At 43.6% G+C, this 72,089-nt stretch overlaps 1 protein-coding gene and 1 pseudogene across 1 annotated transcript; one reads left to right on the top strand and one right to left on the bottom strand.

Annotated features, from left to right (window-relative positions):
• Window positions 1-23,060: 23,060 nt before the first annotated feature.
• Window positions 23,061-25,312, bottom strand: LOC146716582 (protein NLRC3-like; the record flags this gene model as incomplete). Its single annotated transcript, XM_085452762.1, has 2 exons — window positions 23,061-24,916; window positions 25,033-25,312. Coding segments are annotated over 2 exons (2,136 nt in total), but the record flags the coding sequence as incomplete, so codon positions are not given.
• A 34,069-nt stretch (window positions 25,313-59,381) lies between these two features.
• LOC146716581 (uncharacterized) lies at window positions 59,382-60,539 on the top strand (annotated as a pseudogene).
• Window positions 60,540-72,089: the final 11,550 nt, after the last annotated feature.

The following is a 72,089-nucleotide window of genomic DNA, read 5'->3' as shown; positions in this document are numbered from 1 at the left end:
CCTTAGCACAAGCCATTAGACAGTCCACGATTTCTCCCATAAGAATTGGTGGTCATAATCATATCATATCTCTATATGCGGATGATATTATTCTGTTTTTGGACAACTATGAGACGTCCATCCATCCACTGATTAAAAACTTTGACCATTTCAGCTCTCTATCTGGCTACAAAATAAACTGGTCGAAATCTGCTTTGATGCCTTTGAACGATAAAGCTACGAAAGTTTCCTTACCCGGTTGTGTTCAGATCAAAAGCACTTTTACTTATCTGGGCATTTCAATTCATAATAGTATTCCAAAGATAATCAAGGAGAATTTTACTACTATGCTAAATAAGATCAAATCCGACTTTCAAAGATGGGACAATTTAAAAACTTCGCTTCAGGGTAGAATCAACACAGTAAAGATGAACATACTGCCACGGCTTAATTTCCTTTTTTTTATGTTGCCACTCTCTCCTCCTCTAACTTATTTCAAAGACATACACTCTGCGGTGTCTAAATTTATTTGGAATGGCAAAAGGCCTAGGATACGTTTGTCAACATTGCAGCGGCCCAAATTGTTTGGTGGCCTGGCAGTACCAAACTTTGAGTTTTATTACTGGTCATTCCAAATCAGGGCGCTTAGTACGTGGGTCAACCCAGAGACTACTACTGCGTGGAAAATGATCGAATCCGCCAAGGCAGCACCGCATAGACTACAAGATCTTCTGTTTGCTAATGTTCCCGCCAATACGCTCTACAACAACAACGAATTTGGACCTATTATTGCCAACTCTATACAGGTATGGAGGAAGATAGAACGGCGGCTGGGTGCTCCAGTTAAATTTTGTAAAAGCTCACCACTCTGGCATAATTTAAAATTACTATGTGGCAGCCGACCATTTGTTCAACCCTCTTGGTTCTCACTCGGGATAAACCTTTTTGATGATCTATTCAACGCCCAAGGCCTTTGCTCATTTCAGGACTTAAGGACACGTTTTTCTCTTCCTGCATCTTCTTACTTTGTATATCTGCAGCTCAGATCAGCTTTAAAAGCATACGGTGTCCCCTGGGACTCTCCTCTTCCCTCTCATCCCATGTTGGACTGGATCCTGCCTAAATCTGGCAGACCCTCTGTTTCCAAAATCTACAACAAATTAGCTGAACATGGTATGAAGTCCCTGCCCATTGAATCTATTTGGGTCAGGGAACTGGGAGAACTACAGGTTAATATAGACTGGGATACAGTGTGGTCTAATCTGAGTTTGACTTCTAAGAACCTGGCGCATCAATTAATTCATTTCAAAACCATACACAGAACATACATTACGCCCTATAGGAGGTTCCAGATGAAACTACAGGCTACGTATTACTGTCACATCTGCAATGATTCATCACCTGGCACGTTTTTGCACATGTTTTGGGACTGTCCTGTGGTATCCGATTTTTGGGTCTTTGTGAACTCTGTGTTATCTGAGGTACTGGAAGTTTTTTATGTTCCCAATCCTGGTCTTTGTCTCCTTAATGATACCTCTGAAATCTCCTTAAAACAAATGCAATGCAAAATGTTGTTCGCTGGATTTACATCCGCAAAGAAGACTATTACAAAGCAATGGTTCTGTCCTGACATTTGTATGGAATCATTCTGGAGACGATGTCTTATCCGTGTTATTGGTTTTGAACATACCACAGCAAAATTAAATAAAGCTCGACCCACGACTGTTGACGCTTGGAAAATCTTCTCATCCAGAGTTATCTCCTGGAAGAGGCAATAATTGGTTTTAACTTTGTGTTTTTGTGTCTTTTCTTTGCTGTCCCTATGCCTTGTTTGCTAATGTTTGCTTTGCTACTGCAGTTTACAGTTGTGCTGTATATGTCTGTACCCCCCCCCCCCCCCAACCCCGTTTTAAATCAATAAAATGTTGATCACAAAAAAAAGAACAGTTTACCTTCAAAAATCTGTTTCCTGCATTATTCACTGCTTATTACGCACCAGTCTGCTGTTGTGTTCACTGCTGTCGGCCTCCCAAAACAAAGCCTCATTTCTGCTGTTCAATACTGAAGAAATGTAAACCTTTTAAAATGATGACAGATTACAAACTCTCAGCTGTGTCTGTAATCAAACCTCTGTAACTTTGCTTCACTTCAGCAGCATCAGCTCATGTTCACATGTTGATTCATGGTTTGCTTCAGTTTTTGATGGACTGCAGAATATTTTGAAGGTTATCTGCTATAAAAAGCCAGAACAGGAAAATCTGCTTCATGTGTTTCTGTTTGATCCTCAGTGACTTTGACACAAAGGCCTCTGCTGTGATGATCACACCTCTGATCAAGTCTCACAGTGTCAGCTTTGTTTTTATACATATGGATATGTGCTGATAAATGATCAGAATTATAATATTTCCCACTGTCTGCTGTGTGCCGTGACCTTTGACCTGCTAAAGACAGTCAGCTGTGGATTATTCATTGTTGTGTCTGATACTTAGAACTGTGAGGAAGAACACTACACAGTTCATCAGGGTCCCCTCTCTCTGAATCAGGAAAGGTGGGCAGGCCGCGTGTGGGCCGCGGGCCATACGTTGAGTCTCACTGTTTGAAATGTGAACATTGTTCTGCTGCAGTCAATGGACTAAACCAGAGAAGAAGAAAACAGACTTTACCATGAAGATCCTCAGTGTGGATCAGTATAATATCAGCCTGATGTCTGCAGTTTAGTGTCAGCACAACTTTCACATCATATTCATCTCAGCACAACTAAAACATGCTGACTGACCCCAGAGTTTCAAGTCCACATCCTGGACTCTCCAGGAAACCACACAGATGCTTCACTCCTGAATCCTGCAGCTTGTTGTTCCAGCTCAGGTCCAGCTGTCTCAGATGGGAGGGGTTGGACTTCAGTGCTGCTGCCAGATAATGACAGCTGATCTCTGACAAACCACAGCCCCACAATCTGTATAAAGAATGAAAGATGTAAGTTTATTAGACAAAGTGTGAGCTTGAAATCATTCAGTGTTTCATCATCTGTTCAGAGCTGAAGAAGGTTCAGAATGTAGAAGTTTAGAAAATGGAAACTCCAAACAGCTGAAGCCAACAGGAAGCAGCTTCAAACAAACACAACAAGAGAAAAAACTCTGAATGTTTCACATTAAAGTCGTACATTTATCATAAAAACAGGACAAAGACTTGAAAAAGTCGTGTTTTTCCTTCCAGGAACCACAAGGCTTCACTTTTAAAGGTGAAGTGTGAAAGAAATGGACATATTTGAAGTCCAACACCTTTTTCCAGTCACATTATTAAAGCAGACAAACTACAAGCTCATTTTCATTCCAACAAGTCATCTTCTGACCTGGACTAACAACACTGGTCTCTATGTGCAGCTGGCTGTGAGACCAGTGCTCAGGGAGCGTCTACAAAGTGCAACACTGAAAGAACATCACACACTCATTTGCTTCCAGCACTTTCACACAAACATCTACTGTCATTATTGTCACCAAACTCTGTGGATCCTTTATTGCAAATTCAAATGGGATCAAATGGTCAGACAAAAGAGGCTTATGAGGAAATATGATGAAATGTTGTGTATTAGCAGCAAGTTATTGAATCATTTTCCTCAGAAACCAAACAAAATGATTGAGAAAGATGTTTTTACAAACTCAGTGTTGGACTTGGATCAGCAGGATAAGCTGATGCTTAAAGGCATTTGAGTCTCTCTGTATGAGAGTCCAGTTATTACTCAATATTTATGGATGATGTTCCTTCAGTGTTGCACTTTGTAGACGCTCCCTGAGCATCACAACCAGCTGCACATGGACCAGCTGACATTACCCAGTATTAGAGGATAAAACAGTAAATGAGAGCAGCTAAACACACAAAGATGGAAACACAGAGCGTGGATCGTTCACTCGACGGCACGTACACGGACACGCCGTCGGGGCTGAAAGTGGACAGCTCACAGATCCTGAAGCTGCAGGTTTCATCAGTGTTACGACTGTTGTCGTAATTATATGTAAATTTGAGTGTGCAGGTGCGCCTCCATGATTGGTGCATCCAGGGTGGATGGCTGGCAGCAGATAAGAAGATACCGCCAGGGACTGCCATGTCGTTTATCTATGGCCCAACCCAACCGGCAGACCGTTAACTGTGTCACTATGTTGGTTAATGTAAGAGCATGTAGGGGTGGACCGCCTTTTTGTTTGATCAGTTTTCTCCTGGTTTTTTTTAGGCAGGGAGGAAAGTGATTGTCGTTTGAGTTAGTTCTTTTGCGTAGGTAAGTTGTATTTATTCCTGAGATAGGCTACCTTATGTCTCTTGTTTTGGCCTTAGGTTCACCCTGAAGTTATGATATGCTCCCTTCCTTTGTTTAACTGCACTCATTGTAAATAAATCACAGTTACAAAGTATTAAGTGTGTGACGTGCTGCTTGGGGTTGGACGGGGATGGATCACCCTTTATGTTGTGGTCTGGCCGCGCCTAGACGGGCCATAACAATCTGTCTCCAACCAAAACTGACTGAACCAGCAGCAAAAGAAGATCCAAACTACGCTTTACGTTTGATGAACATCGTCATGAATTCTCTCTGACTTTGACGTTTACTTCCTGCACAGCTCTCTCTCTCTCAGTGTACTTCAAGAACAGTTTACCTTCAAAAATCTGTTTCCTGCATTATTCACTGCTTATTACGCACCAGTCTGCTGTTGTGTTCACTGCTGTCCGCCTCCCAAAACAAAGCCTCATTTCTGCTGTTCAATACTGAAGAAATGTAAACCTTTTAAAATGATGACAGATTACAAACTCTCAGCTGTGTCTGTAATCAAACCTCTGTAACTTTGCTTCACTTCAGCAGCATCAGCTCATGTTCACATGTTGATTCATGGTTTGCTTCAGTTTTTGATGGACTGCAGAATATTTTGAAGGTTATCTGCTATAAAAAGCCAGAACAGGAAAATCTGCTTCATGTGTTTCTGTTTGATCCTCAGTGACTTTGACACAAAGGCCTCTGCTGTGATGATCACACCTCTGATCAAGTCTCACAGTGTCAGCTTTGTTTTTATACATATGGATATGTGCTGATAAATGATCAGAGTTATAATATTTCCCACTGTCTGCTGTGTGCCGTGACCTTTGACCTGCTAAAGACAGTCAGCTGTGGATTATTCATTGTTGTGTCTGATACTTAGAACTGTGAGGAAGAACACTACACAGTTAATCAGGGTCCCCTCTCTCTGAATCAGGAAAGGTGGGCAGGCCGCGTGTGGGCCGCGGGCCATACGTTGAGTCTCACTGTTTGAAATGTGAACATTGTTCTGCTGCAGTCAATGGACTAAACCAGAGAAGAAGAAAACAGACTTTACCATGAAGATCCTCAGTGTGGATCAGTATAATATCAGCCTGATGTCTGCAGTTTAGTGTCAGCACAACTTTCACATCATATTCATCTCAGCACAACTAAAACATGCTGACTGACCTCAGAGTTTCAAGTCCACATCCTGGACTCTCCAGGAAACCACACAGATGCTTCACTCCTGAATCCTGCAGCTTGTTGTTCAGGCTCAGCTCCAGCTGTCTCAGATGGGAGGGGTTGGACTTCAGTGCTGCTGCCAGATAATCACAGCTGATCTCTGACAAACCACAGTCCATCAATCTGTATAAAGAATGAAAGACGTCAGTTTATTAGACAAAGTGTGAGCTTGAAATCATTCAGTGTTTCATCATCTGTTCAGAGCTGAAGAAGGTTCAGAATGTAGAAGTTTAGAAAATGGAAACTCCAAACAGCTGAAGCCAACAGGAAGCAGCTTCAAACAAACACAACAAGAGAAAAAACTCTGAATGTTTCACATTAAAGTCGTACATTTATCATAAAAACAGGACAAAGACTTGAAAAAGTCGTGTTTTTCCTTCCAGGAACCACAAGGCTTCACTTTTAAAGGTGAAGTGTGAAAGAAATGGACATATTTGAAGTCCAACACCTTTTTCCAGTCACATTATTAAAGCAGACAAACTACAAGCTCATTTTCATTCCAACAAGTCATCTTCTGACCTGGACTAACAACACTGGTCTCTATGTGCAGCTGGCTGTGAGACCAGTGCTCAGGGAGCGTCTACAAAGTGCAACACTGAAAGAACATCACACACTCATTTGCTTCCAGCACTTTCACACAAACATCTACTGTCATTATTGTCACCAAACTCTGTGGATCCTTTATTGCAAATTCAAATGGGATCAAATGGTCAGACAAAAGAGGCTTATGAGGAAATATGATGAAATGTTGTGTATTAGCAGCAAGTTATTGAATCATTTTCCTCAGAAACCAAACAAAATGATTGACAAACACGTTTTTACAAACTCAGTGTTGGACTTGGATCAGCAGGATAAGCTGATGTTTAAAGGCATTTGAGTCTCGCTGTATGAGAGTCCAGTTATTACTCAATATTTATGGATGATGTTCTTTCAGTGTTGCACTTTGTAGACACTCCCTGAGCCTCACAGCCAGCTGCACATGGACCAGCTGACATTACCCAGCATTAGAGGCGGGTGTAAAAAAATGGATTTTCCTATTTAAATGGTTTTAATTGGAATAAAGCGATGTTGATTCATTCAATCCTGAATCGATTTTTAATATAAATGTATTTTGCCAGAATCTCAGGTTAAAGCTCCCAAAAGTATTTCAACAACAAGCAAACAGATAAAACAGTAAATGAGAGCAGCTAAACACACAAAGATGGAAACACAGAGCGTGGATCGTTCACTCGACGGCACGTACACGGACACGCCGTCGGGGCTGAAAGTGGACAGCTCACAGATCCTGAAGCTGCAGGTTTCATCTGTCTCCAACCAAAACTGACTGAACCAGCAGCAGAAGAAGATCCAAACTACGCTTTACGTTTGATGAACATCGTCATGAATTCTCTCTGACTTTGACGTTTACTTCCTGCACAGCTCTCTCTCTCTCAGTGTACTTCAAGAACAGTTTACCTTCAAAAATCTGTTTCCTGCATTATTCACTGCTTATTACGCACCAGTCTGCTGTTGTGTTCACTGCTGTCGGCCTCCCAAAACAAAGCCTCATTTCTGCTGTTCAATACTGAAGAAATGTAAACCTTTTAAAATGATGACAGATTACAAACTCTCAGCTGTGTCTGTAATCAAACCTCTGTAACTTTGCTTCCCTTCAGCAGCATCAGCTCATGTTCACATGTTGATTCATGGTTTGCTTCAGTTTTTGATGGACTGCAGAATATTTTGAAGGTTATCTGCTATAAAAAGCCAGAACAGGAAAATCTGCTTCATGTGTTTCTGTTTGATCCTCAGTGACTTTGACACAAAGGCCTCTGCTGTGATGATCACACCTCTGATCAAGTCTCACAGTGTCAGCTTTGTTTTTATACATATGGATATGTGCTGATAAATGATCAGAGTTATAATATTTCCCACTGTCTGCTGTGTGCCGTGACCTTTGGCCTGCTAAAGACAGTCAGCTGTGGATTATTCATTGTTGTGTCTGATACTTAGAACTGTGAGGAAGAACACTACACAGTTAATCAGGGTCCCCTCTCTCTGAATCAGGAAAGGTGGGCAGGCCGCGTGTGGGCCGCGGGCCATACGTTGAGTCTCACTGTTTGAAATGTGAACATTGTTCTGCTGCAGTCAATGGACTAAACCAGAGAAGAAGAAAACAGACTTTACCATGAAGATCCTCAGTGTGGATCAGTATAATATCAGCCTGATGTCTGCAGTTTAGTGTCAGCACAACTTTCACATCATATTCATCTCAGCACAACTAAAACATGCTGACTGACCCCAGAGTTTCAAGTCCACATCCTGGACTCTCCAGGAAACCACACAGATGCTTCACTCCTGAATCCTGCAGGTTGTAGTTCCTGCTCAGATCCAGCTGTCTCAGATGGGAGGGGTTGGACTTCAGTGCTGCTGCCAGATAATCACAGCTGATCTCTGACAAACCACAGCCCCACAATCTGTATAAAGAATGAAAGATGTAAGTTTATTAGACAAAGTGTGAGCTTGAAATCATTCAGTGTTTCATCATCTGTTCAGAGCTGAAGAAGGTTCAGAATGTAGAAGTTTAGAAAATGGAAACTCCAAACAGCTGAAGCCAACAGGAAGCAGCTTCAAACAAACACAACAAGAGAAAAAACTCTGAATGTTTCACATTAAAGTCGTACATTTATCATAAAAACAGGACACAGACTTAAAAAAGTCGTGTTTTTCCTTCCAGGAACCACAAGGCTTCACTTTTAAAGGTGAAGTGTGAAAGAAATGGACATATTTGAAGTCCAACACCTTTTTCCAGTCATATTATTAAAGCAGACAAACTACAAGCTCATTTTCATTCCAACAAGTCATCTTTTGACCTGGACTAACAACACTGGTCTCTATGTGCAGCTGGCTGTGAGACCAGTGCTCAGGGAGCGTCTACAAAGTGCAACACTGAAAGAACATCACACACTCATTTGCTTCCAGCACTTTCACACAAACATCTACTGTCATTATTGTCACCAAACTCTGTGGATCCTTTATTGCAAATTCAAATGGGATCAAATGGTCAGACGAGAGAGGCTTATGAGGAAATATGATGAAATGTTGTGTATTAGCAGCAAGTTATTGAATCATTTTCCTCAGAAACCAAACAAAATGATTGACAAACATGTTTTTACAAACTCAGTGTTGGATTTGGATCAGAAGGATAAGCTGATGTTTAAAGGCATTTGAGTCTCGCTGTATGAGAGTCCAGTTTTTTTTTCTTTTTGCTCTGGTTTACATCCCAAAATCCTCTAGTCTTATAGTATACGACAGCGGATCACTTGTAAACATCGGTGCCAAGGTTGCACATCTAATCTTGGACACTTTTAAACCTGACCCTTCCTGGCCGCCAGAGATTCTACGCGGCGCAGAGAACAACAAAGGACGGGCCGCTCATCCGAGGCGCAGAACAAAGAAGCGCCGGCAAAAACGCGCTGGTATTAAGAACAGACTGAGACAGCAGGCGCATCGCGCACCACTGCCCAGTATCCTACTGGCCAATGTACAATCCATGGAGAACAAGCTCGATGACCTAAGAGCAAGGGTCACCTTCCAACGTGACATGAGGGACTGCAACATTCTGTGCTTCACGGAGACATGGCTGACCCCCACCGTGCCGGACCAGGCCGTAACTCCGTCGGATTCATTCTTTGTGCTCCGCGTGGACAGAACGGCAGAGTCGAACAAAACCAAAGGTGGAGGAGTGTGTTTCATGGTAAACAGAAAGTGGTGTGATGCCAGGAGCATTTCTACTCTCTCCAGCGGCTGCTCGCCACATCTGGAGTTCCTGAGCATTAAGTGCCGCCCTTTCTATCTGCCCCGTGAGTTCAACTCAGTCATCGCCACGGTGGTCTACATCCCACCCCAAGCGGACATAGGTATGGCTTTGTCCGAATTACATGATGTGCTGAGCTCGCTTCAAAACAAGGACCCGGGCGCAGCCCTCATTGTAGCAGGAGACTTTAACAAAGCAAACCTCAGACAAGTCATGCCAAACTTTTACCAGCATGTCTCGTGTCCAACGAGAGGGGATCGGATTTTGGATCACTGCTACACGCCATACAAGCAGGGCTACAAAGCTGTCTCACACCCGGCTTTTGGGAAGTCTGACCACAACGCCATCTTCCTCATTCCCCAGTATAAACAAAGCATACGGAGGGAAGACGTGACCACGAGGGAAGTAAAACGGTGGACTGCCCAATCAGAAGCTACGCTACAGGACGCACTCAACGACGTAGACTGGGACATGTTCAGAGCATGCGCAGTCGACATCGACGAGTTTACGGAAGTAGCAGTATGCTTCGTCAATATGCTAGCGGAGGAGATTATCCCTACTGCGAGAGTCACTACATTCCCAAACCAGAAACCGTGGATGGACAGATCGATCCGCACTGCAGTAAACGCCAGGACCGCCTCCTACAACGCGGGTCTCGCCACTGGCGATATGAGCGCCTACAAAGCGGCCTCATACGGCGTGCGGCGCGCGGTGAGAGATGCCAAACGCCGGTACCGGGAACGTGTGGAGTCCCGCTTCCACCAGGGCGACACACGGAGTATGTGGCACGGACTACGCACCATTACGGACTACAAAGCCAGGGACACTGCGCCGATCAACGCCGACTCTGCATTCACCAACGAGCTGAATCGGTTCTACGCCCGTTTCGAGGTTAGCCAGGCGGCTAATGCTATCTACCGCATGACTACCGAGGACAGTGACCAGCATCGCGGAGCATGACGTCAGAGCGGCACTGAGGAGAGTGAACACAAGGAAAGCGGCGGGGCCAGACGGCATCACCGGCCGTCTACTGCGCTGCTGTGCTGACCAGCTAGCAGGTGTGTTCACTTACATCTTCAACGAGTCCCTGGCGAAGTCTGTGGTCCCCACATGCTTCAAAAGATCCACCATCATCCCTGTGCCCAAGAACAGCAAACCCTCATCCCTGAACGATTACTGGCCAGTTGCACTGACCTCGGTAGTAATGAAGGTGTTTGAGAGACTGCTGAAGAACATCATCTCCTCCTCCATCCCAGACACCACAGATCCGCTGCAGTTCGCCTACAGATCCAACAGATCCACAGAGGATGCCATCGCCCACGTCCTACACACCACTCTCAGCCATGTGGACAAGAAACAGGGTAACTATGTGCGAATGCTGTTTGTTGATTACAGTTCAGCGTTTAACACAATAGTGCCCTGCAGACTGTTCACAAAGCTGAGGGATCTGGGACTTAACAGCCGTCTGTGTGCATGGGTGTTGGACTTCCTCACTGGCAGAACTCAGGTGGTGAGGGTGGGCAGGTGCTTCTCCAACAGCATCACCATCAACACAGGAGCACCTCAGGGATGTGTCCTCTCGCCACTGCTCTACTCCCTCTACACTTCAGACTGTGTGGCCACCCATGGCTCCAACACCATTGTGAAGTTTGCTGACGACACAGTGGTGTTGGGTGCCATTGATCCGACGTCGCCCAGATCAACAAGGTCCGCGTCAGGTGTTGAGGAACCAGGGCACCCTGATGAAAAGTGGGCTACTGGAACAAGAAGGCATCGGTGGGCAAGAGACGAAAACAGGGCGTTGTTGGAATGCTACTACGCAAGTAACCCCGGCGGAAGGGGCTACATGAATAGGATGAGGGACCTATGGATTCTTCGATACCCAACATCCACAATGACGGCGAAACAACTAGTAGCTCAGTGTTCCAACATTCGAAAGAAGGGACTGCTCTCACAGCTAGAGATTGACGAGGTACAACACAAATGCTACGGCAAGGAGGAGTCAGGACGCCAGGTCAGGGGGGCGATATCATCACCCCCACCCGAGATTGGGTACATAGCCCCAAGTGCGATAGGAGAAGGATCGTTGAGTGCGAGAGGAACTGACCTGAAAAATAGGATCATGGCCAAGCTTGAAACCTGGATCCCCTGTAGCCGGTTACCAAGATTACGTGAAGTACCCTCAGAAGGTCTGCTAGATGATGTTAATGCAGCACTACGGGCAATACCTACAACCACGATTACCGACACTAACAAGCTGATCTACAATACGGCAGCAGTGATCAGTGAGATGCTTGGCTACAAGTTGAAAAGCGACAAGGGGCAGTACCCTCCATGGAGAAGGAGGCTAGAGGGCAAGATCAAAGTAGCACGGAGGGAGGTTAGCCAACTAACGGAGTTGCAGCAAGGTGCGACAAATAAGGTGCCTAAGAAATACAGCAAGCTGTCCATACCTGAGGCCTTGGAAACTGCCAAGCAAAGACTCACAGCCTTGGCCAGCCGCTTGAGGAGGTACACCAGAGAGATAGAAGGCAGGAGAATGAACCAGCTGTTCTCCACAGAACCAGCAAAGGTGTACTCTCAGTGGCAAGGGAACAATAAGAGAACAGCACCACCAAGGCTGGAGACGGAGCAATACTGGAAGAGCATATGGGAGAAGGATGCAACCCATAACGGCAATGCTCAGTGGCTAGAGGATCTGAGGGCAGACCACAGCGACCTCCCTGAACAGGGTCCAGTAACCATCACAGTGGCAGATATCCAAGAAAGGGTCTCCAGTACGAAGAGTTGGACAGCACCAGGGCCCGACATGGTTCACGCCTACTGGCTGAAGAAGCTGACTGCACTCCACGAGCGTCTGGCAGCACAAATGAACCAGCTGCTAGTTAGCGAGAGACACCCGGAATGGCTAACTGAAGGCCGGACGGTCCTGATCCCCAAGGACCCCAAGAAGGGACGGGTCCCCTCCAACTACCGACCAATAACCTGCCTCAGTACTACATGGAAGCTCCTGTCAGGCATCATATCGGCTAAGATGAACAGGCACATGGGTCAATACATGAGCGGGACACAGAAAGGAATTGGCCAGAATACCAGAGGCGCAAAACACCAGCTACTGGTAGACAGAACAATCAGCCAAGACTGCAAGACCAGACTGACCAACCTGTGCACTGCCTGGATTGATTACAAGAAGGCCTATGACTCAATGCCCCACAGCTGGATACTGGAATGCCTAGAATTGTACAAGATCAATGGGACCCTAAGAGCCTTCATCAGGAACTCAATGGGGATGTGGCGTACAACACTAGAGGCCAACTCCAAGCCCATAGCACAAGTCACCATCAAGTGCGGGATCTACCAAGGAGATGCTCTGTCCCCACTGCTGTTCTGCATAGGCCTGAACACCCTCAGTGAGATCATTAACAAGACTGGCTACGGATACCGACTACGGAACGGAGCAGTTGTCAGCCACCTCCTGTACATGGATGACATCAAGCTGTATGCCAAGGGTGAACGAGACATCGATTCACTGATCCACACTACCAGGCTATACAGCAATGACATTGGAATGTCGTTTGGACTGGAGAAGTGTAGTCGGATGGTATCAAAGAGAGGGAAGGTAGTCAGAACTGAGGGGATTGAACTACCAGAAGGCAACATTGCAGACATAGAGGACAGTTACAAGTACCTGGGGATCCCGCAGGCAAATGGGAACCATGAAGAGGCCGCTAGAAAGGCTGCAACCACCAAGTACCTGCAGAGGGTCAGGCAAGTCCTGAGGAGTCAGCTGAATGGTAAGAACAAGATCCGGGCCATCAACACGTACGCCCTGCCCGTGATCAGGTACCCTGCTGGGGTAATAGGCTGGCCAAAGGAGGAGATAGAAGCCACTGACATAAAGACAAGAAAGCTCCTTACCATGCATGGAGGGTTTCACCCCAAGTCCAGCACCCTGAGGCTGTACGCTAAGCGGAAGGAAGGGGGCCGGGGACTGGTGAGTGTCAGCACCACAGTCCAGGATGAGACAACGAACATCCAAGAATACATTGGGAAGATGGCCCCAACTGACCGAGTGCTCAGTGAATACCTCAGGCAGCAGAAACCCAAGAAAGAGGAGGGAGACGTGGAACCATCATGGAAGGACAGGCCCCTGCACGGTATGTACCACCGGTAGATAGAGGAGGTGGCTGATATCCAGAAATCCTACCAGTGGCTGGACAAAGCTGGACTGAAAGACAGCACAGAGGCACTAATCATGGCAGCACAAGAACAAGCTCTGAGCACAAGATCCATAGAGGCTGGGGTCTATCACACCAGGCAAGACCCCAGGTGCAGGCTGTGTAAAGATGCCCCAGAGACAATCCAGCACATAACAGCAGGGTGCAAGATGCTAGCAGGCAAGGCATACATGGAACGCCATAACCAAGTGGCCGGCATAGTGTACAGGAACATCTGTGCCAAGTATAACCTGGAAGTCCCGAGGTCAAAATGGGAGATGCCCCCAAGGGTGGTGGAGAATGACCGAGCTAAGATCCTGTGGGACTTCCAGATACAGACGGACAAAATGGTGGTGGCTAACCAACCGGACATAGTGGTGGTAGACAAACAGAAGAAGACGGCCGTAGTGATCGATGTAGCGGTTCCGAATGACAGCAATATCAGGAAGAAGGAACACGAGAAGCTGGAGAAATACCAAGGGCTCAGAGAAGAGCTCGAGAGGATGTGGAGGGTGAAGGTAATGGTGGTCCCCGTGGTAATCGGAGCACTAGGTGCGGTGACTCCCAAGCTAGGCGAGTGGCTCCAGCAGATCCTGGGAATAACATCGGAGATCTCTGTCCAGAAGAGCGCAGTCCTGGGAACAGCTAAGATACTGCGCAGGACCCTCAAGCTCCCAGGCCTCTGGTAGAGGACCCGAGCTTGAAGGATAAACCGCCCGCAGGGGCGTGCTGGGTGTTTTTATATATATATATGTATATAATGTTCTTCCTCTACACCCCCCCCCCCCCCCCCCCCCCAATTTTTGCACATGTCGAGGAGCGTGTCAGGCTACATTTCACTGTGTGTTATACTTGTATAACTGTGCAAATTCCCTGCTGACTCGGCCTCAGGATGTCTAGAGGCAAGAACCAAGCGCACCCAAATGAGCGCACCAGTGATCATGTGCGCATCACGCAGAGGGAGAGTGAGGGACGAAAAGCAACAGCAGAGCATGGCAGTTGTATCGCAGTTTGTGTGATTCCGTGTGCGTTAATGAGACTGTAAGTGTTATTGCCTTTGACAGGTTAACTGGTATGATAATAGTTATAGTTTTTTGTGTATGTTTAAGCTAAAGTTATGCTTCAGTACACTGCTACCACGTTAGTAGGTTTATTTAATTATTTAATTAACTAGCACTAAGTTAATACCAGTGGCCAGAATCTCCCCCAATGATTATATCCCGCGGTTAAAGGATTTTTCTGTTGTTTATTGTTTAGTTTAACTGTTGTTAGCTTGCCACATGCTTGCCTTAGTACTAGCAACTGGGAAGATATGTGCTATTTAGCCAACTTCTGGTCTTACGGCGACCCCTTGTGGACATTGTAAAATATTGCTGTGTCTGAGTAGATGATGTGTTCTGATTGTTGCTTGGTTGTCTTTGAGCCTGATAATTATAGTGTTACCTGTTTCTGTTTCCAGACAACCATGCTTATAGTCACCGATACTGCACCTGCCACAATTATCAGTGCATATCTTCTGTGAAGCTCCATTAAAGACGGTGAACTAAACTCCTGGACTGCTGCAGTCTTTCTGACCGAAGACTTAGGCCAGACTTGTATACCCAGCACTTCCAGTATATATATATTCTACAATAACTATGCATGTGACAAATAAAGAACCTTGAACCTTGAGTTATTACTCAATATTTATGGATGATGTTCTTTCAGTGTTGCACTTTGTAGACGCTCCCTGAGCCTCACAGCCAGCTGCACATGGACCAGCTGACATTAGCCAGCATTAGAGGCGGGTGTAAAAAATGGATTTTCCTATTTAAATGGTTTTAATTTGAATAAAGCGATGTTGATTCATTCAATCCTGAATCGATTTTTAATATAAATGTATTTTGCCAGAATCTCAGGTTAAAGCTCCCAAAAGTATTTCAACAACAAGCAAACAGATAAAACAGTAAATGAGAGCAGCTAAACACACAAAGATGGAAACACAGAGCGTGGATCGTTCACTCGACGGCACTTACACGGACACGCCGTCGGGGCTGAAAGTGGACAGCTCACAGATCCTGAAGCTGCAGGTTTCATCTGTCTCCAACCAAAACTGAGTGAACCAGCAGCAGAAGAAGATCCAAACTACGCTTTACGTTTGATGAACATCGTCATGAATTCTCTCTGACTTTGACGTTTACTTCCTGCACAGCTCTCTCTCTCTCAGTGTACTTCAAGAACAGTTTACCTTCAAAAATCTGTTTCCTGCATTATTCACTGCTTATTACGCACCAGTCTGCTGTTGTGTTCACTGCTGTCGGCCTCCCAAAACAAAGCCTCATTTCTGCTGTTCAATACTGAAGAAATGTAAACCTTTTAAAATGATGACAGATTACAAACTCTCAGCTGTGTCTGTAATCAAACCTCTGTAACTTTGCTTCACTTCAGCAGCATCAGCTCATGTTCACATGTTGATTCATGGTTTGCTTCAGTTTTTGATGGACTGCAGAATATTTTGAAGGTTATCTGCTATAAAAAGCCAGAACAGGAAAATCTGCTTCATGTGTTTCTGTTTGATCCTCAGTGACTTTGACACAAAGGCCTCTGCTGTGATGATCACACCTCTGATCAAGTCTCACAGTGTCAGCTTTGTTTTTATACATATGGATATGTGCTGATAAATGATCAGAATTATAATATTTCCCACTGTCTGCTGTGTGCCGTGACCTTTGACCTGCTAAAGACAGTCAGCTGTGGATTATTCATTGTTGTGTCTGATACTTAGAACTGTGAGGAAGAACACTACACAGTTAATCAGGGTCCCCTCTCTCTGAATCAGGAAAGGTGGGCAGGCCGCGTGTGGGCCGCGGGCCATACGTTGAGTCTCACTGTTTGAAATGTGAACATTGTTCTGCTGCAGTCAATGGACTAAACCAGAGAAGAAGAAAACAGACTTTACCATGAAGATCCTCAGTGTGGATCAGTATAATATCAGCCTGATGTGAATGAATGAATGAATGAATGCTTTATTGGCCATATGCAGGTTGCCCCACAGAGGAATAGGACCCCCCCCCCCGACTTACACACACAACAACAAGACATCACATGGGAATACAGTCGGAGACCGGCAGCGTTGAGAGAATAACACTGAAAAAATTACACAACATTGGGAAAAGTACAAGAGGAAAAAAAGAGACCTCTTCACACGCTGGGCAGCCTATGGGAGGACAGCATGAGAACAGGAAACAAAAAAACTCCTCTGCACAGAGAGCACATTAATGTCCACATCACAACATCAGAGCACATGACAAGCCACAGGGGATGGATAGGGGGTGGGGGGTGATTCGAAGGAACACAGCAGTCGTCCTGCACCATGCTATCATTTCAGCGCGGCACGCAGACCCGCTGCCTTCCCCCACAGGAACAAGCATCGAAGGCGTTTGGAAGGGAGGGGGATGAGTGCGTGCTTATCAGTGTAAGTGTATGTGTGTGCGTGTCCATAGTTCAGCTGAGACAGTGTCCTTCGCCGTATCAGGCTAAGTAAACAGTCCTCCAGCCGATCCAGGTGTCCTTCATGGGATGGGAAGAATAGTCATCACACAGTCGTTATCAGGGAGTTGTTTTGGTGGGCTCCAGCCTTGGGCCTAGCAGCTGGCGCCGTGGTGTCCAAATGTAGAATATTGTTGATTTCTCCTTTATGCGAGCAGCGAATTTAGCACTCTGACACTGGGGCCTCGATTTCCCGTTGGAGCGCTGCGAGCCTCCCCATGATGGTATCAAGCTTCTGTTCCGTGGTGTTGTCATTCTTTTGGTTCTGAGACCCCACAGCTGCAGTGAGCCGTTCTGCGATGTTATCCAACTTTCGCTCAAGGGTGTTATTGTGAGCAGGCCCCTCTCTGATGTATCCCATCATACGCTCAATGGTGTTAGTTTGAGTCTTCACGGCAGCTGTAAGCGTCTCCAAGGTGTTAACCATGCTGCGTTCGGTGTGGGAGGCCGCGCCTCGCCCCATCGCTTCAATTCCAGCGGTCAGCTTAGGGGGGGTTTGAACAGCTGGTTCCGCTCTCTTATTTCTCCGATAAGTCAGGGCCAAGCCAGCTCCGATCAGCAAGAACCCCGTTATCATGGTTCCGAATAGGTAAATATCCTCAGCGTCCTCGATAGACAGTCCCGCCAGGCACAAGATCCTCCAGGTTTGCCACCCATCCATCGTGTATCCGGCAGGGAAAGTCCCTCCAGGGCACTCGGGCTCTCCCGAGCCCAGACTTCTCGTTGAGAAGAGGGTGTCAATAGCGTTCAGAGACCAGTTGATCAAATCCATAATTCTCTATTAGGTTTTAGAGAACGACAGTGAGAGACTGTTCCAGGGAAAAGTAGTGCACACGAGACAAGACAGGACACAAGAGGCTAAGCAGGGAAGATAAGGGGAAGGAGGAGAGGAGAAAAGTGCGACCGCCTTCGCCGAGAGCCAAGTAAGAAGTCTGCAGTTTAGTGTCAGCACAACTTTCACATCATATTTCACATCATATTCATCTCAGCACAACTAAAACATGCTGACTGACCTCAGAGTTTCAAGTCCACATCCTGGACTCTCCAGGAAACCACACAGATGCTTCACTCCTGAATCCTGCAGCTTGTTGTTGGAGCTCAGGTCCAGCTCTCTCAGATGGGAGGGGTTGGACTTCAGTGCTGCTGCCAGATAATCACAGCTGATCTCTGACAAACCACAGTCCATCAATCTGTATAAAGAATGAAAGATGTAAGTTTATTAGACAAAGTGTGAGCTTGAAATCATTCAGTGTTTCATCATCTGTTCAGAGCTGAAGAAGGTTCAGAATGTAGAAGTTTAGAAAATGGAAACTCCAAACAGCTGAAGCCAACAGGAAGCAGCTTCAAACAAACACAACAAGAGAAAAAAACTCTGAATGTTTCACAGTAAAGTCGTACATTTCTCATAAAAACAGGACAAAGACTTGCAAAAGTCGTGTTTTTCCTTCCAGGAACCACAAGGCTTCACTTTTAAAGGTGAAGTGTGAAAGAAATGGACATATTTGAAGTCCAACACCTTTTTCCAGTCACATTATTAAAGCAGACAAACTACAAGCTCATTTTCATTCCAACAAGTCATCTTCTGACCTGGACTAACAACACTGGTCTCTATGTGCAGCTGGCTGTGAGACCAGTGCTCAGGGAGCGTCTACAAAGTGCAACACTGAAAGAACATCACACACTCATTTGCTTCCATCATCCAACCTGAAGAGGAAACAGGGACGCCTCCCCTTCAAAGTAAAAGCTGCTCCTTTTGGACACAGTATCAAAGAAAGTCTACAGTATATCATAGAAAAGACAGAACAAAGTTTTGGTTGTTTTTAAATTGTGCAGAAATGAAACTACACTAAGCTCAATTATGTGACAGACATTTCATCCCATGTCAGTTTGGCCTCATCCTGGGCCGGATTATCCAGCACACACTCTGACCACAGGCCCAGGGGCCACGCACAGCTGGGCTCCATCCAAGAGACAGCAAACAAACCAACACAATAATAAAAAGCACCATGTGATCTTCTTACATCTTCAAGACAAACATAGTAAAAACATGAGCATATTTGTTTCCTGATAAAATGATGTGACAGGTAGAACAGAGTAAAGTGGTGGTGTTACAGCCTTTCTCCCCTCTGCTGCCGAGGCTGTTAGTCTCTCCCAAACTCAGCTACAGGACTTCCAAATGAATGAAAGCAGCAGAAGTGGCTTTACAAATGAAAGAGGAAGAGGAGAAGAAGAGGAGAGGGAGGCCACCCTGACCATCACTCCAGCTGAAAACATCACACTTCCATTAAAGTTGGTGAGGAAATGTTGAGCAGGATGAGCTGCTGGCTAATCTGGAGGCTGTAGCAGCAGCTCACAGTCACAGTGGATTTCCACTCATGAAAAAGCTCTGGCTGCTTCATTTCTCATCTCATATCAGAGACTTTAATGCTTCACTGAAGCTGTACTGTGATGCTTCCATATCCCAGTGAGGCCTCCATAATGATTTCAGCTGTTCTGTACACACACTGTGTGCCCTGTATGGCTCAAAGTCTCTGCAGCCTGTTTTTATCTGCTATCATCAGATCTTCATCATCCTCATTCACATCCCTCACACACTCTACAGCCTCATCAGCACTGACTTCATCTTCACTGACTGATGGAGCACAACATGAACCTGTGGAGGCTGAAACACTGTCCTGTCAAACATCTCCCCGTCACCACTCCACTTCTGTCAGCCTTTAAATGAACCCCGCTCAAGTCTGTCACTTCTGTTTGGAGCCAAAAGGAAAAACTGTTGTTCAGTCGTTTGGAAAGACAACATTTCTGAAAGCACTCAAACTTCTTCACATTTGTCTTCAGACACATCCTGAACATTTCGGAACTAAAGAAAGTTTCAAACATCAAAGACCTGAAATATAGAAAAACTACAACAGCCGCAGTCAGTGAACTCACCTCAGAGTCTCCAGTCGACAGTTTGGACTCTCCAGTCCAGCACACAGAAGCTTCACTGCTGAATCCTGCAGGTTGTTGTTGTTACTCATGTCCAGCTCTGTCAGATGGGAGGGGTTGGACTTCAGAGCTGAGGCCACAACTTCACAGTGAGACTCTGAGAGTCGACACTGAGTCAGTCTGTGATGATAGAAAATATAAAATGTGTTATTATAAAAGCAGAAAATCTGCATTATAAACACAGACTGAATGTATATGAAGACAAAACAGAGTGAGGTCATAATCTGATGAATCTGCTCTTCACATCTGTGCTTCAGCTCCTCTTACTGTGTTTGACATGACACAACGATTGAGTCTCTCTCAGACCTGAAGACTTTTAATGAGAATCTTTGTTTGGCTTTAATCTGCAGATGAAGGAGGAAGATGGTGTCACATTTAGGCTTCCATAATTTTTTTATTAACTGTATTTATATAGCGCTTTACTAGTCCCTAAGGACCCCAAAGCGCTTTACATATCCAGTCATCCAGTGAATTCACACACACATTCACACACTGGTGATGGCAAGCTACATTGTAGCCACAGCCACCCTGGGGCGCACTGACAGAGGCGAGGCTGCCGGACACTGGCGCCACCGGGCCCTCTGACCACCACCAGTAGGCAATTGGTGAAGTGTCTTGCCCAAGGACACAAAGACCGAGACTATCCAAGCCAGGGCTCGAACCGGCAACCTTCCGATTACAAGGCGAGCTCCCAACTCTTGAGCCACGATCGCCCCAATGTCCACAGTCTGTCACTAAGATCTGATCCAGAGTCAGAGTGAAGACACACATTTGGACTGCTTCCTGTTTTGACTCCAGAACATTTTGAATGAGTTCAGCTCAGTGAAGAGTTCCAGCTGGAAAGATGATCTCTGTTTGCTACCTGCTGTCAGGTACGACTGTTCACGTCCACACGCAGGAAAAACCTGCTGACTGTTACCAAACGGAGCAGAAATCTCATCACTGGACAATAATGATGAATGAACTCAGAGCTGCTGATATCAGATCTGATTTCAGGGGAACTAAACACAGAAATGATTGGCTCATTTTAGCTTTCTGAGCCATTATCTGCTGGTGTGTCGCTAGTTGGCAGAAAATGATTTGTATTCCTGTTCAGGGCTTCAGTGTTTATGAGTCCAGATCCAGGTGACAGCAAGTCACAATGATGTTACCTGTCTGTGTCCAGCAGCAGCCTGTATTCACTTTGAATATTGTTATAACCTGACATGGATCAGTTTGTCTTTGATTGGTTTGTAAAGGTCACTGTTTCCATTGGACCTGAGTGACGTACTAAGACAGAGAGGGAGAGAAAGGAGAGAGAGGATGGAGACAGCAAAGAGAGAGCAAACACAAACAGGTGAGAGTGGACAGGTGACCAAGGTCAGCAACCAATCAGAGAGCTTCTGTTTGAGCCACAGTCACTGATGATGACTGCACATAACCAAGCAGTGTGTTACTCTGATATCAAATATGGATCCTGCTCTTATAATAATGATCATCAGATGATGTTATTGTGTTATTTTGTAGCTGAATACGATGTTTGTGTGATTATCAGTGAAAGAAGCAGTGAGGAGGATGGAGAGAGAGAGAGAGGACAGAGGGTGAAGTTAGAAACACTAAAAGGATTTTTCATGGATTTCATGGATGATTTGAGTGATTTCCAGCAGGACACTTAAACATGCTCAGATGACACTACAGTGCTCAGACTTATATCCAACAATGATGAGACAAACTATAGGACAGAGGTGCAACAACTAGAGTCATGGTGCCACGACAATAACTTGGTCTTAAACACCAAAAAGACCAAGGAGATCATTGTAGATTTCCGGAAGAGGGGCCATAACAACCATCTGCCTCTCTTCATTGGCAGTGAGGCGGTGGAGAGGGTGAGCAGTTTTAAATTCTTGGGGGTAACTGTGACCGAGGACCTGTCCTGGGGCAACCATATCACCTCAGTTGTACGGAAGGCCCAACAGCGCCTCTACTACCTGAGGAGACTGCGGAGCGCACACATTCCCAGATCTCTGATGTTGAACTTCTACAACTGTGCCATCAGCAGCGTTCTGACGTATGGATTTCTAGTGTGGTTCCCCAGCTGCACCAAGGCCGATCAGCAAGCACTCCAGCGGGTGGTGAAAGAAGCTGGCAGAATTATTGGAACAAGTCTGCCAGAGATCAGTAATATCTGTCTGAGGAGGGTGCACAGTATCCTGCGGGACCAACATCACCCTGCGCGCCACCTTTTCCATCTGCTGCCCTCAGGGAGAAGGTACAGGTCTATACAGGCCAGAACATCCAGACTGGCCAACAGCCTGTATCCACAGGCTGTGAGGCTCCTGAACTCTCTGCCCCCCTCTCACGGACAATAACCATATCCAACTTCTTAATAGCAATGAACTGGTCTGCATTGGTGCATCATATCTTTATTCTCTTCCCCCTCCTGCCCCCCCCCCCCCCCCCCTTTCTTAAATAGATAACTATCATATCTGATATCATATCTCACAGTACAATAATATTGAATGGGTTGCATTGTTGTATTTTGTCATGTTTCTCAGGTCTTTGTCTGAATTTCTACGAACATTATTGCTAAGGATTGTCTTATTGCATTGGAGTCACACTGGATTAAATATGTACAATTGGGTTTTAAGGGGTATTTATTATTTTCTTCTTTTTTTGGGGGTTGTATGGAAGCCCCAAACGCAATTTCATTGTTCTTGACAATGACAATAAATAAATAAATACTAAATACTAAATGTCAGTGGACGTCCTAAAGAACATATTCACTGATATGAAACGTGTCATTGAACAGGATTAATATCAGTGGAAACATGGTGGAAACAGCTGTGACTGCATGGATGTGACACACTTCAAATCTGTTCTCCACTCTTGGATTTGGGATCCATGGAGCTGCTGCTGAGTCTGTACAATAAAGGAATGGTGTGGAAGGTTGCAGCGTACGGACACAAACACTTTGTGGTTACAATCTGATTTTATTTTCGACATTAAACTACTAAGCTACACTGATCAATGATGTTAATGATCACATCTGGACTCACCCAGCCTTTCTGCAGCTCCTCACAGCTGGAATCAGTCTCTGTCGTCCCAGCACTGATGTGTTGTACTTCTGCAGGTCCAACTCATCCAGAACCTCCTCTGACATCTGCAGCATGAAGGCCAGAGCTGAGCACTGGATCTCAGAGAGTTTCTTCTCTGATCTGTTCTCTGACTTCAGGAACTCTTGGATCTCCTGAAATAATGAGAGGTCGTTCATCTCCATCAGACAGTGGAAGATGTTGATGCTTCTGTCAGGAGAGATTTCATCACTGTTCATCCACTTCAGGTTGTTGATGACTCTCTGGATGGTTCCTGGACTGATCTCTGTCTGACCCAGAAGACCTACTAAGGGTCTCTGGTTGGACTCCAGACAGAGGCCATGAAGGAAGCGAACAAACAGGTCCAGGTGGCCATTTTTACTCTGGAGGGATTTCTTAATGGCTCTGCTCAGGAAATCATCCAGAGATGGTTTAATGTGGGGAAACCGAAGCAAATTAGTATAATCATGATAGTCAAAATCAAAGTCAGAATCATAACAAAAATCTCCCAAAAAGTTCTTCAGCACCTTTGTCTTCCTGTTGGTGTGACAGTGGAACATGTAGACAGCAGCCAGAAACTCCTGAATGCTCAGATGAACAAAGCAGTAGACTGGTTTCTGGAAGATCACACACTCTCTTTTGAAGATCTCTGTACAAACTCCTGAGTACACCGAGGCCTCTGTCACATCCAGACCACACTGCTCCAGGTCTTCTTGGTAGAACATGATGTTTCCTTTCTCCAGATGTTCAAACGCCAGCCTCCCCAGCTTCAGAAGAACTTCCCTGTCAGCCTTCGTCAGCTCCTGTGGACTCGTCTCACGTCCCTCATGGTACTTGTTCTTCTTCTTCTTTGTCTGAACCAGCAGGAAGTGTGAGTACATGTCAGTCAGGGTCTTGGGCAGTTCTCCTCTCTGCTCTGTAGTCAACATGTGCTCCAGAACTGTAGCAGTGATCCAGCAGAAGACTGGGATACTACACATGATGTGGAGGCTCCTGGATGTCTTCATGTGGGAGATGATTCTGCTGGACAGCTCTTCATCACTGAATCTCCTCCTGAAGTACTCCTCCTTCTGGGCGTCAGTGAAGCCTCGTACTTCTGTTAGCCTGTCAACACATGTAGGAGGGATCTGATTGGCTGCTGCGGGTCGGGAAGTTATCCAGACGAGAGCCGAGGGAAGCAGATTCCCCTGGATGAGGTTTGTCAGCAGCTGGCTGACTGATGACTTCTGTGTGACATCAGACAGCAGCTTCCTGTTGGTGAAATCCAATGAAAGTCTGCTTTCATCCAGGCCGTCAAAGATGAACAAAAGCTGAGAGACAGCCAGCTTCTCTGCTGTGACCTTCTGTAATGTTGGATGGAAAACATGGAGCAGCTCCAGAAGACTGTACTGCTCATCTCTGATCAGGTTCAGCTCCCTGAATGAAAGCAGAACCACCACACTGACATGTTGGTTCTCCAAGCCCTCTGCCCAGTCCAGAGTGAACTTCTGCACTGAGAAGGTTTTTCCAACACCAGCCACGCCGTTGGTCAGAACCACTCTGACGGGTCTCTGTTGGTCAGGTAAGGCTTTAAAGATGTCCTGGCACCTGATTGGAGCGTCATGGAGGGCGTCCATCTTGAAAGCTGTCTCCAGCTGCCTCACCTCATGTTGGGTATGAACCTCTTCACTCTTTCCCTCTGTGATGTAGAGCTCAGTGTAGATGGTGTTGAGGAGGGTTCTACTTCCTGTTTCATCACTTCCTTCAGTCACACGTTCACATCTCCTTCTCAGACTGATCTTATGTTCATCTAAAACCTCCTGCAGACCAACATCTGCTGAAAGAAAGAAAAACAATGAGACTAAAGAGAAAGAAAACTCTTCAATGTCTGAACAACACAAGAAGTCCAGTTTTCAGAAATGAGTCCATCAGCAGACAGATGTTCAGTCTTACTTTGTACACAGCTGCTCTGACTGGCTGTCTGCAGTCCAGCTCTGCTTCTGGATCTTTCTCCACACTGGGGACAGGAGGAGTCTCCTGATGAAGCAGACTGGTCCCAGTATGAGGAAATGCACTGTTTGCAGAACCAGTGTCCACAGCTGGTAGAGACTGGATCCTTCAGGACGTCCTGACACAAAGCACAGCAGGACAGCTGCTCCTCCTCACAAACACCACTCCTCTTCCTCTTCCTCCCTCTGTGAACACATTTCTTTATCACTACAATCAGTGACTGTTAGTGACAAACATCCAGATTTGACAACACTGTGCAGAAGCTCTGATGGTGACACAGAAAAGTCACAGTGGAGATACTTCTGTCCACCTTTGATTAGACTCATTATAAAAAGGAAGAAAAAGTTTGAACACAGTCATGTTTCCAGTTCACTGACTTACATTTATTCCATGGACACTCACTCTAACCTGAACCACAGCTACAACCCAACATTGTTGAGGCCTCATCTCCTCCTTTCCTGACTGTAGAGGTTAAATATGCAACAACCAACAAATAAAAGAATTTGGTTCATTTCAAAGAAATTCACACGGTGACCAAGTAAAGTAACCGTAGTAAAGGAGACAACATCCCGTTGATGGTGGGATTATTTGAAAGATTTGCTTTAGTCACGTCACCAAATGCAGTTGAACCACCCGTGGATCCATGTTTGACCATTCTACCACTCTGAGCTCTGCTTTTGAATCATTTTATTATTATCATCATTCATTTATTCATTCTTTGGAGGGGGGCTATTACCTAATGCCGCCCTAATAAGCTGATGTTCAAGGGGAAATATAACAGAAACTCTTTCAGTGTTATTCATTAATAAATTAACAGATAAACTGTGAAGAAGAAAAAACTGAGATTTAAAGGAGAGAGTGAGAAACTTGATCATCCATCCTCATAATACATGTTTATCAGTATCTGCTGTGACCATACTGCAGTAATAACTACAAGTCTACATTTCTGTGACTGTTGATCAATCACAGCAGGAATCTGAGCTCATCTCTGCACACAGAGCAGCTTCAGCTCTGGGATAAACTGCTCGCTTCACGTCCTTCTCAGCTCACAGACACTCATCCTGATATTTTCCTTTAACATTTGATGGTATAATTCATCTGAGTTTACACTTTATCTGCATGAATACAGAAAAACAGACCCAAACACCAGAAACCATCAGTTTCACCATGTAGAATATATTGTTGTTTCCTTGCTTTTAATTCAGAGAAAAACTCTGATTTGGATTTTCTCTGTTCTCTTTGCCACAGCCCATCCCAGCAGCAGCTGAAGCAGCTGACTGTCACAACACTGAATAACACTTTAGGAGGAATTTCAGAGGTCAGTAAAGCTCCAGTTTCAACATCAGTTAATTAATCATAGTTCATCATAAATGTTAACCTGGCTGGCACACATGTTAATGTTAGCCATTTAAATATTAGCAGTTAGCTGAGGCCACAAGAAGAAGAGGCCCTAGAAGAACAATGGATGATAAGATTAGATTTTCAAGACTAGGCAGAGACGTGTTTTCCTTTACTGTCTCTTACAGAGGAGGGAGCAGATACCAGACGAGGTCACGGAGGTACGGGGAGGACTCGCAGCAGACAGCAAGACTGCCACGTCCATGCGAGAGAGCGATGGCTACGATAATCTCTGTTTTTGTCTCCCTATATAATGTTGTACAGCCCATGTGAGGGTTAACACAAACATCAGTCCTTCTACTTCAGTATGTTTGACACTTTGTTTACGCCTAAATTAACTTTACTGTTAACGAGTTTTCATGTTTCTGTAATCCACCAGTGTGCTCATGCTTTTTTAAGTGAAAAGAGATTTTTAAAGATCAAATATAATTATGTTTGTTATTTGTGGATTTTAAATGTCCTTGACAGAGACAGATGATGATCATTATCCTGCACTGTGCTCTCAGGTTTGGTCGAGCTAGCACAAAGAATGGCTATGTTGAACTTCCTCCTGGGATCTACACTAAGAAGTGAGTCCAACATTAGCAGGGTCTCTTTCCTTTATCTGGATTCACTTTAGCATTCACAGTCACGTGAAGCTTGTTATTAACTCGATAAGTCAACCCAGGGTTTCAGCTGAGCGCTCACATGAAACACATGGTGTTGGCAGCATCTGATCAATCATATTCATGGAGACGTGTATCAGCAACAGAGCAGCTGAGTTTGCAGAAGGACGTCAAACTAAACCACAGGAACAATATGAGGAGATTACACACATAATAAAATACTAGCAGTAACACAGCTGCTGCAGACAAATCAGTCGTGTGATCGTGTGTGAGAGGAGAAGGACTGTAAAGGAGTTTGGTGTTAAAAGCTCTGTATGAATGTGGGAGACTTTGAAGGGCTTTAAAAAGGCCAATATAAAATAAAAGGCAGCAAAATTGCTGAGTGTGAAAGTCACCAGACTTATCAGAGCTCTGTGATTAAGACCTGTAAGAACACCTATTTGTACTTGTTGGCATTATATCAAACACACACGTATATTAAGCCTTTGTTTGAACTCTGGTTGAATTTGTTACTTTCAGACTGTGAAACATCACAGAGGCTGCAGCTGCAGATCTTTTATTCACCTGGAAATTTACTTTAAATGTTAGATGGAAAATGTATTGCTCAGTTTAACCAAAGTAAGAACAAGAATCCATAAACCTTCATAAAGACAAACATCTCCCAGAACATTGAGCTGCTGAAGTGTCACTGAAGGGAAAAACTATTTGTCCTCCTCCATCCAGCAACACCTGAAACACCTGAGTGGAAGCTCCTCCCTACACTGTGTTTGAAGCAAAGCACAAAGGAGACACCTGCTGGAGCAGCTGGAGTCCTACAGACACTCAGCCTCTTCACTACACAAACACCTCCTACAACATCCACTCTTTCCACTCTGACTGCTGTGTTTGTGGAAACACTCCAACACACACCGCTTCACATACCAACATAGAAATGTGTGTGAAAAAGAGCTGAGCTGATATTAAACATGAGGATTTATTCAGAAATACAGAGTCAGGAACAACATCTAGACACACATTACCTCTCAGCAGCAGAAGAACAGCCTTTAAAGTCTATAACAACATCCTTCGACACGTTGCTCTTTAAGGAAACACAGCTGGGTTCAGGTCCAGGAGATTCTGGCCTCTTATTGATCCTAAAAGAAAAACAATAAATGTCACAGCTTCATGAGACAGGAAGGAAAACTGGAAATATTAAATTAAAGACATGATGAACAATCTCATAAAAATAATGTACTTACTCTTTGTCACATAACAGTCTTTTGTTAAAGTTTACAACAACACCCTTCGACCTGTTGCTCTTTAAGGAAACACAGCTGGGTTCAGGTCCAGGCTCTGGATTAGTTTCAGGGTTATGTCCAGCTGAGCCTGGTACGCCCCACAGCTCTGGGCTTTAAAACAACACACACAGAGGTATGAGTGTGAATAATGATGGAGCAGTGATGTGAGTGCTGAGCTGTGACATGGAGAAGAGTCATGGACAGTTAGAGATGGTCATCTCACCTCTGAGCTTTGGTCTGGCTCTCATGTTCCCCACACAGAGTGCTTTTAGAGGGAGGGACTCCCTCCTCTCTGTCCTCACACTGATCCATGCTGCTCAATTCACATCAGCTCACACACACTTTCTACCTTCACCTGCAGAGGAAACACAAATCATTCATGTGCACATAAACCAAAATCCTCCTTTCCATCATGTGTGCTGTCCAAATATCAGCTGAATGCAGTCAGACAGCAGTGTGAGGCACAGGAAGCTGCCATCAGCTGCTCTACTTCTACTATCAGTCCACTAGATGGAGCCATGAAGCACACATGATGCATTCACTGACACACACTGATTCACTGTGACTGGAAGTTTAAGTACATTAAGCCTCCACTCATCTACATTGTGCTTACAACCCACTGCCCCCCATCTCCCACCCCCATCAACCTCCTGGGGCCAGGAATGACTGGAACTGAATTGGAAACAGGCGTAATCAAACATAAATCTGTTATTCTTATCCATAGGTGTTAAACTCTGGCCCGCGGGCCAAATTTGGCCCGCAGCCTAATTACATTTGGCCCGCGAAGCCAATACTAAATTATTATTAGAGCTGGCCTACTGGTATTATACAGCTAATATATATATTGTTTAGTATTAAGCTTTGCTTGTTCCATATTCAGTTTTTCAGCAAAACTTGTTTGAGTCCATAAGAAAAGATTCATTCTTAAATCTGGAGGACGATTTTTTTTTTCAGTAAATATTAACGTTAGCCCGCGACCTTGTTCCAGTTTTGAATTTTGGCCCACTGTGTATTTGAGTTTGACACCCCTGTTCTTATCCAACCTGTCTGCCTGGACACAGTTTGCTGACCGATCATGGAGCCTATGATTCGCTTGGACAACAACTTCATGAATGTGGAAATGAAACTGAGTGTCAGCTGAGTGTCGAGCAGAAGAGGAATCAGAGAAAAGTGACAGAGCTGCTGACTTTACAAAGAAAACTAAAACCATGTTGAAGAGATTAAACAGATAATACAAGCTAACAACAACACAGCTGCTGCTGCAGACAAAACACATGTATGAGTGTGTGACAGGAAAAGCACTGAACAGAAGTTTACTATTAAAAATGCAGCATGTTGTAAAAAGTTTGGTCAGTGAGACTGAAAAATGGCTGCATGAGTTACTATTGTGAACAAACCCCTATAAGAACCCTGATATTACCTGAATAAGATCAAATCCTGATACGTAGTGCAGACCTTGGTAAGAGATACGGTCCAACTGGAATATAAACCTTTGGTGTGTTTAATCCAGTCAGTCTCTGAGTAACTCCACTCCTCTGCTTTCTGTTGGAAGAGACAAAAGTTTGTAGCACGATCCTTTTCCTCAGAGGCCTGTGTTGGATTTATATTACATCTAAGATAAAAAATAATTCACAAAGTCTGCTCTGTCCTCCTGTCCTCCCTGCAGTCTCTGTGAGCTCCGCAGAGTGATTATAAAGACCCGGAGCTCAGAGTTTCTCCAACACCGTGGTCAAGTGTGAGCCACGCCTGCCACCCGTTATCTGCCAAACTTGAGCTTCAACGCTAAGTTTTACGGTAGTGCTGCTTCTTATCCCTTTTTGCTGATCACACACAGAACAACACACATGGTTTTCAGGAAGTTAACAGAAATAAAGCCACAGTGTCATTTGTTTTTCACTCAAGTTGTCTTTTCTTCTTAATTTTTCTGGTAATGCTTCTTCATTCATGATTCATTCAAATCTAAAATAACTTCAAAAAATGTAAAATATTTCTGAAAATCATCTTTTATAGTTGAAATTCAGTTGTCATTTGGCTCAGCTGCTCTTTCATGCATCCATAGTTTCACCTCAAACTGCTGCTTGAGACACGAGAAATTAAAGAACAACTCTGTTCAAACGGAGAAACTTTGAAGGAACTCAATAATGTCATTTAAATGGTTTCAGGTAGGTGTATGAAGGTTCTGTATTCAATCATATATGATAGTTGACATGAAATTCTGAATTCATCTTCTTGGACACCCACACTGCATAATTCTGTAGAAATGAAATTAGTCATTTCTAATCAATTTCAACATCAAATATCATAACATTGCATCAAAATGCGTAAAAATGATTCTTGATAGCTGACCTTAAAGTCTCTGTGCATTCTTCCTCTGGGTTACCTTCTCTATATATTTGCAGTTTAACCACCAAAAGCTGCAAGGTTTCAGAGAAATAAAAGGAGCGTTCTACTCAAATTTAATAAGATTCATTTAATAAACAATAGAAAAAAAACTTTGACAGTTGTCATAAAATTCTTAACAAACTCCTCTTCTGTCTGTAGCTCAGGAGTTAGAGCAGGTCACGAAGTAACTGGAAGGTTGGTTGTTTGATACGAGATACTAACCCCAAGATAGAAAACTCTTCTGCACAGGAAAAGTCCTTGAATGAGTCATTTGTATGAAGCACTTTGAATGCTCAGAGTAGAAAAGCACCATATCAGAACCAGCCTCACCCACTTGTGATGGGTGGGTGGTTGTGGCTCAGGTGGTAAAGCAGATCAGCTGCTGATTGGAAGGTTGGTGGCTCGAACCTTGGCTTCCCCAGCCTGCATGCCAAATATCCTTGGGCAAGATACTAACCCCAAGTTGCCCTCTGATGATTAGTTTGCACTTGTGTTTAGAAGTGCTTGTGTGAATGAGGCCTGTTGTATAGAGCACTTTGAGAACTCCAGGAGAGTAGAAAAGCACTATATAAGAATCAGTCCATTTACTACATGTCCGCAAAGTTTCATCTCCAACCACTGCAATATTATTTGTTAGGATCGCTGTTCTCTCCGGGTACTCCGGCTTCCTCCCACCGTCCAAAGACATGCAGCTTGTGGGGATATTTAGTTGGATAATCCAAATTGCCACTAGGTGTGAATGTGTGAGTGAATGTGAGTGCGAATCGTTGACTATCCCTGTGTGTTGGCCCTGCGACAGACTGGCGACCTGTCCAGGGTGTACCCCGCCTCTCGCCCTATGACAGCTGGGATAGGCTCCAGCGCCCCCGCGACCCTGAAAAGGAGAAGCGGAAGCTGATGGAGGATCGCTGTTTTTTTTCCTCAGGGTTTTGTGATGCCTTTTTGTTTTTGAGAGTCTTTTGTGTTTTAGTTTGGCTCTTTGTATATAAGGATGGTTAATAGTTTGCTTTAGGATTTACTATATCCCATGTACCCTGTTTTCATATTGTAGTTTGTCTTCTTGGTTTTGTAACACTAAATATCTGCTTTTGTGATCCCTTTCTGTACTTCAGTTATGTCCCTTTGTCTGTCTTGTCTCTCTGTTTGTCTGTCATTGTCTGATTTCCCCATCTGTCATGTTTCCCATTCACTTATATTTTCCTTTCTGTTTTCTACATGTCTGCGTATGTCTCTGTGTATCATTTCCTTTTTTTATCGTCTCGTGTCTTGTGAACTTAGCTTTGAGTTTTACTTCCCCCATTTGGTTAATGATTTGTTCCCATCAGTGTCTCAGTCTCGTCTGCATTTATCTAGCTCATGTTCCCCTGTCCAGTCTGTTCTCCTCTATGTAATTTAAGCCTTGTTCTCCATGTTTTCCTGTTTTATTGTTTTAACTGTTGCTTCCTGTGACTATTGTAGTTTTCTCCTGCATCATGTCTCTCACCCGTTGCCTCTCGTCTCATTATCCAGTGTGTATTTATTGTCCCCGTCTTCTTGTGTACATTGTGCTTTCCTTGCTCTGTGTTCCCATGGTTTTGGGGGCGGTGGTGTGGGATTGATTAAGGAAATGGCTGAGTTAATAGGAATGACCAAAATGAGAAAAATAAATCGATCTTCAATAAGAGAAAGGATTATTCTAAGAAGGAATATTTTTGATGGATCAGAATTATATAATGAAATATGAACAAAATCTTTTGTTAATCATTGTTTATTAACTGAACCTTGTTGAATTTGAGTAGAACTGTTTTTTAATTTGGCAGAAACACGGCAGCAGTTTGAAATGAAACTATCCAGGCTGTAGAGTAGACGAGCAAAATCAAGAATCCACTGAGATTTTCATGACAACAACTAAGAAGGATTTCTTAAATGAATTGTTGATACACTGTTATGATAATCCACTGAGCTTATTGAATTTGGGGAGAAATGTCCTTTAATGTGGAATCACACAGTGGGCTGAGATGAAACTGCACACAGTGTGGGTGTCCCAGAAGAGGAATCAGTTAGAAATTTAGTGTCAGCTAGTAAGCAAGAATTTAAAAAATATTTTTACAGATATCAAATTTGTTCTGTTATATAAAACTGTAATTTATACTAGTCAGGTGGATCATCAACAATCATCAATCAGTGCAGTACCAGCAAAATTCAGACAGACACACAAACACACACATGCACAATTTTACTGTCTTAACACAGTATCATAAATCTAATTAGAATATGCTATAGTCCTTTAAATACCAATTTAAATATATTTCAAAAATATATTACAGCTTTTTTCAGTCTGTTGAACAAAAATCCCCAAAGAAGAAGAAGCACTACCATAAAACTTTGTGTAAAAGTGCAAGAAAGTTTAAGAGGCTTACAAATGACGGCTCACATAACTGCGGTGTTACAAGTCAACCTCGTTCATATCTGTCATCATGAACAATGCTATGGTTTGTGCTGGAGCGAAGCTGCACACAGCTGATATTATCAGAAAAAAATACATACTGATTCGATTACCTTCACACGCAGATTCACACAAAGACGACCAGCTGCATCAGCGAAGTTTAGAAGACAGACAGTGAAACTTAAAAAAGGAAACAGACAGATTTGTGGGAATGCTGGGGCTGGGGAACATTAGTAATTAGAAACACAAAATGTTTCTAAGCATTTGTAAATGTTTGTTGGAGGGTTTAGAGGAGCTGAATCATTTTGAGTGAAAGTTAAAGTCAAACACACTCTTAGTAGAGAGAGACTGTGTCTGCAGATCAAACAGGTCTCACTGTGATGTCCCTTTAGTCAGACTCTGTCTCTGCTACATTAATGACTGAAAGTTGTCACGTTCTTATTTAGTTAATACTCTTTAAACCAGGTATACACTTTTAGTTTAATACATTATAGATTCTCTGATGAAGAAATACGGTATATATATGTAACCTGATGAAGCGGTATCTAAAATGTTTTTATGTTTGACATACCAAGACTGTTTCACACTGCAGGAGTTGCAGATGATAAAACAAAGACTGTAAAGCGAAGCAGCTTGTTTGCTGTTTATCACTGCCTGTCCATTAGTCAAATTAATATTACTTTTATCAAAAATAATTTCCCATCTGTATTTGGTCTTCCTCCATAGTCGCCATAGTCACATCATTGTGTTTTGTTGATGTTTCCCCTCCTTGTGATTCATTCAGTGTCCCCATGTCGGTCCATGTGTGTCGAGCCGTGTCTCTTAGTTTGTATCCTGTTTTATTTGGAAAGTCTCGTGTCCTGTGTTCAGTGTGTTCAGTTTTGCTTTCTCCTGTCTCATCACATCTAATTTGTCCCTGCTGTGTCCTCATGTGTTTCCACTTCCCTTATCATCCCTCTGTGTATATATTGTGTGACTTTCCTTTTGTTCATTGTCCCTACATTGTTTAGTTTCACTTTAGCCATGGCATCATTATGTTCATTTCAGTCAGCTGTTCCCCCGTGTGTTTCCACTTCCCCTGATCATCTCCTGTCTGTATTTAGGTCCTCTGTCTTTCTTTATTCAGTGTCAGGTCGTCTGCGTTGCCTCCCTTCAGGTCTTATCACAGTTGATTCAAAGTTATCACAGTTTTGTCACAGTCAGTTAGTTTTCCTAGTTTGGTTTCAGTTTAGTTTTTGCCACTGCTCATGATGCTTTCATTTTGTATTCACGTTTATAGCCTAAATAAACAGCTTGCCTTTTTTTTCAAAACTTAGTTCTGCCTCCTTCCCTGTCTGCACTTGGGTCCACTTCATCATAACACTGGTGTACCCCACCATGACAGTTATGTCCAAGTTTTCCCTGTTCCAGTGTTTAGTTTCCCCACTTTAGTCTTGGTTAGTTTTCCTTTAGTTTGCTCCTGCCTTTTGTTTTGTTTTGCTCACCAGCCTTGAATACACGGTTCGCTTTTGGTTAAACTTTTGTTTCCACGCGTCTGCTTCTGGGTCCACACTTCAACCTCCACATAGTCCACAGCCCACACTGTGGTTGGGGTCAGGTCACAGAGTTTTGGACTTTAACTGGCATTTTATGCAAGGTTTCATTATTTTCCTGGAATTTACTTCCCATGTTTTGCTGGCTGTGTGTTATGACTCTGGAAATTATTCTAAAAAATATTAATTTGTGATTGTTTCATGACCAGATCCTACAGACTCTTTACAGTCATTATGGGATGGTTTTACAGGTGGGGGACACTGATATTTTTCCTCCTCATACCAGTGTCACTACTGGTATGAGAAGAGACCAGTAACCTGTACTTGTATCTGACAAAACAATCAGAAACAGATTTTATAAGGGTGGCCTGAGGGCCTGATGTCCTCTAGCAGGCCCTGTACTCACTGACTGGAACCATGCATGATTGACATTTGCCATAGAATACCAGAATTATCAGGCCACCACTGGCAGACTGTGTTTTTCACCCTGAACACATATGACAGATATGAAAGGGTCCAGAGAAGTTGTAACATCGTTCTGCGTGGCCAGTTTGATAGTGGGCCAGTAATGACCCAAGAGGCATATCAGTGGAGGGAGGGACAGACATCTATGGGCTGGCAGCATCACCCTGACTGCAATTAGGCATCAGGATGAAGTTTCTGGACCTCTGGACTGATTACCAAACTCTACGCTGGTGCAGTGGTTGCTCCTCCTGCTGCAGGACAATGACACCAAACACACCTCCAGGCTGTGTGAGGGCTGTTTGACCAAGAAGGAGCGTGATGGAGTGCTGACCAGATGGTCTGGCCTCCACAGTCACCTGACCTAAACCCAGTGGAGATGGTTTGGGTTGAGATGGAGCTCAGAGTGAAGGCAAAGGACCAACAAGTGCTCAGCATCTCTGGGAACTCCTTCAAGACTGTTGGAAACCATTTCAGGTGATGACCTCATGAAGCTCATGGAGAGAACGCCAAGAGTGAGCAAAGCAGGAATCAAAGCAAACATTAAATTTTAGTAAGCTCTTTGGGATCCACTAAGGTTTTTGAAATTCCGTCATATTTTGTTTGAGATATCTTTTTTCTCTGCTGATCAAACTGGAGAGTCTCACTGTAATGTGCCGGCGAGTCACACTCAATTTTACTTTTAGTTTGGAAACTGAACAGACTTTCAGTAAAAATAATGATTCAGCAATGTACAATGTTGGGAACTAATACATTTATAACTATTTTCTAAAGGATCATTTAATGCCACTACAGGCAAGCTAAAGTCTAGCTATCATTTCATAATTCCCACAGCAAAAGTAAGGTGACAGGTGACCACAATGTGGCAACAAGACTGAATTAAGACTGGAAACCTGCACCATCATCTCATCCATCCTCTCAGTTTGGAAAGTAGACCTACACCATTGTCTCAAAGGTATACTCTTCTGTTGGATAATTTGTTGGTTTGTTAAAAACCGACAGAGGAAGCTGTACAAACACATCACATGTCAGTTTTCAGCAGAAGTGTAGGAGAGGACAAAATGTAAGCGCTGAGAACTTCAGAATCTGAGATTTGTCCAGATTTATAGAGGAACAGATCAGATTTATTTTGTTTATATCATGTTCAGTCTTTCAAAATTAGAAAAGGCAGAATTTGTGCTGTTCAAACACACTGATTCCACAAAAAGACAAAAATGTGAAATTGCCTAGCTAACAGTTACAGAGTGTTACGAGTTCAAAATTGGGGATGGAGACAAGAGAAAAAACCACAATAACAACACTGGTCCGGCCGGGTTGAGTCAAACGATGATTTTAATGATCACACGCGTGGGAGATGGACACAGTCAGTTATGCCTGAGATAGAGAGATGATTATAACAGAGTAAAGATAGCATTAAAATGTTGGTGACAGAAGTAATGCTAAAATCTCAACAAGCCAAAGTTACATACATGCTAAAGAGAAAGATCAAACAGTACTGAAATGAAGAAGTGGGCATTACGGGGCTTCCCCAGTGAAATAACTGAACTTGGAGCACAAAATAATAAATAACATACCAGTAATGCGCGGAGGGAAGGCTTCTGAGAAAATGTATAAGTTCACAGGGAATTTCTACAATAGCACGAGTTAGATGTGGGCAGATTGATGCAGTTATCAATAGTATTGATACCAATGCTGGTATTGTTACTGGAGATATACTACTGCAATAGGATTGGTACTTTGTTTCTGTCCTGTAAGTTCAGTATGTACCTCAGTGAATTCTGTTATGTAGTTGTTGTTGTTTTTTTTAAATGAAACATAAAACACGGACTATGAAAGCCTCTTATTTTGTTTGTGCAGCTCTAACGACAGTGATACAAGCACAGCAGACTGTGCTGGCTGCAGTGGGAGAAGATGCTGAATTCAGCTGTCAGCTCTCTGAGACTAAATACATCCTTCAGGTCACATGACAGAAAATCTTACAAGATGTGGAGACAAATGTTGACACCTACAGCTTTACTGAATTTTCAAAATGCAGAAAAAAATGATTGAGTTTGCTGATTAAAACACTGATGAAACTCTGCACTGGGAAGTTTTTGTACTTTACTTGGTACAGTTGATCATTCTAACATGCCTTGGAATGTCCCACAAGGAAGGGAGATTCTTCCTTCCTTCGGGGACATTTGAGTTTTCAATAATTTGGCTATTGTACGACGTTGTTTCAATACGTGGTACAATAGCCAGTGGGGACACAGAGACGTGCACCATGTCAGACTGTGGGATTCTGTGTTTGTTTTTTCTTTTTATGGCCTTTTCAAAAGGTAAGTTTTATTCCGTATTGTTGTTTTTGTTTTTTAAAGTTATTTATTGTGACAAGAGAAAAAAAAAAGAAAACAAGAACCTTCACTCGTAATAATTAAAAATTGATCCTAAAATGTGAGAACTTTTCTCTGAAGTGACAAAGAGATTGTCTTTAGACAGAATTAGAGGGAGATACAATTACTGAAGAGTTTAGATTTTGTTTGAATGAGTGACAAAACGTTTCTCCCACTGAACACTCAGCCTAATAAAAAAGAACAAAATCAACTTTCTGTGTCATGAGTTGTTCATCATTCAGATTAATGAGACTGTTTTGAGAGCTGTGTGAAAACAGCTTTAGACTGTTTTGTTAAAGGTTGCCCCATGCCTATTCATATTACGATGAAAGCAATAGATAAACCACATGTTTGTGTGTTATGTATGTAGGTTGGTAAATTAACAAAAATTGGGTTGTATGTGGCCTACAATGTAAAAGACGCTTCACAACCCCAATGTAGTTAAAAACAAGAAGGCACTCATTTCCATTAGACAGAGATGGAGTTCAGGTCATAAGTAGTTTACTGACAATTATTTAACATTTGAAATGAAAAGATCTGTCAGTCCATTCACATATATACTGTTCAGAGAAGGAATGTAGTTTAGAGCAAAGTGTAGTAGTGTGAAGTGGCTAAACACACTCACCAATTGTTCTAAAATAAACAATTTATCAAAACATTAACAGTCTTTCACACATACATACGGTTTATACACTATTTTAAAAAGAAGGGGTTGAAGACATGATTGATTACAAAAAGTCTATTAAAATGTTCTGGGTAACCACAGAAATCTTAGTCAGTTATGTCTGAGAGAGAATGTTTATGACAGAAGTAATGCCAAAATCTCAACAAGCCAAAGTTACATACATGCTAAAGAGAAAGATCAAACTGTGCTGAAATTAGGAAGTGGGCAATATAGGGCTTCCCCAGTGAAATAACTGATCTGAAATAATTGAGGCACAAATTAATAAATAACATACTAGTAATCCACAGAAGGGGAGGCCTCTGGGAAAATGTAGAAAATCAATGGGAATTTCTACAGTAGCACGAGTTACCAGTCAATACCAGTCCTGGTATTGGTTATGTTGAAGTGATGGGTTTTATAATTCATTTTTGGTCCACTGAAGGGATTGTTTTGTAGCCCCAATATTGATATTTTGTAAATAAAAAATATGACCTCAATTAAACCTTTAAATTCCCTGCACTTGTCATAGATATCTACATGATGTCCAACAAATATACATCAAGTCCAAGGTTCTAATGTTGAACGCCATATTGATGTCCAGCTTAAATCATGGTTGGACCTCCAAATTGTTGGAAAAGTTCAAATGCAGTACAGACCTCCAGAATTGGTCATGGACCAACAGAACCAATATAGACACGATCTGTACATCTATCTGACTTTCTTTGTTTAGTTGGTAGCTAACTGAATTGTCTTACTTTTTTTTTATAGATGAAAGAAAATGTCCCTGAAACATACAGTATGAAACAATGAGTGTCAGGTTTATATTTATAGTCTACATCACATTTAAGTGGTACCCATATGTCAATTTGTTTGAGCCTAAAACACAGACTACTCCATGACCCGAATGATTGTTTAATCCTTCCCATCAATACCTCTCAGTTCCACATCTCTAACTCATGTTATTCTCCATGCAGCTCTAACAGCAGTGGTCCAAACACAGCAGACTGTGCTGGCAGCAGTGGGAGAAGATGCTGAATTCAGCTGTCAGCTCTTGGACACTGAAGACGTCCTTCAGGTCACATGGCAGAAAATCTCACGTGATGTGGAGACAAATGTTGCCACCTACAGCAAGTACTATGGTCAGAGAGTGAATGATGGCTTTAACGATAAACTCAAGTTTAAATACACTGGACTACAGAACTGCTCCATAGTCATCAGGAATGTGACGGAGCAGGATGAAGGATGCTATCACTGTCTGTTTAACACTTATCCTGAAGGCTCCTTCACTGGTAGAACCTGCTTCCAAGTCTATGGTAAGAACTTTTGCATTAATGTGTTTAAATGTGCTAGAAACTGATTTCCTTTCAACAACATATTCCTTGCAATATCTCCTGATCCTTCACAGAGCTGCATGAACCTGTTGTTGATGTCAGAGAGTCAAACTCTGCTGAAGAGTGGGTTGTTTCCTGTTCAGCCACTGGTCGACCTGCTCCCACTGTAACACTCTCACAACAAGACCTCAGCTTCTCACAGTACAACACTGTCAGTGTGTCCAACACCAACGCTACATTCACTGTCACCACTACAGCTGTGCTCTCAGGTTCACGTAAACACAGCACACAGGTGGGATGTGCAGCACGAGTGCTCTCTGCTCCTCACAGAGAGGTGATGGAGACGATTCCTGAGGTCCAAAAAACATCTGTTGGTGGTGAGAAACTCTTTCTGTATACCACAGACTAGACTAGAGACGGATGATACTTGGGTAAATTTGACTGGGATCTAATAACAATGACTTCAGTACTTCATGAGTGATGTATTATTGTTGGTCAGCGTCACGTTTTTCTGTTTTTTTCACAGATTTTCCCTCAATCACTGTAATAGCTGCAGCAGTGCTGGTGTTGGGGTTTGTCTTTTTCTGTTGCTCCACTATGCTGCTTGAAGAAAAGTTACCTTTTCACTTTCTAGTATGTCGTTTTGTAATGTGTCTTATCTTATTAACATGATAGTGATTTATTGATTCTAACCCTAAATCTATCCAGTAATGTCTGCACATATTTTCAGTACTGATTTTAAAGTGTTTTAATCCTTCTGTCACTCAGGGAACCCAATAAGGATTCAAATACTTCAAAAGTCAACATATGACATTGATGTGTAAGACTATTTAATAATTATTTATTTTTTATATTTCATTTATTCATTCATTCTTTGCACTGTGATTTAACCCATCTTTGTGTAAAGCAGGGGTGTCAAACTCCAGGCCGTGAGAGCCAGCGTCCTGAAGCTTTGAAATGTATCTCTGCTGCAACACACCTGAATAAAATTATTAGGTCATTAGCATGACTCTACCCTACTCAAGTAAATTTAAATACCGTATTTCCCGGACTACAGAGCGCACCTGAATATTAGCCGCACAAGCTAAAATCAGGCGAAAATCCTGTTTTGTACATACATTAGCCGCACCTGACTAAAAGCCGCAGGTGTTTCAATGTTGACTTATCATATGTAAGAGAATATGCACAAAGGGAATTGTCAGGAAAGAGATGGCTGTTTGGAGACATCACTTTTATTAATATTTTGAAAAACAAGTTATGGGTACATATTTGCATAACCTTTTAGGGTATATGTACAAGTAGCGGTAATTACAAGTACAAAACATGTACTGTGCTTCATAAATGAGTAACAAATGTAGTACATAACAATAACCTACAGCACACCAGAAAAATAGATTCAGACTACCTTTTAGGCTCAGGTGCAGTGACACGGCTTTAACAAGAAGAAAAGTCAGTCATTCACCATCTTTCTCTTCTTCCTGCGCACTAAAACCACCAAAGTCCTCTCCTCCAGTGTCGGATACGAACAGGCTCAGGGTGGCTTCGTCATCCACTCTCAGCTTCTCTCCTTCGTTGTCACTTGCAAAACCAAACAAATCCTTGTTGTCAGTGTCAGAGTTGAAGAGCCTCCTCTCCATCAGGCAGCAGTCCAGCCCTTCGAAATCCGTTGGTGATCGTGGATGTTTTCACACTTTTCCACGCTGTCATGTCACACAGTCATGCTTACGTTTTTATGTCCTGTATATAAGTTGAATTGCAGGGCCGTGCAGAGAGGTTTAAAGGGGCGGGTGCTCAAAGTTAAAAAGGGGCACATTGAACCAGGCTGAATAACAACAACACACATTCATCAAGAGTCTACTATGGGAAGGGCAGGGCTGTGTTGATCTGAGATTGTAGACATTAAAAAGTCCATAGGAGAGATGGTAGCTGATTAAACAAGGGTCATGAGATAATAACAAAATGCAAAGATTGGTGACAGCGCTTGGAACCATAAGGCAACAAAAACTGTGAGAAATAATTTAGGCTCTGCCTGTGAATCACTCTTTGCTTCTCTTCTTCCTTCCATCCCATCATTTCATATATCACTCTCCACTTGCTGTCTATCTGAGAACAAGGCACAACTTGCTATTGCAATAAACTATAATCTAATTATCCACACCTAACAACTCCTGCACTTAATCTATAATAAAATGATGACAGAAAAATGTTATAGCCCTGCCTTTAGTAGCCTCACACAGCTCCTGCTGTTTCCTCCTCATGTCCTTACCAGCCATGTCTGCACAATGTTATATCATGAGTAATATTTTTAAAAAATCCATCTAAATAAAACACACACATGCACACACAGTGACATTTTAGACCTTCTTCAGAATACTGTATATACTATGGGCATCATGGTGCTGATCCAGAATCCTTACATTATTATTTATTACTAGAGCTACAATAATAAAGCAATGAGGAGTGGGAAGTAATAAATATGAAATAATGTGTTTATGATGATTCTATTTGTTTCACTATCCACTCTGTGCAGGGCAAAGCTTATTACATGTTTAAACTGTAGAGATACAATCATTTTACTGCTGTAAAATCCAAATTTTGTCTTATTTAAAATATAAATCTAATATAATCTGCTTCTTAATGTATGTTTTTTAAAATACAGCGTGTGTTTTTTAAAATATTATAATAATGCATAATTATGTGGACATGCATATTAGATCGTTTTTTAGTGAAATATAATCCCTCCAGAAAGGCAGGAAAAGCCCGGAAACTTACTTTAAAACTAAATATGTTCCCTAAAACGGTGACAGAGCTACAGACCCATGACAGCCTTACACAGGTAGCCAGCAGCTATGACCAGCACTACTTGTGCAGTTAATAAAAGGACAGGTAATGTTTGTCGCGCTGTTGCACGCACAGCACGCTCGTTTGTTTCAGTTCGTCAGTAGCAACAAGACAGCTTACCAACGTGTACGTAATAAGCTGATACTCCTGTGTGCTACACACTACAGTGTACGCTGTACACCTACTTACTGGTTGTGTCGCATCAGTCTGTGTCTCTGAGTTAACTTGTGTTTCTCCTACAGCTCCGGACTGCTAAAAATGCGCGTGCTCTTTGTGAGCTCGTTCCCGGTGTTGTGCCAAATAGTGAAGCAGAGTGAAGCTGACCCCCCACCCACTTGAAACGTAAAGGCAAATAGGCGGAGCGGTTAGTGCTACGTTTGTGCAGATTTGTGCAGGTAAAATTAGCGTTTGTGCTGCTACGGTTTCCGAGATATTAAACTTTATTTTATAGGTCATTCAAAGGTCACCATCCCCCCAGACTGCTCCAAAATGGGCCAAAATGGTCTACTTTTTTAGTGCTACGTTTGTGCTGGTTTGTGCAGGTAAAATTAGCGTTTGTGCTGCTACGGTTTCCGAGATATTAAAAGTTATATTTTTTGCTGATGACATCACCATCCCCCCAGACTGCTCCAAAACAAACCAAAATGGTCTACTTTTTTAGTGCTACGTTTGTGCTGATTTGTGCAGGTAAAATTAGCGTTTGTGCTGCTACGGTTTCCGAGATATTAAACTTTATTTTATAGGTCATTCAAAGGTCACCATCCCCCCAGACTGCTCCAAAACAGGTCAAAATGGTCTACTTTTTTAGTGCTACGTTTGTGCTGATTTGTGCAGGTAAAATTAGCGTTTGTGCTGCTTCTGTTTTAAAGATATTAATGAAAATGTAAAGGTCAACCAGCCCCCCCACATTACCCAAATCCAACAAAAGTGGTATCAGACGTTTGTGCTACGTTTGTGCTGGTTTGTGCTGCAAAGATTTTCGTTTGTGCTGCTATCATTTTAAAGATATTAATAACAATTTCTAGAGGTCATCAGAGGTCAACCAGCCCCCCCACATTAATTAAATCAAACAAAATGGGTGTCAATCAACTGTGCTACGTTTGTGCTGGTTTGTGCTGCTAAAATTTTCGTTTGTGCTGCTTCTGTTTTAAAGATATTAATGAAAATGTAAAGGTCAAAAGGTCAACCAGCCCCCCCACATTACCCAAATCCAACAAAAGTGGTATCAAACGTTTGTGCTACGTTTGTGCTGGTTTGTGCTGCAGAAATTTTTGTTTGTGCCGTTATTATTTTAAAGATATTAACAAAAATTTCTAGAGGTCAACCAGCCCCCCCATATTAATGGAATCAAACAAAATGGATGTCAAACGTTTGTGCTGGTTTGTGCTGCAAAAATGTTTGTTTGTGCTGCTAACATTTTAAAATTTTTAATAAAATAACGTCTTGATGCGTGCTTAATCATCCAGGTAAGTAAATCCCAAAAGGTTGATTCTGTTCATCTGGACATTTTCAGTTGGAGAAACGTTTCGTCACTCATCCAAGTGACTTCTTCAGTCTCAGCTGACTGCAGGTTTCCCCAACCTTATAAACACCCGTGAGTGAAGTTGCCCCCCCTACCTTCTTCAAATCGAACAAAATTGATGTCAAACATTTGTCCTGCAAATTATTTTGTTTGTGCAGGTTATGTTTCCCTAATTTTATAAACAGTACATGTACAGTGAGAGAGAGATGTTACATCTGTCTTCACTTGCATCCCAGTCATAGAAGCGTTGGAGGTCGTTCATAAGAGATTACAGGATCATCCCAACCTCAGCAACAGGACCACTCTCAGCACTGATCAGTTGTGTTTGCTTTTGGAACTGTCTTAATTCCACCTATTTTGCACAAGGGTCAGTACAGGCAGAAATCTAGGTGTGCCATGGGTTCCCACAGGCCCCTGGTCAAAGTCACCAAACCAGTTCGTAAGCAGGTACAGGTGTGGCCAGAAGGGTCCTCAGAGGCACTGCTTTTCCACCACAGGCCGCCACACACGACAACACCACAGACTTTCAGGAATATACAGAAACTGTCACTGCCTACATCCCAAAATGCATCGATGATGTCACAGAGACCAGGACTATCACTGTCTGGGCCAATCAGAAACCATGGCTCACAGGTCAGGTTTAAATGCTCCTAAAGTTGAAAAATGCAAGCCTTCAGAGCCGGGAATTAGGTGAGTCTAAGAACAGCAAGGGCAAACCTGTCACGTGGCATCAGTTACAGCAAAGCTTCAGCGACAGCAGAGATACTTGGAGGCAGTGGCAAGGAATACAAACCATCACAGACTACAAGCCCACTCTACAGACCGTGGTGACACAATCCCCAGACAGTGTGTGGAGATCCCTCCACCATCATTACTGAACCCAAGAAGTCATCTATCTCCTGCTTTAAGGACTACCGTCCTGTCAAACTCACCTCCATCATTATTAAGTTAAGTGCTTTGAACGGTTAGTCATGCATCAAATCAAATTATTGCTTTCCCCCAACCTGGATCCATTTCAGTTCGCATACCGGTCAAAACGCTCAACCGATGATGGAATTTCAACTGCCCCTCACACAGCCCTCACACATCTGAACACTAGAGACTCATATGTCAGAGTGCTGTTCATAGACTTCAGTTCAGCATTCAACACCATCATTCCCCAGCAACTCATTCACAAACTGGATCTGCTGGGGATCAGCACCTTGCTGTATAACGGGCTGCTAGATTTCTTGACAGGAAGACAGCAGACAGTACGGGTCAACAGCAACACCTCCAGCCCAAGAACACGGAATACGGGGGCTACCCAAGGATGTGTGTTGAGCTCCCTTCTCTTCACTCTGCTGACCCACGACGAGATCTACTACAGGGGTGAAGTTAACCATCTGCCAGAGTGGTACAGCAACAACAACCTGTCCCTGAATGTGGAGAAGACCAACAGTGACTCTACTTCCTCTGCAAACTGAGAAGCACAAGAGATTCAACCCCCATTATGAGCACCTTTTACAGAGGCACAGTTGAGAGTATCCTCACCAGCTGCATCACTGGTGTGGTATGACTCCTGCATTGGGTTCTGCAGGAAAAAATGACAACGGGTAGTGAGAGCAGCCGAGAGCATTGTGGGGACCTCTCTTGCCTCCCTCCCCAGGAGATCTACTGCACCTGCCTCATCTGGAAGGTCGTCTCCATTACAGGTGACTCCACTCATCCCTTCAACAGCGTCTTCAGTTTGCTGCCATCAGGAAGGATACTGAAGAGCCTCCGGGGCAGAACCAGCAGACTGAGAGACAGCTTCGTCCATCGGGCTGTCAGGATGCTGACCATCTCTGGATCGAGAAGGGGGGCCCAAGGGTACATCTTTCGCCATCCTACAATGCTGTGATTGTAGCCATTCCCCACTTTCTGTGAATGGTACTCATGGCCATTGATCAATAGGCTTTGATTAGTTGTCATTGATCAATGGTCATAAGAATTTGCATACTAACAATCATGGAATTAACCCCCCGGCACATTGTTCATTCAGTGGCGCTAGTTTCCTTCACTATGCAAATGTACTGTTTATATGGTTGGGGAAACCTACAGTCAGCTGAGACTGAAGAAGTCACTTGGATGAGTGACAAAACGTTTCTCCAACTGAAAATGTCCAGATGAACAGAATCAACCTTTTGGGATTTACTTACCTGGATGATTAAGCATGCATCAAGACGTTATTTTATTAAACATTTTAAAATGTTAGCAGCACAAACAAACATTTTTGCAGCACAAACCAGCACAAACGTTTGACATCCGTTTTGTTTGATTCCATTAATATGGGGGGGCTGGTTGACCTCTAGAAATTTTTGTTAATATCTTTAAAATAATAACGGCACAAACAAAAATTTCTGCAGCACAAACCAGCACAAACGTAGCACAAACGTTTGATACCACTTTTGTTGGATTTGGGTAATGTGGGGGGGCTGGTTGACCTTTTGACCTTTACATTTTCATTAATATCTTTAAAACAGAAGCAGCACAAACGAAAATTTTAGCAGCACAAACCAGCACAAACGTAGCACAGTTGATTGACACCCATTTTGTTTGATTTAATTAATGTGGGGGGGCTGGTTGACCTCTGATGACCTCTAGAAATTGTTATTAATATCTTTAAAATGATAGCAGCACAAACGAAAATCTTTGCAGCACAAACCAGCACAAACGTAGCACAAACGTTTGATACCACTTTTGTTGGATTTGGGTAATGTGGGGGGGCTGGTTGACCTTTTGACCTTTACATTTTCATTAATATCTTTAAAACAGAAGCAGCACAAACGAAAATTTTAGCAGCACAAACCAGCACAAACGTAGCACAGTTGATTGACACCCATTTTGTTTGATTTAATTAATGTGGGGGGGCTGGTTGACCTCTGATGACCTCTAGAAATTGTTATTAATATCTTTAAAATGATAGCAGCACAAACGAAAATCTTTGCAGCACAAACCAGCACAAACGTAGCACAAACGTTTGATACCACTTTTGTTGGATTTGGGTAATGTGGGGGGGCTGGTTGACCTTTTGACCTTTACATTTTCATTAATATCTTTAAAACAGAAGCAGCACAAACGAAAATTTTAGCAGCACAAACCAGCACAAACGTAGCACAGTTGATTGACACCCATTTTGTTTGATTTAATTAATGTGGGGGGGCTGGTTGACCTCTGATGACCTCTAGAAATTGTTATTAATATCTTTAAAATGATAGCAGCACAAACGAAAATCTTTGCAGCACAAACCAGCACAAACGTAGCACAAACGTTTGATACCACTTTTGTTGGATTTGGGTAATGTGGGGGGGCTGGTTGACCTTTACATTTTCATTAATATCTTTAAAACAGAAGCAGCACAAACGCTAATTTTACCTGCACAAACCAGCACAAACGTAGCACTAAAAAAGTAGACCATTTTGGCCCGTTTTGGAGCAGTCTGGGGGGATGGTGACCTTTGAATGACCTATAAAATAAAGTTTAATATCTCGGAAACCGTAGCAGCACAAACGCTAATTTTACCTGCACAAATCAGCACAAACGTAGCACTAAAAAAGTAGACCATTTTGGCCCGTTTTGGAGCAGTCTGGGGGGATGGTGACCTTTGAATGACCTATAAAATAAAGTTTAATATCTCGGAAACCGTAGCAGCACAAACGCTAATTTTACCTGCACAAATCTGCACAAACGTAGCACTAAAAAAGTAGACCATTTTGGTTTGTTTTGGAGCAGTCTGGGGGGATGGTGACCTTTGAATGACCTATAAAATAAAGTTTAATATCTCGGAAACCGTAGCAGCACAAACGCTAATTTTATCTGCACAAATCAGCACAAACGTAGCACTAACCGCTCCGCCTATTTGCCTTTACGTTTCAAGTGGGTGGGGGGTCAGCAAAGTGATTGTCTGCCAGAAACTGATTGCCGTCCACGGGAGCGCGCGCAGCTTCTTAAAGCTGCAGCGCCCGGATTACTTGCGTTGCCAGCTACTTCCGTGCAACTGATATAACGTGGGGGGAAAAAACCCAAACACATTTATGCCTTTGTTATTAGGCAAAGGTATGCATTTATGGAGCTTTAACGTTTCTTGTAACCGAATTATGACGCTTATCAGAAGGTTGCTTTCAGTGTGTAGCGCAGTCACGAATGACTACACGCATCACGATGGAATAATTAATGCCTACAGGTTTAGTATGTCTACTCTCGTTGTTCATATTTGTTATAAGACTGTCGAATAGTAGTTAAAAAAATAAAGACCTATTGTGCCAGTATCACCATGACTCTTTCTTGTTTGTTCAGAATAACGACTGAGAACATGGCATTTTAGCGCTACCAAAAAGTGATTGTGGCCTATAACTTGTCACTGAAACAATATTTCGGCTTCAAACTTGTTGGATATATTCCAGAAGGGTTATATGTGATATATTATATCCCAAAAACTCTCCAAGAACTGCTGAATAACTTGTACAGGAACAATAAAACTGATAATATGCCATTTTCAAGCTGCCAAAAGGTGATTATGGACTATAACTTGTCACTGAAACAATATTTCTGCTTCAAACTTGGCGGATGTCATTTAGAAGGGTCATATGTCAAATATTACATCTCAAACAGTCCCTTAGAACTGCTGGATAACCTGTAAAGGAACATTAACATTGATAATATGTCACGGCTGGCGGAGTGAGCCGTGTGGAGTGGAGGAAAAGGAGGACCCAAAATGCAGCAAACTGATGATGCGAGTGAAGTTTATTTACACGGTGGCAGTGGCAAAAACAGGCAATGAGTAATGACAAACCTAAACTCGGAGAAACTAAAGAGCAAACCTGAAATCTACAAAACGGAGAGCGGAGCAGAGAGACGCAGACTAAGGAACAGGATACCAAGAAACACAGACGAGCCGACAACGAACACAGACCGACACCCACTAAATATACACACACAAGGTAATCAGGTAATCACACACAGGAGGGAAGAACAGCTGAACCTAATACACATGAGGACCGGAGGAGACAAGCTGAACACAATGACAACAGACACAGACTTTCAGAACAAAACAGGAAATCTAGAACCCAAACCGGACACAAGGGGGGAGGACACAGAATAACTAGAACAGAGGAAAATAATCACAAAACACAAAACGCTGGGTCAAAATGACCCAGGACCATGACAGTACCCCCCCTCCAAGGGCTGGCTCCAGACAGCCCAAAACAAAAACAGACGACCAACCCAGGGCGGGCGGCGGGGGGCCCAGGACGGAGGGACCAACACCGAACAAAACAAGCTCCAGTGAACCAAGTGACTTGTCCAAAACAAACACACATGCTGGAGCACAAGGACAAAACACAGTTCAGGAGGCCGGCCCGGAGGCTGACAACTCAGAAGTCCAGGACAGTTCATCTTCTGAGGCCGGCCACGTCGGCGACACAGATCCAAAAGCCGACCGAGCGGAAGGCAGCGGTGGCGGAGTGGAGGCAGTTCAGGGGGCCGACCGTGCACACGGCAGCGGCGGCGACTGGGAAACCGTTCAGGTGGCCGACTGTGCGGACAGCAACGGCGGCGATGACACAAGTCTGGAGGCCGACCGCACGGAAGGCAGCGGCGGCGTCTAGGAGGTCGTCCATATCGACGATGACGCTCCACCAGCGGCAGTCCGGGACCCGATGGCGGCGTGGCCTTCGTAGCACCAGACGAGACCGAAGCAGAGGCTGGACCAGGCAACGTTGAGGATGATGAGGCTGAAGCTGGACCAGGCGACGGCGAGGATGATGAGGCTGAAGCTGGACCAGGCGACGGCGAGGATGATGAGGCTGCAGCTGGACCAGGCGACGGCGAGGATGATGAGACTGCAGCGGGTGAGGATGAGACTGCAGCTGGCGGCTGGTCGGGCTCCTCGGGCCCTCCAGCTGACGAGTCTTGGGGCTGGACGGGCTCCTCGGGCCCCCCAGCAGGCGAAGCAGGAGGCTGGACGGGCTCCTCGGGCCCCCCAGCGAAAACAGTCTCTGGACTAGTGGGCACCGGGGCCCCTGGAACACACAGGTCAGAACCAGCAGGCACACGGGCCTCTGGCAGGAACGCAACAGAACCAGCAGGCGCACGGGCCTCTGGCAGGGACAGGTCAGAACCAGCAGGCGCACGGGCCTCTGGCAGGGACAGGTCAGAACCAGCAGGCGCACGGGCCTCTGGCAGGGACAGATTGGAACCAGCAGGCGCACGGGCCTCTGGCAAACACAAAGCGGACTGCGGCTGCACAGAGCAGTGACTCAGCTCAGGCAGCGACAGCCGGATGCAGTCCTCAGCTGGCTTCTTAACCTCCAGGGGTCCAGAGTCGGCTGGGGGCTGGAACCCAGCCTCTGGGGAGGCCCTGGAGTGCGTCACAGTCTCAGAACTGGCCAGCTCTTGAGGAATGTTTTCAGTATTGTGTGGTTTGTCTCTCTGCTTGTAATGAACAGATGAAAAATAGTTCTTTTCAGGTTGGATGGACTCAACTTGAAGTACCGGAGGAGTAGGTGAAGATGACGGCTGAGCTGATAACAAGGCTGATGAGTCTTCTACCAACTGAGCTATTGACTGGGCTATGGATTGTAACATAGTTTCCAATAAGTCTGGCTGTGGTAATGACTGAGCTATGGGTCGTGAGGCTGAATGTGATGGAGGTGATGACCGAGCGGCTAACTGAGCTACCGGCTGGGCAGCTGACTCAACAAACACAGCCCCGGAATAAACAGTCATACGAGCTGGCGAAACAGACGGAGTGTCTTTTCCACTCACCACAGCCGGCAGGTCCGAAGTCCTAATCTCCGGCTGTGGGGCGACGCGCCGACGGCGCGATCGTCGCTTCCTCCCGGGCAAAACCTCCGGCGGGCCGGGCAAAACCTCCGGCGGGCCGGGCAAAACCTCCGGCGGGCCGGGCAAAACCTCCGGCGGGCCGGGCAAAATCTTCACCGCCGGGCCGGGCAAAATCTTCACCGCCGGGCTGGGTTGGGAAGCGGTAGCGGCTGGAGGGTGAAAGTGCAGTTCGTGAAGAATGAAGTCCTGTGCGAGCGGGTGAAGAGAGCCGAGTAGCCAGAAGTGAGCAGAAATTAGCTGCTGTAGCCTGGCTTCTACAGCGCGATGAAACTCCTCTCCCTCACGTTCGAGCCACAGGTTGATTAACCTTGAGACACAGTCAATTACTTCCTCCCGAAACTCCTGGGAAGGTGCGGATGCTGCTGGGTCCATGTTTGGTCGGCTCGTACTGTCACGGCTGGCGGAGTGAGCCGTGTGGAGTGGAGGAAAAGGAGGACCCAAAATGCAGCAAACTGATGATACGAGTGAGGTTTATTTACAGGGTGGTAGTGGCAAAAACAGGCAATGAAGCATGAGTAATTACAAACGGAAACCTAAACTGGGAGAAACTAAGTGACAAACCTGAGACCATACAAAAGGGGTGCGGGGCAGAGAGACGCAGAGACACACGGAAGAATGCAGACGAGCCGAAAACGAACACAGACCGACACCCACTAAATATACACACACAAGGTAATCAGGTAATCACACACAGGAGGGAAGAACAGCTGAACCTAATACACATGAGGACCGGAGGAGACAAGCTGAACACAATGACAACAGACACAGACTTTGAGAACAAAACAGGAAATCTAGAACCCGAACCGGACACAAGGGGGGAGGACACAGAATAACTAGAACAGAGGAAAATAATCACAAAACACAAAACGCTGGGTCAAAATGACCCAGGACCATGACATAATATGCCATTTCAGCCTGCCAAAAAGTGATTGTGGCCTATATCTTGTCACTGAAACAATGTTTCTGCTTCAAACTTGGTGGATGTCATTCAGAAGGGTCCTATGTGACATGTTATATCTCAAACACTCTCCAAGAACTGCTGAAAAACTTTTAAAATAACATTAATACCGATAATATGTCATTTTCAACCTGCCAAAAAGTGATTGTGGCCTATATCTTGTTAATGAAATACTATTTCTGCTTCAAACTTGCTGCATGTCATTCTGAAGGGTCCTATGTGACACATTATATCTCAAACAGTCCCTTAGAACTGCTGAATAACCATTAAGGGAACGATAAAACTGATAATATGCAATTTTCAACCTGCCAAAAAGTGATTGCCGCCTATATCTTGTCACTGAAACAATATTTCTGCTTCATAATTGTTGGATATCCTCCAGAAGGGTTACATGTGATATATTATATCCCAAACACTCTCCAAGAACTGCTGAATAACTTTTAAAATAACATTAATACCGATAATATGTCATTTTCAACCTGCCAAAAAGTGATTGTGGACTATATCTTGTCACTGAAATACTATTTCTGCATCAACTTGTTGGGTATCATCCAAAAGGGTTACATGTGACACATTATATCTCAAACAGTCTCTAAGGACTGTTGAATAACTATTAAAGGACCATTAATACCCATAATATGCCATTTTCGACCTGCCAAAAAGTGATTGTGGACTATATCTTGTCACTGAAACAATATTTCTGCTTCAAACTTGTTGGATATCATCCAGAAGGGTTACATGTGACATATTATATCCCAAACACTCTCCAAGAACTGCTGAATAACTTTTAAAATAACATTAATCCCGATAATATGTCATTTTCAACCTGTGCATAAAACGTCAAATTTCAAAAGTGTTGTAATTCAAAAATAATACAAAAAAAGGATAATGGCCAAATGGAAACAGGTGGGAGGAGATCTGCTTAAACACATTAGGAACACCAAGTAATAGGAAAGACAAAACAAACGGTAATAAAAATGTCATTCCAATACAGCACTTATTAATTGAAATGAAAACCAAAAACAAATAACAATTACATCCAATTAAAGAAGAAACCACCAGTTAAAATAAACTAACAAATAGACCAGAAACAGAGGGTATAGCGGAAGCTCAACACCAGTAAACCATGGAACAACATATATATTAATTCTTTGCATACAGTAACTATGCTAACATGTTAGGAAACACAAAATAATTGAATCATCCTACAAACAAATTGCAATCAAAGCTGAACTTGTGAACAACACAGAAACACACACAGCAACACGAAGATAAATTAATGAATTAATAAACAAATAAACAACCAATAAATATTATAGGAGACAACGATACAAAACAAGAAACATTTCAAAAACATTGAAAAAACATAACTTAACCATTGTACCACTAATGTGTCACATGTAACCCTTCTGGATGATATCCAACAAGTTTGAAGCAGAAATATTGTTTCAGTGACAAGTTATAGTCCACAATCACTTTTTGGCAGCTTGAAAATGGCATATTATCAGTGTTATTGTTCTTGTACAAGTTATTCAGCAGTTCTAAGGGACTGTTTGAGATATAATATTTGACATATGACCCATCTGAATGACATCCACCAAGTTTGAAGCAGAAATAGTATTTCAGTGACAAGATATAGGCGGCAATCACTTTTTGGCAGGCTGAAAATGGCATATTATCAGTATTAATGTTCCTTTAAAAGTTATTCAGCATTTCTTAGAGACTGTTTGGGATATGATGTGCCACATATCATCCTTTTGGATGATACCCAACAAGTTTGAAGCAGAAATATTGTTTCAGTGACAAGATATAGGCCACAATCACTTTTTGGCAGGTTGAAAATTGCATATTGTCAGTTTTATTGTTCCCTTAATGGTAATTTAGCAGTTCTGAGGGACTGTTTGAGATATAATATTTGACATATGACCCTTCTGAATGACATCCACCAAGTTTGAAGCAGAAATATTGTTTCAGTGACAAGTTATAGTCCATAATCACCTTTTGGCAGCTTGAAAATGGCATATTATGGGTATTAATGGTCCTTTAATAGTTATTCAACAGTCCTTAGAGACTGTTTGAGATATAATGTGTCACATGTAACCCTTTTGGATGATACCCAACAAGTTGATGCAGAAATATTGTTTCAGTGACAAGATATAGTCCACAATCACTTTTTGGCAGGTTGAAAATGACATATTATCGGTATTAATGTTCCTTTACAGGTTATCCAGCAGTTCTAAGGGACTGTTTGAGATGTAATATTTGACATATGACCCTTCTAAATGACATCCGCCAAGTTTGAAGCAGAAATATTGTTTCAGTGACAAGTTATAGTCCATAATCACCTTTTGGCAGCTTGAAAATGGCATATTATCAGTTTTATTGTTCCTGTACAAGTTATTCAGCAGTTCTTGGAGAGTGTTTGGGATATAATATATCACATATAACCCTTCTGGAATATATCCAACAAGTTTGAAGCCGAAATATTGTTTCAGTGACAAGTTATAGGCCACAATCACTTTTTGGTAGCGCTAAAATGCCATGTTCTTAGTCGTTATTCTGAACAAACAAGAAAGAGTCATGGTGATACTGGCACAATAGGTCTTTATTTTTTTAACTACTATTCGACAGTCTTATAACAAATACGAACAACGAGAGTAGACATACTAAACCTGTAGGCATTAATTATTCCATCGTGATGCGTGTAGTCATTCGTGACTGCGCTACACACTGAAAGCAACCTTCTGATAAGCGTCATAATTCGGTTACAAGAAACGTTAAAGCTCCATAAATGCATACCTTTGCCTAATAACAAAGGCATAAATGTGTTTGGGTTTTTTCCCCCCACGTTATATCAGTTGCACGGAAGTAGCTGGCAACGCAAGTAATCCGGGCGCTGCGGCTTTAAGAAGCTGCGCGCGCTCCCACGGACGGCAATCAGTTTCTGGCAGACAGTCACTTTTTGGCACAACACCGGCTCGTAACCAGCGCGTTCTGCCGTCAAGGGCGATCATTGGTTAATAGTGATCATGTGACTGATGCAAGCCAGATCCTTTTATTTAGCAAAACTGTGATTAATAGTTAAATATTATTGTTGAGGGGCACAGACAGGACTCCGCACGCACGCACACACACATTAAAAAAATAATAATAATATTTTTTTTTTAAAAAGTTGCCTCAACAAAAGGGCACTTTGGGCATGCATCAGGAAAGGGGCGGGTGCTCAAGCCCCTCTAGCCCCCCCCCTCTGCACGTGCCTGAAGCAGAGGGAGCCTGACCATGCGTGTAACGGTCTTTTGCATTTGATGTTTGTTGCATTTGATATTTGTTAAGCTGTATGTCTGGATTTTGTTCCTTTGCGCCCTCTGGTGGTGAACTGTGTAGGGTACAGCTTTGCTGTTTGGGTCTCCACCCAGCCACTTTTCTTTTGCTAGCTCACATGGTGTCTGCATGCTGCAACTCACAGTTAGCTCCACACATGGAGAAAATATCGTTTAAAGAGTGGAAATAATTGACGAAGAAGATGGAAGATAAGGCAATAAGGCCATAAAGGAGTATTTAGCACCTCCTGGATGTCAGCTCACGAGGTTTGTGTATTTTAAATGGTTTATTTTCTGTAATTAAGGATTTTTTGATTGATTGACACTACGTACAAGAGCGCATTTTGATGTGATGTTTTTGTTTTATTGTTTTGTCCGTGAGCAGTTCTCACGGGTTGCCAAGACCAGAATAAACCCTGTTTTATAACTACATCGTGCGTACGTCAATCCTTGAGGGTGCTACAGTGAGAACTCCGCTCTGCACGGGTAGATGAAGGACGCAGCCCCGCAGGAAAGTCAGGTGCCCCGAAAATAAGTGTTGCCTCAGTTAAAGGACTCAATATAATTAACCACAAGAAAGAGAAATAAAAAGGAAAAGGACTGTAAAAATAATTAAGATAAGTTTCCTTTTATAAATGAACAAAGGACTGGAATATTTCTTCTTTTTTCTTTCCTTCTCATTGTTTACATTTCTGCTGTTCAAGTGACTGATATTCATACAGTGTTAAGTTAAAAATCAAGATGGCGCCGAGTATGGCAGCCTCGTCGCGAGCTCCCCCAAGCAACGGCTTTCTTCTGTGTTTAATTTTACTTTTCCTTTATTTTTTCACGAGCAGCACTTGTCTCCTTGTGTACGACCGACAAACCTTACTGGACATAAAAGACGGTCTTTCTTATAACTTTCCGGAGTTCAAGTTTTGCAACACGGACGCTCCGTTTGCAGACCCCCCATTCATCTCACCTGAGACGCCTTTGTTCTCTGGCCCTGGAGGCCGCAAACGCCGACGCAGAGGGAGAAGATCTGGCGTTCTGGTTCGACTGAGACGGCGCACTTACAGACCACCGTTACCCAGTTTATTACTGGCTAATATGCAGTCTCTGGAGAACAAGCTGTGCGAGCTTCGGGCACGGATCTCATTCCAGCGAGAGATGCGGGACTGCTGCGTGATCTGCCTCACAGAAACCTGGCTATCGGACAAAGTACCGGACTCCGCAATACAACTGCCGGGGTTCTCTGTGCACCGCGCGGACAGGTCACAGGATCTTACTGGGAAAAGCAGAGGCGGTGGTGTGTGTTTCATGATCAACAACAGCTGGTGTGATTATGCGAACGTGCACCCGGTCAAATCCTTCTGCTCACCGGACCTGGAGTACCTGATGATTAAGTGCCGGCCATTCTGGCTACCGAGGGAATTTACAGCAGTGATTATTACGGCTGTTTACATTCCCCCACAAGCCGACACTGACCGTGCACTCAGGGAACTGTACAGCGCGATCAGCAGCGAGGAAACCGCACACCCAGAGGCAGCGTTTATCACAGCCGGAGACTTTAATAAGGGAGACCTGAAGAAAGTCTCACCAAAACTCCATCAACACATCCTTTTCAACACACGTGGAAACCGGCAACTCGACCACTGTTACACCTCTTTCCGGGATGCGTACAAAGCCCTCCCCCGCGCCCCATTCGGCCAATCAGATCACTGCTCCATCCTGCTCCTGCCCGCCTACAGGCAGAAGCTGAAACAGGAAGCTCCAACCCGGAGGGCGGTGCACTGTTGGACGGACCAATCGGAGTCTGCGCTGCGGGACTGTTTTGATCACGCGGACTGGGAAATGTTTCACGTGGCCGCCAGAGACATTGATGAATACACAGACTCAGTCTGTGGATTTATCAGGAAATGCGTGGAAGATGTCGTCCCATCCAGAACAGTCAAATCCTTCCCAAATCAAAAACCCTGGATTAACGGAGATGTTCGCGCGGCACTGGCGGCACGGAACACCGCCTTTGCCTCCGCGAACACATCGGACTACAAACACGCACATTACCAACTCCGGAAGACGATCAAAGCAGCCAAACGTGAGTACAGGGACAGGGTGGAACAACAGTTTGACAACCCTCGGAGTATGTGGCAGGGACTAAACACGATCACAGACTTTAGAGGGAAAACCAGCACACCGCAGACCACGGCCTCTCTGTGTGAGGATCTAAACGTATTCTACGCTAGATTCGACACAGCGAACACCATGAGACCGGACAGTGTGCGCACCGCGGATGACGTCAGTGCGCACACTGTGTCTGAGGAGGATGTGCGGAAGTGCTTCAGGAAGGTGAACGCACGCAAAGCTACTGGTCCGGACGGGATTCCCGGCCGCGTCCTCAGGTCATGCGCGGCTCAGCTGGCTGGAGTGTTCACGCACATCTTCAACCTTTCCCTCTCTCTGTCTGTAGTCCCAGCTTGCTTCAAAATGGCCACCATCGTCCCTGTACCCAAATCCTCCACCATCTCCTCATTGAACGACTGGCGACCTGTAGCCCTGACCCCCATCGTGAGCAAATGCTTCGAGAAGCTGGTCAGGGACTTCATCTGCTCTGCACTACCCGACTCACTGGACCCTCTACAGTTTGCATACCGCCACAACAGGTCCACTGATGATGCCATAGCCCTGACACTACACACTGCCCTGTCACACCTGGAGAAGAGAGACACGTATGTGAGGATGCTGTTTGTAGATTACAGCTCAGCATTCAATACCATCGTTCCCTCGAAGCTGGACAGGAAACTGCAGGATCTAGGACTGAGCAGCTCCCTCTGCAGCTGGATCCTTAGCTTCCTGTCTGACAGACGCCAGGTGGTCAGACTGGGCAGCATCACCTCATCCCCCATCACACTGAACACTGGTGCTCCACAGGGGTGTGTACTGAGCCCTCTCCTGTACTCACTCTACACCTACGACTGCACAGCCACTAACAACTCCAACATCATTGTGAAGTTTGCGGACGACACTACAGTGGTGGGTCTTATCACCAACGGTGATGAGACGGCTTACAGGGAGGAGGTCAGCGCCCTGACCCACTGGTGTCAAGACAACCATCTCACACTCAACGTCGCAAAGACAAAGGAGTTGATAGTGGACTTCCGGAGGTGCAGAGAAGTACACACCCCCATCACCATCAACGGTGCTGCTGTGGAGAGAGTGAGCAGCTTCCGGTTCCTTGGAGTACATCTGGCTGAGGATCTTACGTGGTCAGTACACACAAACAAAACAGTGAAGAAGGCGCAGCAGCGCCTCTTCTTTCTCAGGAGACTGAAAAGATTTGGCATGAGCCCCCGCATCCTCAGGACCTTCTATCACTGTGCCATTGAGAGCATCCTCACTGGATGCATCACCACCTGGTATGGCTGCCTACAACTGCAAAGCTCTCCAGCGAGTAGTGCGGTGCTCTGAACGGATAATTGGAGGTGAGCTTCCCTCCCTCCAAGACATCTACAGGAAGCGGTGCCTGAGGAAAGCGGGGAGGATCATCAAGGACTCCAGTCACCCCAGCCATAAACTGTTCAGACTGCTTCCATCAGGAAGGAGGTTCTGCAGCATCCGGTCCCGTACCAGCAGACTGAGAGACAGCTTTTTCCATCAGGCCATCAGACTGCTGAACACGTCATAGACACCTCAGCTTCACTACTGGAACTTCAACATTATGCACTCCACACTGTATATAAATGCCACTTGTTTTGCACATATTCAACTCTGTATATTTTATATATTTTATTATTATTATTATTATTATTATTATTTTATTTTATTTTTTTACTATTTAATTTGTAAAAATGTGTATACACACACACACACACACACACACACACACACACACGTAGGAAAATATTTAGTATACACATCCAGAAATGCATACACTATTATATATTGTACATATATTTATTAGTTTCAGGTTGGCCATTCTTGTATTTTGCTCGTTTGTGTTGTTGTGTTTGCACATCTCTGTTGCTTGTGGGGCTCGCACACAAGAATTTCACTCGCATGTGCTGTGCCAGTGTGCCTGCACATGTGATGTGACAATAAAAAGTGATTTGATTTGATTTGATTTGATTTGATTTGATAATGTTGTGATGAGTAACCTGTGCATTGTGCATATGGTGGGCTTCAGCAGTTGCTGTAAGAAACAGTATTACTGGCTTGGACAAGAGATGTAATGTGACTTAAGTATACATGTTAAGTGATGTTTAAGGAGTAATAGTAATTACTGTGCTTTAAAGTTGTAACAGTAAATGAAGATCAATATTCATTTGCTCCTCAACTACCAAATCAAATTTAAGCTGCTGCACCTTTACATTAAGGCTAAGTAAGATACACAAAAAACCCAAACCCCTCCAACAATGGCAGAGTTTGAGGCTAATCCAGAAGTCAGTGAAAAGGGTGATGTGGAACAACTTTCTGCAGATGAGCAACTACAAGCAGTTGAAGCCACAGCTGATGATGTTTCTACTACCTCACAAAGAGCACGACAGAGCCAACGAGTCTGTACATTGACGGAAAAGGGCAAAGAACTGTACGGTGAGCACATAAAGAAGGCTGCACATCGTTTCAGTGTGCGCTATGAGAAGTGGAAGGTTGTCATTAAGAATGCCAAAGGAGCTATAGATGGTCAATGCTCAAAGGATCTGCTACAAGAACATGTTTCCAAGGTTTTGAGTGCTTCTAAGGATGTGAATGCAGCCTATGATGACTTGAGACGCATTGAATCTCCAGATAGTGACACAAGACGAAGGATGGATACGTGTGAAGCCATAACAAAGACAATTATCGAATCTGTAAGAAAGTGTCCAAGCCCAAGTAATGCGGAGGTTCAAAGAGATGAAGAACTTTGGAAGGACACTGAGTCTTCATCTAAATCCGTAGCCTCAGATGTGAAAAGTCAAAGGGATGAAAAATGGAAAGAGACTGAGTCTATGCCTAAGTTAGAAGCCTCAGACAGGATGAGTGTTAAGTCACACCACACTAAGCTCTCTTCTCATTCGAGGGTTTCCTCTAGACACTCCAGCCGGCTCTCGGCTAAAAGACAAGATGCAGCTGCTGAAGTTGCAGCAAATGAGGCTGCTCTCCAAGTTCTGCTTGAACAAGAAATCCATATGAAGGAAATTGAAAGGCAAGAAGCAGAAATAGCACAAAGACAAAAGGCTCTAGAAGCTAAGCGCAGAGAAGTAGAGCGACTTGAGACTGTAAAAAAGCTGAATGCAGCAAAGGCTCGACAGTGGGTGTATGAACAAAGTGAATGTTCAGATGAAGAAATATACAACCTACTTCACCACAGATCTGATAAAAATGAAGTCAAGTCTGAAAACAATGACCAGCATATGAAACGGTGTTCCTCGCCACGAAATGTGACACCGCACCAAGAGGTGAACACAGAAGATCTGGTCAAAGCATTTGCAGTGTCTCTTAATGCAAGTCGTCTTCCGGTACCAGAGCCAACAATATTCAGTGACGATCCTATCAGATATAATGATTGGAAAATTTCCTTTCAGACTCTGATTGACAGGAAAAATATACCAACTGAAGAGAAGACTTATTATCTGAGGAAATATGTAAGTGGACCTGCAAGGAAGGCAATAGAAGGCTACTTCCCGCTTGGCACAGAGTCTGCATACTATGCAGCATGGACAGTTCTCGAAGAGAGGTATGGAAATCCCTTCCTCGTAGCAAAGGCCTTCAGAGACAAACTTGACGCGTGGCCTAAGATAAGCTCTAAAGGCAGTATGGAACTTCAAGCATTTGCTGACTTCCTTTGCTGCTGTAAGACAGCCATGTCGCAAATGAAGGGGCTTGAAGTGCTCAATGACTGCAATGAAAACCAAAAAATGCTCGCAAAACTTCCAGATTGGCTTACTTCAAGGTGGAACAGAAAGGTTACAGAAGTGCAAGAAGAGACTCACACCTTTCCAAGCTTCAGCCAATTCGTAGATTTCATCTCACGGGAAGCCAAAATTGCCTGTAATCCCATAACATCTCTCTTTGCTCTGAAGCCAAGTGAAACTGAAGGGGCAAAAACAACAAGGAACAGAGGCAATGGAGCAAAGGTGCTAGCAACTAACTCAAATGAAAGGACTGTTAGTGCTAGTTGTGTGTACTGTGAAAGGTCGAGTCACAGCCTACTTAAGTGTAGAAGGTTCATAAATGAGAGCATTGTTGAGAGACTAAAGTTTGTTCAAGACAAGAAGTTATGTTTTGGCTGTCTGAACTCTGGTCATCGCTCCAAGGATTGTGAAGGGAGAGAAACCTGTGACACATGTAATAAAAGACATCCAACATGTCTTCATGACAATCGCACGAAGGAAGACAGAACAAGGAGAAATCCACACAAGAACAGTGACAGGACAAGACAAACGAACGCAGATGTCTCACAAGACAACAGTGTCACACCAACAACAAGTGAAGCAACTTCTAACAGAGTCACACAGAATGTTGACGACACTCACACATCTTCCATTATTCCAGTATGGGTGTCAACCAAAGGTGAGCCAGAGCATGAAATTCTTGTGTACGCGCTCCTTGATACACAGAGCGATACGACCTTTATTCTTGAAGAAACGGCACAAGCTCTGCATATCAAAGGTGAATCGACTCAGCTAAAGCTCACTACTATGTCTTCAAGAAACACAGTTGTGCCCTGTCGCAAGCTCTCAGGTCTACAAGTCAGAGGGTTCTACTCAAATAAGACCATTTCCCTACCAGTGACGTATGCCAGAGACTTTATTCCCGCAAACCGAGATCACATTCCATCGCCTGCAACAGCTAAGGCATGGTCTCATCTTGAATGCATTGCAAGTGAGATCGCTCCACTACAAAGCTGTGATGTTGGTCTGCTGATTGGGTACAACTGCCCCCAAGCACTTGTTCCTCGTGAGGTTGTGTCTGGAAAGGAAAATCAGCCGTTTGCGCAAAGAACTGATCTGGGATGGAGTATTGTGGGTTATGGCAATCCATGTCTCGATTATGGAGACGCCTTCGGAATAAGTCACCAAGTCATTGTGAAGGAAGTGGTGCCTGACATTAATCCCTCTTTAAATCTCACCAACAAGGTTCACTATGGCCTTCTTATCTCTCAGATCTGCTTTTACCATATGAACCCTCGCGGACCCTGAGGTCCTCTGGTACTGGCCTTTTGATTGTCCCTAAAGTCAGGACACGTACTCACGGAGAGGCAGCTTTTCAGTGGTATGGTCCTCGTCTGTGGAACAGCCTGCCGGAGGAGCTCAGGGCCGCAGAGAACGTACATGTTTTTAAGAACAGGCTCAAGACCCACCTTTTTAATTTAGCTTTTACTTAGCGTTTATTTATTTTATGCTTATTTATTCTATCCTGTTATTCTATTATTAATTTAGGATTTACCTAATATTTTTTGATTTTATTCTTATTCATTTTTTAATCTTCTTACTCTATTTATATTTATATTGTATCCTGTTCTTATTTATTTTATCATTTTACCCTGTATATATCGTATTGTGTCATATCTCCAGTGTTTCCTCGGAGGGCGCTCTCTGCACCGGGGCTGTGATTGACCGTGGCTGCTGGGTCTCTGGGGGTTCTCTCAGCCTGGCTGGGGGGCTCCTTTGCCTCCCTCCTGCTGTGTGCCCAGCCTGGAGGCTGCGGTCTGTGACCGGCTCCCGGTGCAGACGGCTCCCTGTTATAGTGTTTCCTCACTTGGCTCATGCGAGTCCAGCCCAATTTTTACTCTTTAAGTGTGCGCGTGTGTGTATGTGTGTGTGTGTGTGGGGGGGGGGGGGGGGGGGGGGGATATATGTGTATTGAGAGTGTGGGGAGTGAGTTGGAGGGTGGGGTGGGCTGCTTTTAACTATGTAAAGCACCTTGTGCTACATTTTTTTTTGTATGAAAAGTGCTTTATAAATAAAGATTGATTGATTGATTGATGTCTACAGAACTCAAATAAAGGAAATGATCTCTCCCACAGAGGTCCTAAAGATGTTGGAGTCTGACTTTGTTGAGAAAGCACCAGAAGACACAAAGGTCTCTCAAGAAGATCTCAAATTTTTAACAAAGATGAAGGCCGGCATTAGGCACAAGGAGGATGGTCATTTTGAAATGCCACTCCCATTTAAGAGTGAAAGGCCGAACCTGCCAAACAACAAGGCATGTGCTATTCATCGCCTCAAATGTTTAGAAAAAAGGCTCAAGAGTAACAAGCAGTACTACATGGACTATAAGAAATTCATGAATGACATCCTAGCCCATGGAGATGCTGAAAAGGTCACAGAGCAAGACATTGACAAGACACCAGTTTGGTACATCCCACACCATGGTGTGTATCATCCACAAAAACCCGGAAAGATTCGTGTCGTCTTTGATGCCTCTGCCAAGTTCCAAGGCGCTTCCTTAAATGACCATCTCCTCACTGGTCCAGAGCTAACAAACACCTTGCTCGGAGTCTTGTGTCGCTTCCGAAGAGGCCAAGTGGCTTTCATGTGTGACATTGAACGCATGTTCCACCAATTCCATGTGCATGCTTGTGACCAAGATTACCTACGGTTCTTGTGGTGGGAGAACGGTGACCTTGAAACTCCATTCACTGTCTACAAGATGAAGGTACACCTATTTGGAGCAGCATCTTCTCCAGGTTGTGCCAACTATGGCCTCAAGCATCTTGCAGCTGAAGGGGAAGGAAGTTTTAATGAAGAAACCATCAAGTTCATCAAAACCAACTTCTATGTTGATGACGGACTAGCAAGTGTTGACACTGAAGATCAGGCAATACAGCTGGTTAATGAAGCACGGAAACTCTGCAGCATGGGCAAACTTCGGTTGCACAAGTTCATCTCAAACAGCACCAAAGTTCTAGCTTCACTTCCGAAAGAAGAATGCGCTGCAGCTCCCAAAGAGCTAGATATGGCACTCGGTGAAGTACACATGGAAAGAGCACTTGGCGTACAATGGTGTGTGGCATCAGATCAATTTCAGTTCAGAGTAGTTGTTAAGGACAAACCACTCACCAGAAGAGGAGTATTGGCCACAGTCGCCTCTGTGTTCGATCCACTTGGGTTTGTGTCACCTTTCATTCTGCTGGGAAAGCAGATTTTGCAACAAATGTGTCGAGATAAACTCAGCTGGGATGATAACTTACCTGACAGACTTCGACCTCAGTGAGAGTATTGGTTGCGTGACCTGGGAAACCTTGCAGACGTAAAGGTTCACAGATGCTACATTCCTTCGAACTTCAAGGCACAGCACTACGAACTTCATCATTTTTCTGATGCAAGTGCATCTGGATATGGAATGTGCACTTACCTCAGAGCAGTAAGCACAACTGGTGAAGTCCACTGCTCATTGGTGATGGGATGATCAAGAGTTCCACCAACCAAAGTCACAACTATACCTCGGCTTGAGTTGTCGGCGGCTGTTGTTGCTGTGCGCACTGGTGACATGCTGAAAAAGGAATTAGAAATGGAAATTTCAGAAGAAAGGTATTGGACTGACTCGAAGGTGGTACTCGGATACCTCAGCAATGAAGCCAGAAGATTTCATGTGTTTGTTGCAAACCGAGTGGAACGCATCAAACAAAGCACAGATTCAACCCAATGGAGGTATGTAACTTCCGAAGATAATCCGGCGGACCACGCCTCAAGAGGTCTCACAGCAGAACAACTTGTAGCATCAAACTGGTTCAAAGGCCCAGACCTCCTTTGGCAGAAAGTCATACCCAGTGGGGAAATTAAGGAAAATCAACCAGTGACCCGGAGGTTAAGAAGGTTCAAGTCCACAAGATACAAGGGGAGGAACAAAGGTCACTGTTAGACCGCTTACACAAGTTTTCCGACTGGTCGAGGATGATTAAGGCAGTTGCTAGACTCAAGCGCTATGTGAAAGAAGCAAAGGATCACAAGAGTAGATCACACGACATCAGTAGCCTACAAGAGTGAAAGGAAGCAGAGTTAACAATCATAAAGATGGTTCAAGAAACAGCCTTTGCTCAGCAAATAAAAACCTTGCAACATCATGATGTGATGCAGATGAAAGACAAGGTTAGCAAGTTACACAAGTTATGTCCATTTCTTGATGACCAAGGCATTCTTCGGGTAGGCGGACGCTTAACACATGCAGCTTTGCACCCCAATGTCAAGCATCCCGCGATCCTGCCAAGAGACAGTCACGTGTCGGCATTACTGGTCAAACATTATCACGAGAAGACATACCATCAAGGACGAGGGATCACCATGAATGAACTTCGAGCTAACGGATTCTGGATTCTTGGATGCAGCAAGATTGTGTCATCTTACATCTATAAATGTGTAAAATGCAGAAGGTTCAGAAGGTGCACAGAGCAGCAGAAGATGGCAGACCTCCCAGAGGATCGGATGGAGACCACACCGCCATTCACCTACTGTGGGATGGACTGCTTTGGTCCTTTTTATGTCAAAGAAGGCCGCAAGGAGCTAAAGCGTTATGGCTTGCTAATCACTTGCATGTGCTCCAGAGCAGTGCATCTTGAAATGCTTGACGATCTCTCTACAGATTCCCTCATCAACTCATTACGTGCATTCATGGCCATCAGAGGTACAGTTCGTCAGATAAGATGCGATCAAGGCACGAATTTTGTCGGCACTAGAAATGAGTTTATTGGAGCATTTAAGGAAATGGATCAAGCCAAGCTAGGGAAACTGGACTGTGAGTTTCTCATGAACACCCCAGCATCTAGTCATATGGGTGGTGTCTGGGAAAGACAAATTCACACCATAAGAAGTGTTCTCATGTCCATTCTGGAACAATCAGCCAAACAACTCGACAGCTCCTCTCTGAGGACATTCCTGTATGAAGTCATGGCAGTGATTAATAGCAGACCATTGACTACTGACCAACTATGTGATCCATCAATCCCAGAACCTTTAACACCGAATCACATACTAACCATGGAGTCCACAATCATCTCTCCACCTCCAGGAAGGTTTGTGAAAGAAGATCTTTATCTCCGTAAGAGGTGGCGTCGTGTTGAACTACTTGCCAACACTTTCTGGACAAGGTGGAAAAAGGAGTATTTGTTAAATCTTCAAGGCAGACAGAAGTGGACCAAAGAGCACAGAAATGCTAAGATCAATGATGTTGTTCTCCTGAAGGATGAGATAACTCCACGCAACCAGTGGAAGTTGGCAAGGATCATTGAAGTGTAAATAAATAAATAAATAGTTATGACACATGTAATTAATTAATTATTGACACATTTAATTAATTAATTATTGACACATGTAATTAATTAATTATTGACACATTTAATTAATTAATTATTGACACATTTAATTAATTATTTATGTATTTCACATTTTAATTAATTATTGACACATTTAATTAATTATTGACACATTTAATTAATTATTTAATGATATATTTATTTATTTCATTTTGGCAGTCCTGGCGCCTGGCTCTCATCTTGAAATAATTTTATCTGTCAGCCTCACCCATCAAACTCAGGGGGCGGGGTTAACGCTGCCCATGCAGCTTCTCTAACATTTGATTGGTTGCCGTGCAAAGTAAGTCAAAACAGGTCGATCCTAGATAATCGATTGCTTGTGTAGACTTGGGGCAGCCAGGTATCCCAGAATGCAGATCAAATCACAGGCAGCAATGGTGGTGGTGTAGTTTTAAAATACCCCGTTTTTCTGTCACCAACTACACTTTTAACAGTGTTTTAGCCGCGAATGTCGCGCCGTATGTCTGGTCAGGTTGTCAACATAGAACATGTTTGCAAAAGTGCTCAGATGTTTTCAGAGATTTCACTAGCTCTGCTAACAATTAGCATGCAGAGTGCACCCAGGGGGTTACGTTAACCGGTTTGTTTACATATTCCACTCTCCGTGTTCCACATGTTGCATTCGCAGATTCTCATTTTCACCGAACGATCGTCTCTTTCCGCCTGGTCTTGTGTCTCTGTGCTTCTGTAACATAAAGAACGAGCTGACATTTTTCTCACGAAACCAGCGATCAGCTCAACAGACCCTCAGTTTACCTGCATGCATCCTCCTCCTCATCTGTCAGCTGTTTAACACCTGCTGCTAATTCAAGAAACACGCCTACGTTACCTGGTGATAGTCACAGTTTAACTGGGCAGCCGGTGCTCGATATAAAGCAATGTCAGCGCATTTTTCTGCACAAGATAAGTAAATATAGTGTTTTCCCCGAGCGCAGAGCTGCTGGAGCTTGTTTCCTTACAGAGCACTTTATAGGCGAACCAGCTTCATCAGCGGCTGATGTCCAATCACCGGCACACAGCTTTCAAACCTCAGCTGAGTTTTAGCTCTCAGTGGTTAAACGCTGGACTTCATTCACTCAGGTTCTGTCTGTCGGGTCACGTTTACTTCGCTGTTTTATTTACAACTGAGCAAATCGGTTTGGCTGAGGTTAAAGTTACGTTTCATAACTGCATAGTTTCACAGACGTTTAATGGTTCACTGGCACATGTGTTAGACTGAACTATTCGCTTTTCTTTATCTGGTGTGTTTTGGATTTAACAGTGAATTTTGAGATTAAACTGACTTTTAAAATGTTTTTATACAAAGAGGAAAGAGAAGGCGCATTTCCACCGAGAGGAGCAGGGTTTGCAACAGCATGTTCATCATGAAGTCTGCAACCTGGACAGAAATATTATATCATCTGTTTTTTAATAGTTATTCAACTGTATTCTAAGCACCAGCTGTCTGTTAGAATGTGATTTTTTTCTCTCTCTCTGTTGGCAGAGGTATAAAAATGCGCAGGAAAATCTGACGTGCATGGCAAACTTCACCGACGATATTTAGGGAGGAATAAACACACATCAAACATAAATGAACCATTTGCCTGTCTCCATAATTGAGAGCATTTTCTCTTCTTATGTCAAAAACTCTCTCTCTCTCTCTCTCTTTTTTTTTTTTTTTTTTGCTTTTTCGGTCATGTTATGTTTACCTGTCAAAGGCTTGTTACAAACTATGAAACACATCGTGCAGACTTCTGGATGTTAGAAGAAAACTAATACTGCTCATGAAGGAGACTAAAGGCAGGAAGGTGTCCTTTAAAACTAAACATGTTAATAGGACCTCCCTATTTATATCATAGTTTATGATATAGCACGTGTATTTCAGTAATAGCCTGCTGATTTCAGTGTAGTGGTGAACAGTCGCACAGCTCACGTGGGCGTTATCTGTGATACTCCTTAACTATAATTTATCCAAGTTAACTTCAGTTAACCATTCAGACAGTTCTTTTGCAATGAAAAACATAAACACCCATGCTGCCGGTAGGTTTCCTCAGTGCCAGCTGTTAACATTATAGCTGCTTATGCAGTAACCATGGTAACCACGGACTCTGAGCGGCTGGATCGACGGAGGTCAGACAACAATTTTACATGTATGATCTTAAAACAGGACACAGCCACTATACGTGCTGGCCTCATATCAAATGTGAAGGCAGACTGAGTCTATGTTTGACGTTTGTTTATATCTAATCTTCCTTTTCAAACATTTAAACAGCAGCGAGTCTGCAGCTGAGGGAATACAAACTCAAATTGTCGGAACAGGTTTGCTCGTTTCTTGGATTCATTTGGTGATTTATTAAATGTATAACTGTTATTCTAATCTGCTGCTGAGTCTCTTACACTTTTCTTTATGCTGTATATTTTCACGTCTCTGGAATAGTTGGCAGTTAGATAGTCAGCTGGGAAACTTTGTGTTAACTCATGGAGCTGAGGATATCGTGGATATGCTGACCTCGCTCCGTGGTGTACAGGGCCGTTTATCATCATGATTAATATTCACAATAAAAATATTAGCCGAACATCATGAAGTCTGTATGTGTTTCATAGTGTCGAACAACCTTTGTACAGTTAAAGCCAGCAGTTACTACATGACAGAAACACCAACGTTATCTCTTTTATGCGTTTATACACAGGTCACGCTGATTACTGAACAAAAACCCAAAGATCAGATGTTAAACAGATTTATTTGCTCTCTCTCCTCCTTAAACATGTTTTTAATGTTAGTTATAATTCAGAATTGGCGACTGAAACACGTAGGACACATAAGAACATCAGGAAATAAAACACCGATAAATATAACCTCAGTAAAAGAAGTCAGCGGGGGTTACTACAGCTGTGTACCGGGGCCTGCGCTTTGTCGGTGGGATTGCTTGCGAGGCGAGCGGGTCTATCCCACGCTTTGCCGTGAGACTGGGCAGACATCTCCGAAATCATCGAAGCACTTTTGCAAAGAGGCTGTATCTTGACAAACCGACCAGACACATGAAGATTAAACCACTACATTCTCGGCTAAAAAAATATTAAAACGGTATTTGGTGACACACAAACAGGGTTTTTCAAAGTTCAGTTCTGTTAGCTTCCACATGCCGGTTGTTGTGTGCTAGAAACAATGGCCACCAGGCCAAAGCAATGGTTTTGACTCGATCAGCGTTAACCCCGCCCCCTGAGTTTGATGGGTGAGGCTGACAGATAAAATTATTTCAAGATGAGAGCCAGGCGCCAAGACTGCCAAAATGAAATAAATAAATATATCATTAAATAATTAATTAAATGTGTCAATAATTAATTAAATGTGTCAATAATTAATTAAAATGTGAAATACATAAATAATTAATTAAATGTGTCAATAATTAATTAATTAAATGTGTCAATAATTAATTAATTACATGTGTCAATAATTAATTAATTAAATGTGTCAATAATTAATTAAAATGTGAAATACATAAATAATTAATTAAATGTGTCAATAATTAATTAATTACATGTGTCATAACTATTTATTTAATTAATTAATTCCAATTTTAATTAATTATTGACACATTTAATTAATTATTTAATGGTGTATTTAATTAATTCATTATGGCAGTCCTGGCACTCCATACAGCCTTGCCATAATGGTCTATTTGATTCACCTTTTATTATGTATTTTATTTTCACTTGCTGAATACGGGACAGACTTGACTGGGGGAAAGAAGGGGAGAAAGAAAGAGGGAAAGAGAAACAGCTGAGAAGAGGGACGGGGGAGAAGGGCAAAAAACAAAAACCAACAGAATGGGCAGAAAAAAAAAGAAAAAAGAAAAAGAAAATGCATATATCGATCACCTGGATCACCTGTTGAGAAAGAAAAAAGAAAACAAGCAGAAGAGAACAAGAGTAATATGGGAATATGACAGTAAATACTGAATATTAAACATTATTGTGCAGCACATAAGATCAACAGAACACAGTGTGCTTTGAGGTAGGAGCCAAAAAGGGTGTAGTTTGTGGGTGTGATCACCCGTGTGTACACCTGTGAGCATGGACGCGCTTGTTTTTAAAAGGTTCCTTCATGTAATGATCTGCTAGAGGGTGTGGGGGGGCCACAGCCCCGTCCTCCAGGGCATGAAGCAGGTATGGAGGAGATCAAAACTCGAGACATCCAGAGGCCCCCAGAACACAAGAGACCAAGGAAGACCCACAGAGGGGCAGCCGCGCCACTGTCCCAGTAAGAGCTGAGGAGAGTCCCAGATGAGGGCTCACTCAGCAGCCGCGGAGCAGAAGCCAGGGGGAGTTGCAGTGACGTGCCCGTGAGCTCCGCCGGCAGCCAGCTGTGCCTGAGTGACCGAGCCCCAGGCCGAGAGGCCGGGGGCACCCCACCTCCGAAGTGGCCCGAGCGAGCCCCAGTTCCCGACAAGCGGCCGCCAAGGAGTGAGCCGGTGTGTACCCGGACGCCCATCCCCAGACACAAAGAATCACCAACGCACCGATGTCTGAGGGAGTCCGCCACTGGCAGGGGAAGTGGTGGTGGTGGGAGATAGGCCTCCAAACCTTGGAGGGCCTGAGATGTCCCCAGAGAGGTGGCGTCTGATACCCAACCTGACATATAGACACAGACATACAGGCACACACAGACACAAACATCCATTCCCACCCTCATGCTCTCATATGCGCTTACTCCACACTCAACCGACGTGGAGACAGACATAAAGAGACGCTGTACACACGATCACACTCCCCAAGCGTACTCTACAAACCGGGTCTAGGTACCCTTGCCCCTGGAGGGGGGAACTGCACCCAGACCCAGGTGGTGTTACCCTTTTCCCTGCGGTGGGGAGAGGCAGACCGCCCCGACTCCGCAGCAGCAGGGAGGCCCCACACCCCAGACCGCAGCCGGACGGCCAACTCCTCCTAGCCCCCCCGCTCCAGCAGGCCGCAGAGAACGGGGGTGAGAGAAGACTCCAAACCTCCCTCCACCCACTCATTGTAGTGATTGATTGATTGATTGATTGATTGAATCTTTATTTTGAACATGTTGAAAAAGTATAAAAAAAAAAAATAGAATTAAAAGAGACAAATGAACAAAGCAAACAAAAGGAAAACGAGCAACCACAACTCCAAATAACGTCCATGTTCAAAAAGGAGCAGGAAGAAGCATAAGCTTATTTAATCCCACCCCTTTTCCACTATCTAGTATCAATAGACTACAGAAATACCTCCTTGTAATTACATTATATGTTATGTGTAATTTTTTTTTTTTTTTTTTTAATATATACACATATATGTTTCTATCTATCCATACCTACGTATATACACACATACGCACATATACACATTTTCAATAACCCCATTAACACCTGAAGGATACACAACCTACAATTTTATATATATATATATATATATATATATATATATATATATATATATACATATACATATATACATACATACATACATACATACATACATATACATACACATACATATATACCCATACCAACAAACCCGTGCATGCGCACACACATGAAAATATTAGACAAGAACACCCTATCAAATCTCTACCTTTTCCCTGTACCCTGTAAAAACCATATCCTTAAACCGCTTTTTAAACTGCGCCATGCTTGGACATTGCTTCATATCTTTACTTAGTCTGTTCCACAGCTTCACTCCACACACAGAGATGCAAAAGCTTTTTAATGTTGTACGGATACGAGGATGTTTTAAATTTAATTCCCCCCTCAAATTGTATCCCCGTTCCCTTTTAGAAAA

Source organism: Copadichromis virginalis, linkage group LG3, assembly GCF_057382275.1.
Source record: "Copadichromis virginalis isolate Kocher_CV1m ecotype Utaka linkage group LG3, C_Virginalis_male_GT1.1, whole genome shotgun sequence".
Lineage (NCBI taxonomy): Eukaryota > Metazoa > Chordata > Actinopteri > Cichliformes > Cichlidae > Copadichromis > Copadichromis virginalis.
The sequence above is the reverse complement of the archived record's forward strand: the minus strand, read 5'-3'. Positions and strand labels throughout refer to the sequence as shown.